Genomic DNA, 72,089 nt, shown 5'->3' on the forward strand with positions numbered 1-72,089 from the left:
AGCAACACATCAATGAAGTGTTGCTACAAGCTATTAAAGAGATATCCAAAAAAATAAGTGAAAGGGCTCAAATATGCTTATATTTAATAATAAACTCATTATAATAATACACAAATTATGGATCCCATGAGAACTTTTACCTCTTCTTTTGTTACTAAAATACAAATAGAAGATATAATTCAATGGAAGGCATCAGACTAGTCAATCATTGCATCCTGATAAAGCACAAAGAAAACTAAATGCCATTAATAGATGCTCAAAATCTTAACAAAAAATAATGAGGATTATAGTTTTATAAACAAAAGTCAGCAACATATCCATCACAACTTTTCCTGTGAAAGCTTTAACTTACATGGTTATAAATAGTAGAGTGCATAGAGATATCTTAGATGTTGTAGACATCTTTCAAGAAAATCCTATTGATATATTAGATCACAATGTTACAATTTCAAAGACTTGGAGAAAATGGTTGCATTGTAATTATTACTTGAGACATATGGCATATGTGAAGTTCCTAGGACTAGATGGGTTGCATTGGTTTGTAAGTTTGTTATCAATTCCAAGTATCAAAGAGATTTTCCACTCCCATTATAATGAAAATTTTATTTTTATTTTATTTCTATTCTCTAATCAAACATTTAAATAGCTAATAAGAAACCTTTCATCATGTACAGCTTTTGGTGATTCTCTAGTGTTAAATAAGAAAAAAATTTAACTGTTGAGATCTAACAAGGAGTCTCACAAATAACAATGTGCATAATAGTTAATAATGTTTCATCATAAGAATTTTTCCATCTCCTTAATCAAATGAATGAAACTACCTAAAATGTCAAAATGAGCATAGATTTAATTTTCTCCATTAAAAAACTATTTCTTGTAACTGTATGTATCACAACAAGCATGAATTGAACCTTATTTGTCTCAATAAATAATTTGCATTGACTCTCCCTAAGAGTTCCCTATGCTCCTCATTAAAAACTCTAAGTTCTTTCTCAACTCAGACATGAAACTCTCTTTTGCCTAAAATATATTATTTTTGATTTCATGTGTGTGTTGTTAGGCTACTATGATATGCATCAACAATTCAGAGTGAATGAGAAATGGGGATTATAGTCCCTCTAGATTTCAAGTGTAGGCAAACATAGTCAATCTCATTTGTGGGGCAAAAACCCAAGTTTGATTATCCCATCTACTCATTTTTTCAATCTATTATCTGGGCTCTATTAAAAGTTGATTTAGGAAAACAAAATTTTGATCCATCATGTGTTGGTTACTTTTTGTAGTCAAATCTTGAGAACACTATGGGTGTAATGACTTTAGTTGGGAAGAATTCATGTGTATTGGTCACACCCACAATTGATCTTGGAAACATTCTTGCCTATATGCACGGTGTGGGTTTTCTTCATTCTCTTTCTATGTTGTATTTAAAATATCTATTTTAGTTTCTTTTTAACGTTTCATTTGGTTTTCCATATTGAATAATAAATATGTCTCGAGATGGCACATATTTTTATGTACAGTAGGTTGTAAGATCAATACCATGATTGATTTCCAACTTATCAAAGACTAATTTTTGAACCTTATCTTAAGCTTACTAGGCAACCGTGCTCAAGCCTACATTGTGGAGAAATTTAATAGCAGGGAGCACAAAAACATAGTTTCCATAAAAATCACTCTATTTCTTCAAATAATAGAAGCAATGTCTTACTATTGCATACTTGCGTCTATATAGAGGCTTGTCATTAGGTCTCGGAAAGGTGGATTATTGTTATGGGAATTAGCTACTTATACATTCATCAAATAATAGGGATTTTGGTTGATTGGGGAATAGTTTAAATATTAATTGGGCTGCAAGTCTATATTAATGCTTATTGAAGAAGAAAAGAAAAAAATGTTTTTTGCATACTTTGCTATCAGTGTATAACAATGGAGTGTCAAAGGTGCCTTTGATGAGAGTGTTGCACTTTTTCAAACATATACAAGTTATAGTGTAGGGAATGTAAAGTAAATGGTGATTTTGCAAAGAGAGGGAAAAACTATTAAAGGATAAATATGTAGCTATTTGGAAACAATTTTTGTGAATAGTAAATGTTTACCCTACCATATGTTGTTCGCTTCTTTATGCTGAGTATCAGAGAAGTCTTTCAAAAGGTGCAAGTAAATGTTAGAGGTATTGTCTTTGAGAAAAACTCTATTCAAACAATTTGATGCCCTTGCAAAGAAATAGTTATTTAAAAATTTTGAGCTAGTGATACTATTGTAGGCTTAGAAAGTATATGTTGGTTTTCTTAGATCATATCTATATAGAATATTCCTTTGCTTCAACTATTTTTATTTGCAGAATGTAGCTAGGAGTAGAGCAAAATGACATCACTAACAAACAAAATAATCTCAATATATTTTTCTCTACATGGATGGTTCCTCAAATGTTATGATCTCTCTCTCTCTCTCTCTCTCTCTCTCTCACACACACACACACACACACACACACACACACACACACACACACACACACCAAATCATCCAAAAATTAAAGGGATACTTGCACATTATTTCTATTGAAACCCATTTCTTAAGAACTGGGTTAAAAGTCCCTCCTTCCATTCTATCTGCAATTGGAAATATTTTTTAGTTCCAAAATTGAGACTTGTTTGTTGTGTAAGCACTGGTTTTAGTTTTGCATGGTTGCAAGTATCCAAGTATTGAACAAAATATTATGACTTCCCTCATGGAAGTTTCTTTTAGACCGCCACCTGGAAAACAAGTTCAACATTTTGAATCCAAACACCTTCGGGATGGTTAGAAGCATGTTTGGATTTGAACGACTAGTAAATAGGAAATTCAAATTAACATGGTTATCTATTATAACAAATATTTAAGAGAATCCATGTTTGGTAGTAAGCAACCAGGAAGTTTTTCGAATGGGGTGTTGGAAAGACTTCTAGTGTCTTATTCAATATTTTCTTGGAAAAAAGTTGGGAATGAGAATTGAGAAGATGAAGGTGTTGTAGAGCTTGTATTGGAGGGTAATTTATAGAACCTGGAGGATGAAATTTTTAATCTTTGCTTAGGATTCAAATTATATATAAGTGAGAGGATGAGTTTGTTAGGGTGTCTTGTTGGCTATATTGCCTAGTTTTGGTTTGTGCAAGTGATATTGTAGTAAAAAATGTAACTAAAGTTATTATAATAGGTAGATAGCAGTTTTTAGATTTTGGGCTTTCAATTTTGTAATAAAGTTGTTCATTTTTTTATCTTATGATTGGGAGACCAATTTTTTGATTTTCTTTTCATGGATGAGGGACTCAGAAAACTTCATTTAAAGCATCATATAAAATGTATATGTACTTGAATTTTCAAAATACAAATATTTTTTAAGTACCTAACCATAGCTTGAAGACATCAAAAGAAGTTGAAGTGTTCAAGTGTAAGAAAATTAGTTGAACTTGGAATCCATTTGATAAACTAATAGTAATAATCATAGACATATGCAAGAAAAGAAATGTTGCATTATGTATGATACATAGCTAGCAGGAACATTGAGTCACTAGATTAGAAAGTACAGGCATCAACCAATGGATATGTTGGAAGCTACTCATTGCTAGAACTTTGGGATTCAAAGTTGCACACTTCCTAGACTAGGGGCCTGATTGGCTGCACATCTTGGTTCTTATCAAGTTGTATTGGATTCTTTGGCTCTATACTTCATTATGTTGGTAGGCTATACCCATACTAGGATGTCTTGTGAGGCATGATATTCAAGGCATTGTGTATGAACACATGCTTCTTTGCTTTTCAAGAGATAGGTTATGTTCCTCTTAGCAAAGTGGCTAAAGTTATATGTTAGTTTGGTCTTTTTCGCAAGAAAGGATCTAAATACTTGGTAGAGAAGGTGAATTCCATGTGGATGCAATAATCTTCAAGGTTTATATAGTCACCACCACATATTTGGCCTTTTGTGTGCCTTGCTGGTCCTCTCTGTATATGCTAATTTATTTGGAGGTCTTTACAAGGCTCTTCCTTGTTTCACTATTATCAATGGGAACATCTCTATTGGGCTTTTTTTGCATATCATTTTGGATATACTACATATGTTGTCATTGGTCAATATGTGTTCAAATTTTCTCACTTCTATTGAATATTGTTGTATTAGGCTTCTAAGGTGGGGTCACTCTCATGAATTGCAACTTTATTACAGGTAAACATGTTAACAAGGCACTTGTACATGTATCTTTAAGAATCCCCAAATCCGATGCCAATGGAAAGTTGCACACAAATCCTAGTTAACTCAAACTTGATCGAAACACATTGTTGACCAAAACCTCCTTATCTCATTTCCATCACTTGCCTTGAATTTTTCACTCTTAGTCTAGTCTTTTTTCTTGATTATAACTTTCTAGGACTTCTACAACTTAATCATTTTCTTCAAAAGATGAAATAGGAAACATACCAAATCTCAAGTAGATTGAGGAATTCTTTTATCGAAAAGGATTGAAGCAATGCCAAGGAGTTGTGATGGTTACACACAAGCATGCACACCTCCTTTGTCTCTACCACTACCTTCTTGAACCATTGAATTTCACCAATGTCCTTGATCTAATGACATACACTTGATAAAGGGTACAATAGATGTGCATGTAGTTGGACAAAACCATATTACTTGGTTTCTCAATGAATATATGTCACATTTGTAACTACTTGAACTTCATTAGAAGAACATTCTCCTCAATGCGCTCTCTGAAAATTTGTTATTGGAACCTTGCATCCTTACATTTTCTTAAGCTGATGATTGCCCTAAGTATATAAGATCCATTCTACATGAAATTATAATATTATTTTAATTGTCTTAATAGAAAATATTGCTTAGAAATAGATTACAAAGGAAGTGACCCAAAATTAAAAAACTTGAATGAGGGTGGAAGTGCGAAATGAGAAAACTAAACAAGGAGAGGAACAAAACATGACATGATCAACACAACTGAAAACAATGATTATTCCCACAAGAACTTAAAGTAAGAACAACATTCACTGCAGCTTCTAGAGATTGGGCAAGAGCAAAGAGAATTATAAGGCCTAGTTATTTTTAGAAGGAAGGATCATGCAAGTAAGATAAATAACTAAATCACTCCAAACAATACCAAATTAGAGCAGACAATAGTATAAATCATCCCAGGCATTCAACACATTCTCATAATACAAACACCTATCAAACCATAGTCTCATAAATTAGAGCAGGCAAGAGGATAAATCAGAGTGGAGATCACCATATTCTTGCGAAGAAGCACATAACATTTTGGAAATACAAACACCCACCCAATCATGACAACCAATTTTTTCACAAATTGTAATCATTACTGTAAATCTTTTTCCTTAGTTGCATTATGTGAGCTTGTAGGTTGAGCATGCTTCTTTTGAGTTTAGGGTAGTCTTGGAGAGAAGACTGCAAAAGAAATATATAGGAGCATAAGTTATCATAGAGGATTGCAATTTTAGATTGCAGGGCATAGTAAGCATGGGAGAAGACATCTAGACATTGAAATCCCCATACTATTTAAGGATACTATATCTATAGGTACATTTGCAAGATTTTGTGATGTGAGCATTAGCTGACAAAATAGTAGTTTTAGTGACTCAACAAGTGGAATTTCTTCTTGCTGTTGATACTATCCTGGTATTTATGCATAACTCGCCTCTATTTCATTAATCTTTTGTAGCCTATCAAAGAAAAGCCTTTATAAATTTATATTTCAATAGCTATTTGGATATCATAAATTGGAATAGTGTCATCTGTATAGGTGATGGAAGGTGGAGAAATAGAGTAGGCAGGGAGCTATCATCAAATACTAGTAGTAGGGGAAACATTCAAGCAACTTGTGAATGCCCATAAGGAAGCCATGGGTTCTACTAGTAATGATCCCATGAACAACCAAGCTTCTCCACTTGAAGCTGAGATTGGATCCTTGTAACTTGCAAGGATGTAGAATTCAACTAAACTCATTGTCCAAGAAATTGGAGGAGATATTATACCTAATATGACACAATTGATTGTGGAAGTAGAGAAGGAAATGCGGGATTCAGGATTGGAACCATATATTGACTATATTCACATTGCAAAAGGAGCTTTTGTTTTTTTAAGATCTCAACTTGTTGTAGTGTTGGGATTGTGATCTTCAAAGGCCATTTTCATTGGGATGTTTACTTCAATATTCAAGGAATCCATGGCCTTCTTTGATACCACACCTATGGGCTGAATTCTTATCACAATGTATTAATATCACTAGCTTTAATCTTTTCATATAACCAATAACCTTAAGTGTTTAATGGAAGAGATCTAAAGCAAGAGATGAATAGAGATATGTGCTTCATGTGTGGGTTGTTGCTACAAGAAATCCAATTTTACATCTAAAAAATTCTTCAAGCTCACAAGCTATTATTATACTCGATTAACATGGTTGATATCTATGACCTATAAATACCGACATAGAATCCTATCTAGATACTAAAATAATAACTCAACCTTTGGCCCATAGATAACACTTAATTGAATAATTTCAATTATCTTTTAACAATAAATGCCTGAGTTAGATCCTTGAGCATCTTTGTACGGGAGAATCCCTAATGATGTCATTCTACAAATGAAGCCCTTTTTCACCACATTACATGCCCCCATTTATAATCTTATAGATTTGATACCACACCTATGGGATGAATTCTTATTAGGGTAAACAGAGCACACAATGACTTATAACCAATAAAAATTAATATATTCAAACAAAATGATTACCAATTTGTTATCTCAACAGGAATCCTCAGACCTTAGTTTGATTGATTTGGATCTAGCTTGGGGACTCAACTATGTTTTTTTCTTTGGGATCAAAATGATTAGGAATGATAGCAAATGCCCTTCACAAACAAGGGAGCCAAGAAAGGAGATGGGGAGGTCATATTTACCTGAACCGAGCAAGTTCAACCCAGTACTAGAGTAAGCCAACCCATAGAGAAAGTCCAACCCAAGAACATAGATGGGGAGGTCAGATTCACTTGAGCTAAGCAAAGCCAACCCATTGAACAAGTCCAACCCAAGAATGGAGTAATCCAACACATAAGAATAATAATATATTGGGGTTGGGAAGGAGGGGAAGGCAACATGCAAGCCTATTACCCACCCTTTTCAACCAAGTCTTGTTACCCCCATGAGTTTCAACCAAGTCTTGTTACCCCTGTGATTTCCAGCCTACATGGGAATGAAGCTCAGCCTACACAAGGTTCCAATATATAATAATAATAATTTCATTTACCTTTTCTTTGTTATGATATTTTTGACCAACTTGTAATTTTCTTTGTTATGTGATTGAGTTGGTCAAAATTTTGACCAAATCTAGAAAACTTAGGATATTTTTGACCAACACAAGGATGGAAACTAAAAAAAAAAAGAGAAATAATAGCTTTGGTTGAAAATTTTGGTAGAAAAACAAGTTCAAATCTACTAGTGTACAATAAGTTTTACCATAAACTATGCTCTACCCTATGAAAGGTCTACCTTGTTAAAGGCTTACAAAGATTGTTAGGACTTACCCTATTAAAGGATTTAAACACCCTACTAGAAGTTTGCCTTGTTGGAAGACTTATACTTGCAATAAAACACACACTCGATTAAGAGATTTACACAAAAGTATATTAGGATTGGAAACCTGTCAAGGCTACTTTGTTAAGAGATTTTCACTGATTCACCTATTAGAATTTTTTAGCATTGATCCTTCAATACCCACCTCTCTACTAGATATCAAATCTTCTCTTTCCTAATGTGTACTTTATCCTACTGATTAGATGTATCTCTTCCATCCTTTAACTACAATGTTCTATTCTTTCTAACTAATTCTACAATTATAGCATGATCATAACCTCCATAACCACCATGAATGCTCTCTCTGCACTTAGCATTCACCCTTCTCTTCCCATCCACACACACAAACTCTTTAGGGTTTTCCCTCCTTAAGAAGACTTAGGTGGGCTAGCATTAGGTAGGAATCAACAATTATGATTCACCCATTTTTAACATAAAAGACCCCTCAATCTGATTGGTTGCATGCACTACATAGAGATTCTCAATATACCTTCATATATATCTTCTAGAATCATAAAAAAAACTTCAGCTGGCCAAAAATGGTTTACATAGGAGTTTGTGCCATTGGGTAAGTGCACCAAGTTGTGGTCCCAAAAGGGGGGTATAAGTGGACACCTTTTTCCTGAAATCAGCAAATTCTAGACTTCAACAAGAATTTGAAGATAGTTACGCTCAAAATTTTAAGATATGACAAAAAAAAAAGTCGTAGTCCTTTGAATCTAGTTTCTAAACTACTAATTTTTTTTCAAAATGGTTTAGTTTTAGGTCCTCAAAAAAGGGGGCCACAGAAAGTGGTACTGTTTATTCCAAAAAAAATAACATAGTACAAAGTGTGGCCCCCATACAATTTTAACTTTTTTTTTGAAATTCTTTAATTGCTCTGGTCAAAAGTTACCTAACACTATGTAGTTTATCCCAGATTTTTTGAGTAATTTTATAATGTGTATTTTTTTTAATGAATTTTTTAATTAGACCCATCTCAAAAATGTGAAATATCTGTGTGCTCCCCCTAGAAATGATTGAAAACTAATCTAAAATCAAAACTTCTTTTTTTCAAAGTGTGTAGAATGGAGTCTAGTTTCTAAAAAACTAAGTTGTTACAAAATTTGATGAATGAGCTAAAATCTACAGCCCAATTAGTACATGGTGGTTTTTGACAAAAAATGAACATACATTCAAAAAAAAATATAGATGAAAGACTTAAAATAGTTCAAATTAAAAATAAATTATATGGTTAGATAGCTAACATAGAGACCTATAATGTTATTAACCTGATCTTATCGATACCCAACCACGAGGAATCTTGAAGGGGAGCACACAATAAAAATAAGCATTTTTTGTATGTTTGCTGGAAAACACATCTCAGACCTATTTATAAACTCCAAACCTTTGGGTTGGATCTCCAAGGCAAAACCAAGACTTAAGCTTGGTTTTAATGCAAAGCTTTGAATAGCTTGTGTGCCCTATAGCGTGTGCACCCTATCGCGCGCACGCACTATTAAAACGCTATTGAATTTGAGGTAGTACGCACGTGCTATAGTGCATACGCGCTATTGATACCTAAATTGCAAACCAAAACCAAGAGAGAGCTAGGGGGGGGGGGGTGCGAGGGAATGGCTATTTGTGTGTGTGAGAGAGATAGAGAGAAAGTAGGGGATGGGAGAGGGGAGAGAGAAAGTGAGAAAGAGTAGGGGTGGTAGAGAGAGTATAGGATGGGAGATAGAGGAAATGTGAGAGAGTAGGGGTGGCAAAGAGAGTACAAGATGCAAGAGAGAGGAAGTGTGAGAGAGAGAGTAGAGGTGGAAAAGAGAGAGTACGGGATGGGGGAGAGAGATTGAAAGTAGGGGATGGGAGAGAGAGGAAGTGTGAGAGAGAGTACAAGTTGGGAGAGAGAGATTGAGAGTAGGGGATGGGGGAGAGAGAGAGTAGGTGGTGGGAGACGGAGTGGGAGAGGAAGAGCAAGAGAGAGGAGGATAGGAGTGCATGTGTGTGAAAGAGAGAGAGTAGGAAATGGGAGAGGGGGAAGATAGAGTAGCTTGAGAGAGAGTAGGGGATGGAAGAGAGAGTAGGGGATGGAAGAGAGAGTAGGTGATGGGAGAGGGAGCGGGAGAGGGAGAGAGAGAGGGGGGATGGAAATGTGTGTAAGAGAGAAAGAGAGAGAGTGTGAAAATGTGAGAGAGGGTAGGGGGTAGCAGAGAGAGAGTAGAGAGGGAGAGAGTGAGAGTGAGAGAGAGTGAGAGTAGGTAGTGGGAGAGGGAGAACGAGTGAGAGAAAAAGTAGAGGATGGGAGAAGAGAGAGGGGGGATGGGTGTGTGTGAAAGAGAGAGAGAGTAGGGAATGAGAGAGGGGAGAGAGAGATAGAGAGAGTAGGGGATGGGATAGAAAGAGAGTAGGCAATGGCAGAGGGAGTGGGAGAGGGAGAGAGAGGGTGGATGGAAGAGAAAGAGATTAGGCAATGGAAGAGGGAGTGGGAGAGGGAGAGAGAGGGGGGATGGAAGTGTGTGTAAGAGAGAAAGTAGGGGATGAGAGAGAGTGTGAGAGTGTGAGAGAGAGTAGGGGTGGCAAAGAGAGAGAGTGAGAGTAGGGGATGGGAGAGAGAGGGAGAGAGTGAGAGAGAGAGAGAGATAGTAGGCGATGGGAGAGGGAGTGGGAGGGAGAGAGAGAGGGGGAATGGAAGTGTGTAAGAGAGATAGAGTTGGGGATGGGAGAGAGTAGGCAATGGGAGAGGGAGTGTGAGAGAGAGAGGGGGGGGGGAATGGGAATGTGTATAAGAGAGATAGAGTAGGGGATGGGAGAGAGTGTGAGAGTTTGAGAGAGAGTAGGGGTTGGTAGAGAGAACTTGTATAGGATGGGGGAGAGAGAGAGAGAGAGAGAGAGAGAGAGAGAGAGTAGGGGATGGGAGAGAGTGTGAGAGAGAGTAGGGGATGGAAGAGAGTGAGAGTAGGGGATGGGAGAGAGAAAGTAAAGAGGGAAAGAGAGTACTTGAGAGAGAGATAGTAGGTGGTGCAAGAGGGAGTGGGAGAGGGAGAGAGAGTAGGGATGGGAGTGTGTGTGACAAATCTAGAGAGTAGGGGATGGGAGAGGAGAGAGAGAGGGGGGGATGGGAGTGTGTGTCTATGAAAGAGAGAGAGTAGGGGATGGGAGAGGGGAGAGAGAGAGTAGGGGATGGGGGAGAGAAAGTAGGCAGTGGGAGAGGGAGAGAGAGAGAGAGAGGGGGAATGGGAATGTGTGTAAGAGAGACAGAGTAGGGGATGGGAGAGAGTGTGAGAGTGTGAGAGAGAGTAGGTGGTGGCGGAGAGAGCTTGTACAGGATGGGAGAGAGAGAGTGAGATTAGGGGATGGGAGTGTGAGAGAGAGTAGGGGATGGGAGAGAGAGAGAGAGTGAGAGTAAGGGATGGGATGGGAGAGAGAGAGAGAGAGTAGAGAGGGAGAGAGAAAACTTGAGAGAGAGAGATCTAGTAGGCGGTAGGAGAGGGAGAGGGAGAGAGATAGGGGGGATGGGAGTGTGCGTGACAGATGTAGAGAGTAGGGGATGGGAGAGAAGAGAGTGGGGGGATAAGAGTGTGTGTGTCTATGAAAGAGAGAGAGTAGGGGATGGGAGAGAGTGTGAGAGTGTGAGAGAGAGTAGGGGCTGGAAGAGAGAGAGTACAGGATGGGAGAGATAGAGTGAAAGGATGGGAGAGAGTGTGAGAGAGAGTAGCAGATGGGAGAGAGTGTGAGAGAGAATTGGGAATGGGAGAGAGAGAGAGTAAGAGTAGGGGATGAGAGAGAGAGAGAGAGTAGAGAGGGAGAGAGAGAGATAGTAGGTGACCTGGGAGAGGGAGTGGGAGAGGAGGAGAGAGAGGGATGGGAGTGCGTGTGACAAATCTAGAGAGTAGGAGATGGGAGAGAAGAGAGAGGGGGGATGAGAGTGTGAGTGAGTGAGTGTGTGTGTGTGTGTGTGTGTGAAAGAGAGAGAGTAGGGGATAGGAGAGAGTGTGAGAGTGTGAGAGAGAGTAGGGGATGGAAAAGAGAGAGTACGAGATGGGAGAGATAGAGTGAAAGGATGGGAAAGAGTGTGAGAGAGAGTAGGAGGTGGCAGAGAGAGAGAGTACAAGATGAGAGAGACAGAGTGAAAGTATGAGAGAGAGTGTCAGAGAGAGTACGGGATGGGAGAGAGTGTGAGAGAGAGTTGGGGATTGGAGAGAGAGAGAGAGAGAGTAAGAGTAGGGGATGGGAGAGAGAGAGAGAGTAGAGAGGGAGAGAGAGAACTTGAGAGAGAGATAGTAGGTGGTGGGAGAGGGAGTGGGAGAGGAGGAGAGAGAGGGATGGGAGTGCGTGTGAGCGATCTAGAGAGTAAGGGATGGGAGAGGGGAGAGAGAGAGGGGGATGGGAGTGTGTATCTACAAAAGAGAGAGTTTAGGGGATGGGAGAGGGGAGAGAGAGAGTAGCCCAAGAGAGAGAGAGAGAGAGAGAGAGAGTAGCGAATGGGAGAGAGGGGCGGATGGGAGTGTGTGTAAGAGAGAGTAGGGGATGGGAGAGAGTGTGAGAGAGAGTAGGAGGTGGAAGAGAGAGAGAATGGGATGGGGGAGAGAGAGAGTGAGAGTAGAGGATGGGAGAGAGTGTGAGAGAGAGAGTAGGGGATGGGAGAGAGTGTGATAGATTAGGGAGAGGGGGATAGGAGTGCATGTGACAAATCTAGAAAGTAGGGGATGGGAGAGAAGAGAGAGGGGGGATGGGAGTGTTTGTGTGTGTGTGTGTGTGTGTGTGTCTATGAAAGAGAGAGAGTAGGGGATGGGAGAGAGTGTGAGAGTGTGAGAGAGAGTAGGGGGTCGCAAAGAGAGAGTACGAGATGGGAGAGACAGAGTGAAAGGATGGGAAAGAGTGTGAGAGAGAGTAGGAGGTGGCAGAGAGAGAGAGAGTATGAGATGAGAGAGACAAAGTGAAAGGATGAGAGAGAGTGAGAGAGAGAGTTGGGGATGGGAGAGAGTGTGAGAGAGAGTTGGGGATTGGAGAGAGAGAGAGTAAGAGTAGGGGATGGGAGAGAGAGAGTAGAGAGGGAGAGATAGATAGATAGTAGGTGGTGGGAGAGGGGGGGGAGAGAGAGAGAGCAGCCCAAGAGAGAGAGAGAGAGTAGCGGATGGGAGAGAGGGGCAGATGGGAATGTGTGTAAGAGAGAGTAGGGGATGGGAGAGAGTGTGAGAGAGAGTAGGAGGTGGCAGAGAGAGAATGGGATGGGAGAGAGAGAGAGAGTGAGAGTAGGGGATGGGAGAGAGTGTGTGAGAGAGAGTAGGGGATGGGAGAGAGAGAGTAGAGAGTAGGAGATGGGAGAGGAGAGAGAGAGGGGGATGGGAGTTTGTATCTATAAAAGAGAGAGTTTAGGGGATGGGAGAGAGAGAGTAGCAGATGTGAGAGTGTGAGAGAGAGTAGGGAGATGGGGGAGAGAGAGAGAGAGAGTAAGAAGTGGGAGAGGGAGGATGGGAGTGTGTGTGAGAGATCTAAAGAGTAGGGGATGGGAGAGGAGAGAGGGTGAGAGAGATAGAGAGAGTAGGCGGTGGGAGAGGGAGAGTGAGAGAGAGTAAAGGATGGGAGAGGGGAGATGTGAGGCTTCGCCCCGACCCTTCGTAGCCTTAGATGTTACTTTATCATTTTGAAACTCCCGACTCGACATGTCGAGACATTATCTGATGCTCAGAACATATTATATTATTTCATGTTGTGTGATGTCACTTTTAGATATTTGATGTTGTCATTTAATGTTTTATGTATGTCGATGAATTAAGTAAGAGGTAGGATTAACAGTTTGGTTTAAGATATTCTAAATGGTTAAAGAATTGAATAGGATGAGAGGAACCCTGATTGATGTATGGTTCAATTTATGTGAATTTCTGATATGTATATATGTACATGTGATTTTTGAGACTACTGATGTGTGCAATGAGTGTGCAGATATTTTAGTCGAGGACATCGACGGAGGAACAGAACTGATCTTTATGTGCTAATTTTGGAAACCTTGTTGTTCGTAATTCATGTATTGTACTGTGAGATGTATGTATGTATCTTTCTGTGTTCAGTAAATGTTAGTGTTTGTAACTATGTTCTTTTAGTGTCGCTTGACACTCGTAAATTGTTTATGTTCTTCAGTGTGCTGATTAGGGTTAGTTGTGTAACCTGTGGACCCAAGTTGGCTTAAGTTGGTGTCAGTTTGCCAATTGGGTTCTTAATCGAGTTTAGTCACCCTTAATCCAGATTAGTGCTTAATCTGCATTTTAGAGTTATTAGTTGGTCCTATTTTATTTTTAGATTTTGTTTGGCTCTAAACCTCTTTCCTAAGGCTTAAAACATGATATAATTATACCCGAAGGGTGTGGGTATGGGTTGGGGGTCTTTTCCAACCCCTAAGCCCCTTTTGTTGACTTTGGAGGCCACTCAAAAAGTGTCATTTTACCTTTGTGAGAAAATTGCAAGTGGTTATCTTGAGTTACCTCACCTCATCTCCACTTAGGGTTTAACCATAGTGTAGGTTGAGTTAGGAGTTTCTAGAATTGCTAGTGGGTGGAAGTAGTTATTGCTCCTTTTGGGTGGTTGAGTTGGAGGCTTATTTAGAGGCCTTCATTGGACTAGTTGGGGTTGTTACCCAATCTCTACATTTAGAGAGGAGTTCTTGAAGATTGAAGTAAGGAGAAGGGAACTCTACTCAAACTTGTTCATTGCCATTACCTCTTTGTGAAGGTTGGATTTCTCATCTCCCTTGTTCAGATTTTATTCTTGTTTCATGCTTATGCTACCTTGTTGTTTCAATGTTTGTATGTTTGTGGGTATGTTGGGAAGCTTTGAAAACCATGTTATTTTTGGTTGATTTCCTTTCATGTTTATGTTGCAATTTTGAGATTTTTCTTGCATGGGTGTTTTGGTATTACTCACACTTAGAGAGGGCAGAAGTGACCAATTTTGGGAAAGGTCTGTTTAGTCGGACTCCATCCAGTGTAGAGTCTCTTCTTAAGATGAGAAGAGGGAGAAAGGGTAGGGTGTTATGGGCCCCTACCTGTCAGCACAAACCTGGTATGATTCTGGTATGTTGAAATGGAAGAACGGAAGTTCTTGGTATATAGCCCCAATTGGGCATCTGTTTGTTGTTGTGCTTGACTTCTCCTGGTTGGAAGAATCCACCTTTCCCTAGTTTTGATTCATTGTTAATCTTATTGTGTAAACCATGTATGATTATTCTTGTTTGAATTGTTCTTGGTCATGCTTGTTGTCACCTGATCTGAATTCTGTTCCATCCATGGTTCAAATAGTGAGTTGCAGAAAACATTATAAATCCCTTGATGAGGGTCTTGAAGAAAATCCAATTTAATTGTTGAAATTTGGGATTGATATCCTATTGTAAATTGTATTTTAAGCTTGTTTTAATGGCAACGAAGCTGAGTTTTCTTCCTGGTTCTTTCCCGGCTGAGCCTTTGAATCGGGTTTCCCAATAAAATTGGTGTGTGGGAATAATTGCTTGTCATGTGATTTATTTGCAAATTTTAAATTTGGATACATGCACATCAAAATAGGATGAATATGATGACATTCAATTATGAAATTTTGAGTTTAAGTACGTTAAAAAAAGAAGATGGATATGATTAATATTTCAATACAATTTCGTACCTATTAGAAGATCAAATAAATATTGTATTGTTGTGAGTTATTGGACCTATGTTTTAAAGCCATTAAGAAAATAAAATAATAACACCCCTTCTTGAAAGATCATTTACATTGCTTAAAAATTCATATTTAGAAAAATAAAGCTTCAAAATTTTTTTCCCTAAGAGCAAAATGCTCTCTGGATTTTGCATGGAAAAAAAAAAATTAAATGGTTTTGTGGAACAGAGAATATTCCCTTTCAATTCTTTGTTTCAAATTTAATTTCAAAATTAATAATCAATAAAATGAATATCAATAACTAAAGTAGTATTATGCTAATTCCTAATATCCTAAATATCTACTTGCTACCTAATAAACTTTATGTCTTTATGTCTTAACTATCTCTTCCATCTTGGACGTTAGTTTGGAATGATTACTTAACAAGGTTTTATTTAAAAAGTGTTTTTTTTAGCTTGTTAACAAATCAACATGGGGGGGGGGGGGGGGGTGACGTCACCCTGCCCCCATGTCCCATCCACCTTTTCTCTTTCCTTTGTTGGAGCGCTCATTGTTTTTTTTGTTTTTACTCATGGTTATGCTAGCTAGTGGGCAAGTTTATTTTCTTACCTTCTTAATTTATTGGGGCTTGCGTACTGTTGGGCGGCCTTGGTCCTCACCCATGTCAAGTTGGGGTGGAGGAGGGGACAGGACTGATGCAGGGTCAGTCCTTGGGCAGCGCGCGAGGTTGGGAAGCGCAGAGGTGAGCTAGGATGTGGGGTGGGGAGAGTAGAGTGTAGGGGTAGCTTAGGTGTTAAGGGTTAGTTAGTTGTTAGGTTAGTTTAGTTGTAATTTATTGTTTTATTAATGTTTTTTTTATTAAGTTAGAATGTTAAGGGGTTATTATGGGATTAGTTAGATTAGTTTTGTTAAGTTAAGTTAGTATTTTAGTTAGCCATTGCTTGATAGGTAGTTATTTTTTTTAAAGTATTGTAAATATTTATATTTATATTTTAGTAGCTTTAATTTAGTATAGTTTTATTATTTATTTGTCAATAAAATTTGGTTAGTTTAATATTAATGGTCATTTTTTTTGATGTTCATTTGTTTCTTTTTAAAATTATATACATACATATATATATATATATATATATATATATATATATATATATATATATATATATATATATATATATATATATATATAGTTGAGTTAAAGCATTAAATTCAATTAAATCTTAAAGTTTTGTTTTGATAATTATTAAATAAATTTAGCTATATTTTTGATTAATTCTTTTTTGAATAGTATTTAATTAATTTAAAGATTAGATTACGTTAGATGTAGTTAGTTTAGTTGTAAATCAACTTAGAAAGTCATAACGTAATGATTAGTTAAAAGATTTGTTGATTTTAAGATTCCTATTAAATTTGTCTTCAAATATATATATTTTGAATATAGTTTAGTGGCTATTATAGTTTTAATTTTATGACAATTGAATTTGGTATTTGATTTGCAATTGTATTAAGATTAGAATGATAAGTGTAGTTGGTTATGAATTAAGTATCATGTTAAATTAATATTAATCTATAGGATCTATCCTCATTTAAATTGGTGTAACGTTAGTGCTATACTGACATGTTTTTAACTAGTTTAAATGTATTTTTGATTTATATTTAGTTAGTTTTTATTTTATTAAATTTAAACTTAGTAAGATTTTGATGGTTCATTAATAGGTTAAAAATAGTTGAAATGTTTTAAGTTAATAATTTGATAGACATATATTCAGTTTTAATTCTAGATAAATTGTTTTCTTTAAAGTGACTTTTTTTTAAAATATCGATTAATTTGTAAATTGATAATTGTCTAAGAGTTTTATAGTTGATTTGATTATATACTTTCAATGAATCTAAACTCGAATACATTTACATTGCCTTTTAAATAATTGTTTCTTATTGTTGTAAGTTAACGTAAGAACATAAGTTTATTGATATCAATCTTATAACAAGAGTTTCAAATCTCAATAATGTAATCGTCCTCATGCTTATAATCTTAAGACATAATGTAGAGAACCTGTACTAAAACTATTATCAATCTTTTCAACTTAGAGCACTTTATTAATAATTATAATTAAAAGAAAAAATTTGTGTATTTTTGCCTCGTAGTTTGGGCATGACAGGAGAGAGAGAGAGTGTAGGGGATGGGAGAGGGGAGAGAGAGTAGGAAGAGAGAGAGAGTAGGGAGAGAGAGAGAGAGTAGGGAGGGTGGAGAGTGATGTGTTCTCACATAGTGCGTACACGCTATAGCACGTATGCACTATGTGAAATCACCTAAAAACGGTCAAAAAGAAACTTTGGGGCCCGTTTCATTCATTCTCTACTTTTGTTCTATTCTGCACTCTGTTATCTTGACAGAAATCACGAGTTTCAACACAGAAAACACTCTTTCAAGGTGGCAAACACTATTTCAAGCTAACAAACACTATTTCAAGGTGGCAAACACTTTTGGAAGCTAGCAAACACCAAATTCAATCATTGGATACACGATTTGAAGACTTTTTGAATATTCCTTGTATAGAAAAGGTTAGTGCAATCTATTTTAAATATTGTTTGTTGATATATAGATACAAATTTGATTATAATTTGACATGTTATTTAATATATAGTGAATTCATTGAAATTTGTATGTTTCAATGAAATGTTATTTCGAAATGGTTAGAAATTTGACAAGTTGTTTTATATATATATTGTGTATTCATTCAAATAATTATAATTTTTATATGTATTTGAATAATTTGTAATTTACACATTTTAAGTAATTCAAATGTTTGAATAATTTGACATGTAGAAATCATCATCATGCTAAGGAAGAAACCAAAAAATCAAACAAATGAAGATAGGGAGAGAGATTTGTCAATTAAAAGAGATAAAATGAAATTACTACGTGAGAAAAAAAAATTGTAAAGCAATAATGAAGAATTGAATTTCGAAGAGGATCAAGAACCACCGGTACCAAGAAACAAAGAGGAAGAATTGGAAAGACAAAAAGAATGAATGAGACTGTTATGCTCAAGAAGACAATTGAATTGTGAAGCTACACAATCTTCTAATGTTGGAGTCATATCGTCCGCTACACCATCTTCCAATGTTGAAGTCATATTGTCCTCTCATGTTGAAGATACACCGATTTGTAGATCCGATGATATACACACTCTATCATGTCATGTTGAAGGCACAACATCAACACATCAAGTAGGTGATATTTCATCTTTTGCATCTTATTGCCAAGGCACATCATCTTCGATTGAAGGTACACAATACACTTAACCTTATGTTGATGTTCAAAATGTTGAGAGAATTGAAAATATTATAACACCTTCTAGAATTCATTTTAGAAGACCAAAATATTTGATTGATATTGATAGTAACATTTTGAAATCAATGCCTGACAAGATTAGCAAGCGTACTTGTCAAAGAAAAGTTAATCGTACGTGGAGATTATTTTTTGATGAATTAAATATTATAGGTCAATGCCAATTATTTGTTGAAATGATGAGAAATTTAAAATTTAGGCCTATCATGAAGATTCTTGGGCTAAGAACGATGGATGATTCAAATGAAAAAAATATTGTAAAGAATCTAATGAATGCTTATGACAAAGTGGGTTCTAAATCACGCACCAAAGATAGTAATATCACAAGACGAGTACTTACATCGACAATAGTAAGTAGCCAAATGAAGAAAGCTCGACTCATTAGAAAGACAAGAAAAACATTAAAAATTGGTAGAGGTACTCTAAGGAGAGCCATGCTAAGGCGTGAGAGATTGGAAGATCCAACAAAAAATGAGTTATGGACATTTAGCGGTAGACTACCATAAAAGGATAAAGAAATTAGTGAAGCCTTGAAATCATTGATCGAAGATTTTTGGAAAAATAACACACGTGTTTCCCCTAATCAAAGAGATGTTGTAAGAAGGAGGATTGGTAGCCAAAATCGTGAGCCACATGCGAAACATTTTTTGGACACAACTCAAACACAATTTTTTGCAAAATTTATTGGTATGTATCCTCAAATTTGAATAAGTCAAAGATTTTTTGAGATGGGTAAACCTTTTTATGTGACGATAAATCACACACGCACAACTTGTTGTTGTAGGATACATATTGAATTTTTTAACCATTTTGATGTTTTAGGGCATATATGCGTAATTTTGCATTCTCAGTTTGTTTTACAGGATTGTGACATAAATGAGCCACCAAGATCTTCAAGGGAATTCATATCCAACATTTTATGTGAAATAAGGGATGGCCAAAAATTTTACAAGACATCATGCTTGGATGGTACGTGCTTATTTTGTGGTTCTTTGCAACTTTTATCAACTTGTCAAAATATGGATAGTACACATGCAATTGGAAATGAAATAGTAGATTATGAAAAATTTAAGACAGTGACATATGCTCTAAAAGATGGGAAACATAGTAAAAGATGTGATTTAGTCATTGAAAAGATTCCAGTGTATGAGTTCATGAAGATTTTTCGTGAAAATATTATTTACGAGTATGCAAGGCGTACCCATAGAGCTCGATGGTTGGATTTTCAATTCAAGTTGTGCAAGGATACGTTTCCACTAGATACCATTGTTTTGGTTGTAGATTTCGTAGAGAACTACACACTACAACCACAAAATGAGGTGCAAGAAAAGTACTATACTTCTCAATAGGTTTCCATATTTGTTCACATAACATTCATGCATTCACCTACAAGTAAAGAGGATGAGAGGAAGATTTTGAGGGAGTACCATTTTTACATCACCGATGATCGATCACATTCTACGAAGTTTGTACATGGTTATTTTTAACTATTTTATGGAGATTTGGCTAACAGGGGCATCACATATCGTCAGCACATTATTTGGTCAGAAAATTGTGCATCTCAATTCAAGAATGCATGGATGTTCTATTGGTTGAGCAGGATGCACAAGTTGTGTAGAATTCAATACATGTGAAATTTCACAGAGGCTGGTCATGGAAAGGGAGAGCACGATGGTGCAGGCACATGCATCAAAAGAGCCTTAGCTCGTGAAGAACTAAAGTACAAAGATAGAGCAATATTGACAGATGCAAAATCCATCGTCCAGTGGTGTAACGCTACAATGGGTCTAGGTAAGAATGGTGAGTCTACGGTTCATAGATTTTTTTGGTTGATAGATAATACTAACATTGCACCATATCAGGATTGTTGCACACTAACAGGATCCAGTGAGTTGCACTCTTTTAGAAGCTCTAATGCAGGTTCATGGAGTATCCACACATGAAAAATGGCATGCTATTGTCCATCATGTGCAGAGGAAAATTGGGATGACTGTGAGTCGACTGAATGGGTGGACAAATGGGATATACAAGTTTTGGACCCAACTGACACCTATCATCCCCCACAAGCATTGGAAATGGTACAGATGGAATCATCTATTGACTTTGACCGCTTGTCTGATCTAGTGCAACCTAGTAATATATATATATATATATATATATATATATATATTTATATATCTTTGTAATTTCAATATGTAACTTTATAACTTTTACGCAAGTATTTTCTGAATTAATGACCGCATTTTGTACATTTGTCACTGCAGGCCATGTTTTTGCTATTATTGCACCTGAAGACAATGAAGAAGGGACAAATTATTATTTGTGTCATTGTGTTCAAGCCAAACAAAAATTGGATCACTCGGTTATAGATGGTGAAGGTTTAGAGTACCATGTCGGTGCGGTGGTTGTAACCGACACATGGCTTAGACGATATTCTATGAAGAACCCTAACTTGTGGTTATTCGAGGATTGGCAAACAGAGAGGAAGATTCTTCATTATTCAAATCTTGTTGTCGCATCAAATGTCCACTTGATAAAATATGGTGGAAAACCACATAATAAGAATCTTTGGAAAGTTCGCAAGTCAGACCACAAGGCAATACTTGAGACATTAAAATGTCGAGCAGATCTAGTTGGCTCATTAGATTGAATACAGAGAGAGGGAGAGAGAGAAAGAGTGATCAACTGGATCCAAATACATTGTTGCAACCTTTTCCCCAAGACTGTCCACATGACTAAGGTGGACCGTATTGTTATGATGCGTAAGTGATGAGATTTAGTTTAAATCATAGATTTTATGTTTTGATTTGTTTAGAATCTAGATTTTATGTTTTGATGTCTCCAATTTTTTTAAAGCTAGAACAATATTTTTCATATTTTCTTATTGTGATGATATTTTTCTTTCATTGCATGTTCTCTTGGATGACAGGAGGGAGAGAAGAAAAATAAGTAGATTTCCAAACAACCAGCCACCCTTCTTCATGTAATTTATTCATTTAAGGTAAAAGTCCCATTTCCTTTGTTTGGCTTTGGTATTTGGTTATTTAAAGTCATTATTCTAGTTGGACCTTCGTATGTTTGAATTTGGGATTGTTTAGTGTCTATTTGTTATGATTATACTGAATTATTAATTCTATGATGTTTCTATTATTTAATTATTTAAAATAAATTAAAGCTTTTTGTATAAAATTATTATTTTTTATTTTGTTTGTCCTTCTATGAATGTAGGCCCTTTATTCTTCAACCTTTGATTTTATTTGTCCTTCTATGAATGTAGGCCCTTTATATTGAACTTAGTCCTTGACATTAAAGATAAGGTAAATTTCCAAGTTTGGTGGGAGTTCTATTTTGTCGGCATTAGAACCATAATTTGCAAGTACCTTACAAGGTCCTATCCTATGCATTTGTAGCTTGGTTGGAACACCCTATGCAAGTACCAAAACTCATCCTTGGCATCATATCATGGCCTCAACACCTTGGATCATCTCAAAACATCTCATCTAACATGTTCCAACTCCTTGCACACTCTCAGCAACTCATCTCTTACACTTTCTCAATTTTGCCTCTTCTAGGCTTGTTCCAACTAGCCCTTGCCAATCACTAATTTGTTGTTTTCTCCAAAATTTTCCATAGAACTTCCTAAAATATTGGGTGATTAAAATACCATTTTCATCACTCTAAAATATAATCCAAAACCAACTACACTTTTTTTGTAAAATATCACTCAAAACTGGCTATTTTAGTCTGCCAACTAGGCCTGGTTTGAGGCCATTTACAAAGCAACTCACAATCCCTTGACTTTTGGAACTCCCATGACCCAAAAAAGTCTTAAGACACGACTCAAATACAAGGATTCTTCTATTTTTTTGGTCTCATGATCAACTTTACAATGGTTTTTACAAAACCCTCCTTTCTAGCCCCTTTACCCTAGGGCTTTCTAGAACTCTTACTTTGCAACGTCTCTAGAACCCAAAAATGGTTTCAAACACCTTCACTTTGGTTATATTAGATGACTTCAAACATAAAATGCAACTCTTGTTTGGAGAAAACACTAAATCCACCTTGGGAGCAATCACATACCCCTTTTTATGCACTCAAATTTTAGGGAAAACTATGAAAATACTTCTTAAATGGTTTCAACACTCAAATTTTTAGATGGAAATGGTTATTATAGACTCAAACCAACAATAAAAATCCCAAACTTGAGGTTTCTCAACACTCAACAATCAAATTTCAAAACTATTACTAGTACTTACTACTAGGACAGTTTCTAGTTTTAACGGTCAAACTCCCAAACCATACAAAGGACCCCCTGCTGTTTTTACATTTTTAAACACTCTTTTTGGAGACCTACAATAACCTCTCTCACTTTTTGGAGATCACACTCCGTTTTCATTTTACGACACCATCTCGGGTGATGCTAAAACTTGCAATGTCAGCTAGTACAAAGTTGCCAATTGCCAAATCTCTCTCACCTTTCGTCGTGGGATCGAACTGTCTAGTCTGTTAGCTCCGCATGGCCAAGTAAACACTATCCCCAACCTCGTCCTATCCCCTTCAGTGCTTGAACGTTCTCAAGCATGCCAATCTAGAATGTCCCCAAGGGTCACTAAATGCCATAGGGCTGCGATCTTTGACGAGGCATATCTCGGAGCTCGTGCGAGGTATGGATGCGATTCTAGTTCCTACAGGACCATGTTGCGGAGACCTAAAATAACCTCTCTCACTTTTTGGAGATCACACTCCATTTTTTTTTACAACGCCATCTCAGGTGATGCTGAAACTTGCAGTGTGGGCCAGTACAAAGTTTCCAACTGCCAAATCTCTCTCACCTTTCGTTGTGGGATCGAACTGTCTACTCTATTAGCTATGGGTGGCTAGGTAAACCCTATCCCCAACCTTGTCCTATCCCCTTCAGTTCTCAAACATTCTCAGGCATGCTAATCCGAAATGTCCCCAAGGGTCACTAAATGCCATATCTCGGAGCTCGTGCGAGGTATGGATGCGATTCTAGTTCCTACAGGACCGTGTTGTGGATACCTACAATAACCTCTCTCACTTTTTGGAGATCAAATTCTTTTTTCATTTTACAACGCCATCTCGGGTGATGCTGAAACTTGTAGTGTTGGCCAGTACAAAGTTGCCAACTGCCAAATCTCTCTCATCTTTCGTCGTGGGATCAAACTGTCTGCTCCATTAGCTCTGGGTGGCCGGGTAAACCCTATCCCCAACCTTGTCTTTTCCCCTTCAATGCTTGAACATTCTCAGGCACGCCGAACCCGAATGTCCCTAAGGGTCACTAAATGCCACAGGGCTGAGATCTTTGACGGGGCATATCTTGGAGCTCGTGCAAGATATGGATGAGATTCTAATTCCTACAGGACCGTGTTGCAGAGACCTACAATAAGCTCTCTCGCTTTTTGGAGATCACATTTCATTTTCATTCTACAATGCCATCTCGGGTGATGCTGAAACTTGTAGTGTTGGCCAATACAAAGTTGCCAACTGCCAAATCTCTCTCATCTTTCGTCGTGGGATCAAACTGTCTACTCCATTAGCTCTGGGTGGCCAGGTAAACCCTATCCCCAACCTCTTCCTATCCCCTTTAGTGCTCGAACATTCTCAGGCACGCTGAACCAGAATGTCCCTAAGGGTCACTAAATGCCACATGGCTGCGATCTTTGACGGGGCATATCTATGGGCTGTCAATACTTCGACTATACTTTAAGTCAACAATTATCAATATGTAGAAAAATGGAACTCGTTGTATTTTGAAGTACTGAGAAGATGGCCTTGCCCTTCCCCAAGAGTTTCAGAAATGGGAGACATTAGGTAAGAGAGTGAAAATGTTACTATCACTTCAATGCACATGACACAATTGGAAATCAAAATTTTGATGGTAATCATTTTGTGATAAGGGAGAGACTAGGGATGATCATTGTTACTATCTCTTTAGTAGTGGAATTTTGTTTTCTCTTGAATTTGGTGGTGGGGGATCAGTGGTAAGTCTCCTTGGATATTCCTTCTTATGATGTTAGTGACAAGTGTTGCTCTTTGAAAACACTTGTACAATCTTTTTTAAATTATTAGATAAAAATAGAGAATTGTAAGTATTAAACATAATTAGCCTTTAGTTCCTAGAAGATCTTTATTTCCCCATCAATGCATTTAGAAAGTTAAGTTTTAAGAAGATCATAAATAGAAAAAATTAGAGAAGTGATTTAAACATTTATATTGATTGGAAACACGCGAGTCTTGAGTTTCCTCTACCTTTTAAAGAATGTTCTATGGCTAGTAGACCTAATTCCACATTCCATAAGACTATCATTGCGCTAAAGATTTAGGAAACCAACTGCTCTAAGATAAAGCTTCCCGATCAATAATAACTATTGAGGTACATAATAATTCTCAATTAAACTTGTGTTAATTCAGTATTAATTTTGTAATTAACTACAATTTTAGTATCTGTGTACAGGGGGTGACTGAGAAAACTATTTGAGGTCCAATTTGAAAATATATTTGTAAGGATCTCGACCAAGGTTCACAACTTTGATGATTAATACATTCATTCAGGCCAGAACCTCACTACAAAAAAAGATATATAAAAAAGGTAGTGAATAACATCATGTCTAGACCCAAATCAACCAATGAAAGTCAAATTAGCATAATGTGGAACAACAATATATGCATTGAGTGGGTTGTCATAAAAAAGCTTCATAATAAAATTCATGTCTAGAATTAGAAGACCTTAAAGAACATTTATGCTTGTAACACAAATGGCCATTCAAAACTGAATATGATTACAATATGTGAAATAGCATTGCAAGAACTTGTAATGCTCTTGTGAACATCATGTTAATTCTTGTAAGAATCCCTAAGATGCTTGTTATACTCAAAATTTTGTTGAAATTGAATTAATTTTTATCCTATCAGTTAATTGGCTTAGGGTGATATATGCTTCTTGGATGGAATAATGAGTTTGTGATTAACTCTGTATTAAGATTCATAGCATGTTCTAGTTATTTGCAAAGGAAATTTATAAATTACTTGCTAATGTCATATGGCTTGCTTGAGAAAGATGTCCATGTTCTTATTGATGGGTACTAATGACTATCCACATTTAGTTCTTCAATATCCTATTTGACATATGAATCACTCAACATATATGTCTTGCTTGGCATGTGAGTGACTCAATACAAACCATCTTTTCAACACATACTGGTGCTCGACACTAACTGCATATATTGGTCAACATATACTACTTAATTGGTACATAAAAATTTACGTAAAGTAATGACTTAATTATTTTGTCACCGCCTTGTCAAAACCAAAATGAGATCAATACATCAATGCAGGTGCCACCTTTCAAAGGGTAATAAATTCATCTTTTGGACACCTATTGAAAAAAACAATGACATGACAATTTTCTCAAGAAGAAGGAAGAAATAACTGTACAATCTAAAGTTAATTCTTTAAAGGTACAGAGAACATGGTATCTCCCTGAACCCCAAGAAGTCTATTTTTTGTGTTATTGAGGGAAAGCTCTTGGGCCATCTAGTATCAAGAGACATGATCAAGATAGACCTAGAGCAGGTTCAAGCTATTCAATAGTTATGTCTCTCATCTAATCATAATGGTATTCTTTCTTTCTTTGGACAAATTATTTTCTTGAGGAAGTTTGTACATGATTCTCTTGAAACAACTAGGCCCATCACAAATTTTCTTATTGAGAAGCTTGTTTTCAAGTGGAGCAATGAGGCCATAAAAGCATTTGAGGAGGTAAAAATCACCATAGCTAAAGCACCAGTTCTCGCCCACCCAGATTATAAAATGGATTTTGTTATCCACTGTTATGCAAGTGAACACACAATGTCTGCAATCCTATTATAGGAAGACACAACAGACTCCGAAGTCCCCATATCCTCTATGAGTGCGCAATTGAAGAATTATGAGTTGGGATATTTGCTGACAAAAAAGGCCTTCTTAGTTGTGAAAGCAGTGAAACACTCTAGGTATTATATTTTGCATTCACACTCAACAATTTTTGTTCCAAGTTCAACTATAGAAAGTATCCTCACACAACAGGAATTGTCTATCAATAATAGAGCTACTTGGCTGTTGAAAGTTCAAGAATTTGATCTCGAAATAAAACCTACCAAGCTGGTAAGAGGCAAGTGTTTTTGTAAGCTAATGGTTGATGGTAAGGAGGCTATTACTAAGGATAACTCATGTGCATTACTGGTGGGCCTTAAAGATAATTAGTTTTATAACATTGCTTATTTTCCTACCTATGGTGAATGCCCTAAACACATCACCGATAAGGCAAGAAAGAACCTAAAATTGAAAGCTGCCAAATACATCATTGCTGATGACGTGCTTTATACGAAAGGTCTTAATAGTGCATTCCTTAGATGTGTAGACAAAGATCAAAAAGATAAATTATTTCTTTCTCTTCATAATGAATCTTGTGGCATGCATTTCTTATCTACGATGACAACTTTCAAGATACTAAGGAATGGATTGTATTGGCCTAAAATGTTTGTGGATGCATATAAATGGGTTAGAAAATACAAGAAGTGTAAGTTTTTTGTTGGAAAAACTAAACAAGTTGCACTCCCTTTAAAACTAGTAGTTATGATAAGCCTTATAAACAATGGGGCTTAGATTTTATAGGGCCTTTCAATCCACCCTCAAGTGTAGATCACACCCATATTATGACAACTACTGACTACTTTACCAAGTGGGTTGAAGCAATACCTATTAAAATGACTAACTTTGAAGTGATGAGTAAATTCTTAATGGAGAACATTCTAGTCAAGTTTGGAGTACCTAAGAAACTAGTGATTGATAATGCCTAGAACTTCTCCTTGAAAGAACATTAGCTATTCTACTAGATGATAATGGAATTCTCCTTTCTCATTCTTTTGATTACTTTTTGCAAGGAAATGGTCAAGTAGAGTCTTCCAACAAGAACCTGATTTCAATTATGAGAAAATTGGTGAGTGATAATGTTAGAGATTGGTATAAAAGGTTATTTGAAGTGCTATGGGTTGATCAAACTACCCCAAGAGAGCAATCGAGATAAAAAATTTTGAACTGGCATATGATATTGAAGCACAACTATCTCTACCACTAGAACTAGCTATGATCAAATTGTAAAAGGTGATTGTCATGTCCCCTTTTCAAATAATTAAAACTAATAATCTTTGCTAAGGCAAGCAAGCCCAAAAAGGTGAAGTTTCGAAAAAAGGGGATAATCTTTGGAAGCTAATGGACTAATAAATGAAAATTATTATTAAAATATGTTTTATTAACCCCTCTTGGACATGAGTTAGGGTTATGCCCTCTTTTAAGGGGTTTGGAGGCATTTTGGGCTCATTCCAGAACTTGATTTTGCTCATTTCTTTGTTATTCTTCAGAGGCTGCCAAAGCTGTGGAGAAGGAGACCCAAGAACGGGAGTTTGCAGGTTTCCAGGGAGACCCAAGAACGGGAGTTTGTAGGTTTCTAGGAAGACTAAGGATGAGAGTTTGAAGCCATTCCATGTGCATGCTCATGCAGAGTTTGCCTTTGTGCTGAACAGTGCAGATTTGTGAATTTTCGGGTGTGTTTTTTGTAAGAGTTTGGTGTTTCCAGTTGAGTATTTCATATCAGTTTGGGTTGCTGCTATATATCAAACTTTTAAATGTTAAAATAGATCTGAGTATATGTATTTGGATGTGATTATACTTCTGTGATATATTATTAAGTTTTTGTGGTGATTCCGGGCTATTTTGTGCTATTTATGGGAGCCCGATGAGCATTGTTTTTGTCCTTCATTTGGGAGCTATTGTGTGCATGTTATACAGATCTGGAAATATCATTTTATAGGCTGTTATGCTACTTAAATTTTTGTAAAAATGTCCACTTTCAGATTTATTAATAATATGTGAAGCTGTGAAGTTTTTGGCACTATTTTCGGCATACCCGATTTGGGGTTATTGAGAAATTGGTGGATCTTTGAAAGATTGGTTGTTTGATCTTAAAGATCTGATTATAGGTTGGAAATATCATACAAAACCAGTAAAGGGACATTTCAGTGATTGAAGATCAAGTGTTTCAAAATTCACTAGAGAATTTTATTTTTTAAAATCTCAGAAAGATTGAAGAAGAAAGAGAAAGAGTGGTGGATCACATAACTATTCATCAAGCATGGGTTAAGAAGATCTTTAATAGGAATTCCAAGCCTAGGAGTTTCATGGAGAATGATAAGGTATTGCTATGAGATAAAAGAAGAGAACTGAGAGATGCACATGGAAAATTCGAATCACTTTGGAAAGGGTCCTTCAAAATTAGTAAGGTTCTTGAAGCAAACTATTTTAGGCTCAGGTACTTAGATGGCACTGGTACTTAGATGGCACTGATTTACCCCTAACTTATAATGGATAGGATTTGAAGCTTTTCCAACTTTAGTGTCTTTTGTCCTTCTTTGCATTTTGGTTATGTCTTAGGTTAGGTTCCTTTCTATTTTGTTATGTCTTAGGTTAGGTTCCTTTCTGTTTTGTTGTGTATTAGGTTAGGTTCTTTTCTATTTTGCTAGTCTTAGTGTGAAACCAAAGATGTCTAAACTTTTTAGTCCCTTACAATTTGAATCCCCAGTCAGAGCTAGTTGTTAACCATGAATGGTCCACATTTATTTCTTTTACATGGTCATGGTATTTTAAAGCCACTATTAAAAGAAGATCTCCTTTTGAAGCCCCTGCTATGAATATTAACTATTTCGTTGTTCTTTGTTTTCAAGTCTTTTGGTTGAACAAATCTCTAAACTTGAACATTGAATGCTTTGTTCAAGGTTCAAGGTTTATTAGTTCATCAGTTTTCTTTGGTCAAGTTAGGAAAGTCATTCATCCCAAAGGATACTTTTTCTCATCATTGAATTTGAACATGAACATGAACATTAAACACATTGCTCAAGGTTCAAAGTTCACAAGTTCACCTTCATGTGCAATCTTTGTTGTCAGAGAGCATAGTTTCCAATATATCTTGAATTTTGAACTTGAACATTGAACTATTTTGTAGTCGAATTGTTCATGTTTATTTGGTTAGAAAGACTGATGCCTTTGGTTCCATGTATCCATGATGACAGCTCAACAAAAATGTAACTTTTTGCCAAGATCTACAAAAAGATATGTATTAATTGGGAGTTAAAGGCAATGATGGAAAGGCATGTCATGGCACATACAGAACTTGGGTGATTGTATAGCCTCTATGACACATCTTTCTATCTATATAACCTCTACATTCCATTAGAATACAAATTCTTATTAATAAACTAAATTACACTTACCTTCCACAACTAAATTAGATTTTAATTGATGAAACGTCACAATGCCATTTATACTTTGAACTCACTAGAAGAGTGAAACCAATTGAAATTCTATTAGTAACAAGATTTTGGTCTAATACTTCTGACTATACATACTCTTTTGTTGAATTTTTAAGCTTTTGTCTATTACTCTTCCCTTGACATATTGTTTGGAAGAATTGTTTATAATAAGATGCACCTTCAAAACTTAATTATATATGAACAAATATCCATTTCACATTTTCCTATTCAAGAGAGTTCTTAGATACTCATGAAACCAAGTTTAACCCTAAATGGAACATATGTGCTATTTAGAACATCTAAGCTGAATCTATGGATAGAAGTGGTGGGGAAGGCGAGGGGTTGCCATTACATGGAGAGGAGTGGCCATGAACAAATCATTGGAACCTTCTTGAAGTTGAACGGGTGCCATGGAAGAAGTGGACCAGTGGAAGCAATGAAGGAGGCGGGCCAAGAGCATGATTGTCATTGAAGTGCCCAGTTTGACTCCCATGCATCCCCGCCTTCCAGTGCTGAATGAGAGCATGCGTAGTTGAGGGTCGCTCAGCTCAACACCCACGTCGTCATTGCCATCTTTGATGAAACGATCAGGGTAGAAGTGTAGAGGATCTTCCCATACGCTTGGGCTTCTCCAAAATCCCACGCAACTCAGCATTAAGTGACTTCCCTTGGGAATGTGATACCCACAAACTGTGGTGTCCTCCATCACCATGTGAGGAACGTTGAAGGGTGCCACCAGATGCAACTTCATCGCCTCCTTCACACACGCCCTCACCTACACCAGCTTCCTTAGGTCTTCTTCTTCCACTAACCGATCTCTTCCGACCACTCCATCGATCTCCTCTACGGCTTTCTGCATTATCTCTGGCTGCAATAACAGCTCTGCTAATGCCCATTCTACTGCATTCGATGGATTATCAATTAACGCCGCTTCTAATTCCTGCACAATTTCATGAGTAGTTGTTTAAGAGAACTTATTTTTATAAGTGTGAAAAGAACACCTTACAATTATTGCATCTAGATAATGTTCACCCAGGTTACCAAAAATCAGAAAGGAAACAAGATATCTAAATGTTCCTTATAAGAAATATGTGTGTATATATAATAAAAGCTCCTCATATAAATATTCTTATATATATATATATATATATATATATATATATATATAAATATATATATATATATATATATGTATATGTATATATATATAAATATATATATATATATATGTATATGTATATATATATAAATATATATATATATATATATGTATATGTATATATATATAAATATATATATATATATATGTATATGTATATATAAATAAAACTGAAGGCAAAAATTTATATCACAGTGGTAAATTGTGAAATTCTATTCTGAGAGATCTTAGACCCTACTTTACTCAAGCTTAACACATAATAATAATAATTTATATTAATAAATAATAATAAATACTGTAGAATTTAAACAAGAGCTACAAGAGAACCTAAATTGTGACCTCTTACTTGAGAGGTCTCTAGAATCTGAGCAATCCCAAATATCACTCTAATCCAAACACTTAACTACAAAACTTTTTTATAAGATTAAGCTCACTTTCTTCGGCGTCTCATTTCCAAAACCTTCAACAAAGTCTCATTTCCAAAACTTTCAACAAAAAATTCTGACAGGTCATAGTGCTAGCATGGGTAATCTTGTGGAAAATCCCAATGATTCCTAGTGTTCCATTCACTCTCATAATAAAATATTGTTATAAACTATATTGATTAATGAACAAACATACAGATTTCATGATAGCAATAATAATTAGAATTAAAAATTACCGTCACTTGAGCATTGATCTCTTCCAAGCTGCGCAACGGAGTCCTACTAGAGGGATCTTTCATAGAAATCAGGATGTCTAACCAATCTTGCGGTTCCTCCGAAGACATACACCCACGCTTCAAACGAAACCTCTCTTCTACCAGTGGACTGTGATGCTTCTTTATAATATATATGGCTTTTCTCAACTCCCTCTCACTCCCTCCGATGTCAAGCCACCTCAAGCAAGGCATGTAATCAGAGACGCACATGTTAAACAGAAGACACAACGCCTTGAACAGAGCTTCTACGTGCTCTTCCTCCTCTTCGCCGGGGCCTCCATCCCCATTACAACCTCCACTCCCAAAGTAGCGCCTGTTGAAGATGAGCTTTCTTATCACATTTCCACTGTACTGCCTCGCAGCACTTCTCACATTGACTAAAGCCTTTGTTTTTTCTTGAGACGTACAACATTGTTTCCATATCCAGTGAACCAGATTGTCTGCCTCCTCCATTCTCTTCCCTTCCGACCACTTAAAGCGTGAGGTTGACAACACATCAGAAGTAAGCACACGCCGCATTTTCTTCCACTGATCACCCCATAGAATAAGTGCAGTGGATAGAAATCCTCTGCTGCAGTATTCAGTAGCCATTGTGATGGGGCGAGATGCAAATACAGCATCATGTTTTTTGAGGAACTCTCTTGCAATGTCCGGCCTATTAACAACAATGACATGGACTCTTCCCAAACGAACGCAGAGAATGGGGATATCATAGGTGTGGAGGAGAGAGTGAAGCCATTTGTAACCAGGTGAGTTGTACAACAACTCCGGAACATTGCCAACCAGAGGCCATGGTTAGGGCCCTGGAGGCAAATTAGACACCAAGCTTGTTTGCTTCCAACACTTCACTGAACGGAATATGATTGCAGATATAGTGAGGAGGATAGCAAGGGTGGGAAATATGGCTTTGGTGGGATTCAGCAGTAGTTTTGCAAAATCTGCAGTGTGGGTTTGATCGTTTCCTATATTCCTGATAATTGAAATGAAAGACAACGATGTAGGACTAGAGGCATTGAAGGTAGAAGTTTTGCCATCCATGGAAGGAGAAGGAAAACTATGCTTTGCTCTAATACCAACAATCAAAGTCGATCTTTTTATCAAAGATGCGATTTGGTTTGGTGATGAAGTGTTTGTCATTCATCTAGTATTTATAGGCCCAAAATTTCACGTTGTCAACCTTTTTTTATTGAATGTTTGTAAATTACTTGTACTGACTCTTCACATGGTGCAGTGAAACTTAAAGTCTATCATCTATAGATGTGTGAAAAATCAAACTATTGCAGTCACTGATTATTAATTTCCTATCATAAATGATTATTAAACTGCTGAAAACAAATTCCCAGCTAATATCGAAAAATAACACAACTACAACTTCACTTATAAAATACGGAAAGAAATGTGCAACACAATGAACACAATATTTTTGGACAAATTGTCTCTGGAAAAACCCCTAAGGGAAAACCCGTTCTACAGATGAGGAATTATATTAAACTTCAGCAAATCAAGAGATACAAAATTCCTTGACTCTCACTGGCAGAACTCCGACAACCTCCTAATTTCTCCCGCTGATATTCCCCACTGCTATCCCCACGCTAACACTGTGCCCTTGCTAACACTACAAGACTGTTTGCTAACACTGCAAACTGCTTCACAAAAGCTTCATCTCCAAATGACCCAATGACCCCTTTTTATTCTACTCCTGTAGGTAAACCAACGGCCGAGATTAAATCAAACCAACGGCTGAGATTAAGACAACTCGACAGCTAATAATAGCATTGGTTGTAAGGTGTCCAAAAGGGAATCTCTAAAATTAGTAAATAATAACCATTTACTAATTCTTGGCAAGTGGACAAACAGCTGTCCAAACCACCCATAAATACTAGTGCGATTCATAGATAAAGACAAATAGCTGTCCAAGCTACCCATAAATGCTACTGCTATTTCCAGGTCAGAAATAACAGCTGTCCAACTAACAATAATTAACACTCCCTCTTAGCGAGGAAGTTGTTCTGCATGACACCCATCTTATCTCTGAAGAAGATAAATTTGGCCTTTCCCAAATCCTTCGTCAGAATGTCTGCTACCTGCTCATCTGTAGGTATGTATTGTAGTCGAACAACTCCCCTTTGTACACAATCTCTGATGAAGTGATATCTGATATCTATATGTTTAGACCTATCATGAAACACTGGATTCTCAGACAACTTGATGCAACTCTGATTGTCACAATGTATCATAGTAGTCTCAACCTCCTAACCAAACAAGGCTACTAACAACTTTCGAAGCCATATAGCCTCACATGTCGCCATGCTAGCTACTATGTATTCTGCTTCTGCTAAACTTAGAGCCACAGACTTCTACTTTCTGCTGAACCAAGATACAACTCCTGATCCCAAGCTGAAACAACATCCTGAAGTGCTCTTTTTGTCCGTTGTACTTCCTTCCCAATCTGCATCAGTATAGCCTATCAACCTAATACCTTCACCTTGAACATATCTGATCCCATACTCGACTATACCATGCAAGTAACGTAGCACATGCTTAGCCGCTATCCAATGCATTCTCTTTGGTTCAACCATGAATTGACTTACTGCAAATGCTATATCTGGCCTAGTATTGACCAAATACATAAGCGAACCAATCAACTGTCTATATAAAGTGGGATCTACATCTTTCTCCTTAGATGTATCTACCTTCAATTCGTGATCATGGGTGTAGACATGGCTTTGCAATCCTCCATCCCAAATTTCTTCAAGATTTCAATGCAATATTTCCCTTGACCAAAGAAAATCTCCCCATCTGCCTGCCACACTTCCATGCCTAAAAAGTAGTGCATAAGTCCTAAATCCTTCATCTCGAACTCCTCTGTAAGGTTCCTCTTGCAATCCACTATGAGCCCTAGTGAACCTGTAAAAAATAGATCATCCACATAAAGAACAAGAAAGAGAATCTCACCCCCAACCATCACGTAGCAGAGGTTAGCATTTGCTTCACTCTTCACAATGCCCATTTTCTGCAAGTATGTATCAATGCGCTCATACCACGCTCTAGGAGCCTGCTTGAGTCTGTACAATGCTTTCTTTAATCTGCACATGTGGGTCTTTTTGTTGTGTTCTACAAAGCCTTCAAGTTGTTCTATGTATACCTCCTCCTTCAACTCACCATTGAGGAATGCTGTCTTGACATCCATTTGATGGATTTTCCATCCCATTTGTGCTGCAAGTGAGATTACAACTCATATAGAAGTATACCTGGCAACTGGAGCAAATGTCTCCTCATAGTCTATTCCCTCCTTCTGAGAGAACCCCTTTGCCACGAACCTAGCCTTGTATTTCTCGATGCTACCATCTGCACTGTGCTTTATCTTATAGATCCAGCGTGATCAAACTACAACCCTATCTGTTGGTCTAGGTAATACCTCCCACACATCATTCTGCATTATTGAAGAATATTCCTCAACCATAGCATCTCGCCATACCTGATGTTCTGCAGCTTCTTGATAGCTAGAAGGCTCACTATCTACCAACTGACTAACTAATGCCACATAGTCATTGAACATCGCTGGTTGTGTTCGCTGTCTAGTACTCTTCCTAGGAGCTCCCACAAACTCCCGAGCATCCCTTTGTGTATCTAGAACCACATGGTTCCTGCTGCCAACTGTAGAGGATGAAATGTCAACCTCTAAGTCTTCTAGATGCATTTCCTGTTGCACCCGTTGCTCCATACTCTGTGAATCTTCACTAACTGAGTCTACACTCGTATTGGTAACTGTACTTAAGCTTTGCTGCCCTTGACTTGGTCTTGGAGCTTCTGTTGGCTGCTCACTCTGATCATCTACTGGCAAATCTCTAGATCTCTTGAATGCCTTGTCCTCCATGAACTTGACATCCCACCTGACAATAATTCTTTTAGTCCCTGGAATTAAAATCTTGTATGCCTTTGAGGTCTCACTATACCCAACAAAGTACCCCCTCTCTGCAGTCTGATCTAACTTTGTACATGTATCTCCAGGAATATGACAATATGCCAAACTCCCGAACATCCTGAAGTGACTAACATCTGGCTTCTTCCCTGTGAAAGCCTCCTCTAGTGTCATCTTCCCTAGCACCTTGTGTGGAACTCTATTATGAATTTAGACTGTTGTATTACACGCCTTTGCCCATAAGTAATGGGGCATGTCCTGGTCATGTAGCATAGCTCTTGCTGCCTCTGATATAGAACGGTTCTTCCTCTCAGCAACTCCATTCTACTGTGGATTGTAAGGAACAGTCCATTCTCTCTTGATTCCTTCTCTGGTGCAAAACTCCTGGAAGACATTTCCTTTGTACTCGCCTCCATTGTCTGATCGAAGAACCTTTATCTTCTTTCCTGTCGAGTTCTCCACAAGAGCCTTGACCTCTTGGAATCGGCTAAAAACCTCATCTTTAGTCTTCAAGAAGTATATCCAAGTCTTTCTAGAGAAATCATCAATAAAAGTAACATAGTATTCATATCCTCTGAGAGATTTCGTCAACTTTGGTCCACAGACATCTGAATGTACTAGATCAAGAACACCCTTAGATCTGGTGTCACTCCTTGGAAAAGATGCTTTCGCAAACTTCCCCAACACACATCCCTTACATACATCATCATGCTCTGTGCTCACCTCTGGAACACCTGTCACAGTCTCACGAAGCAATTTAAGTGCTCCATGATGAATATGGCCCATCCTCCTATGCCATAGCTCTCCAAGATCTCTAGGATTATTGTTGCTCATAAGTGCCTTAGGAGTATCAAACTGCAATCTATAAAGGCGACCACTCCTAACTCCAATAGTTATGGGTGATTTCCAATCCTTGTGCTTAATCAACACATGTGTCCCTCTAAAGAGTACATTATACCCCCTATCCTGAAGAACAGATACAGAAATCAAATTCATACCTAAGCCTGGCACATATAACACATCATGAAGTGGAATTATCTTTCCATTCTCCCTCTGAAATTGAATAGTCCCTTTCCCAACAGGGTTGAGTTTGGACAAGTTTCCCATATAAATTTGGATGTTGGTGTCCTCCTCCTTGTAACTAGAGAAGTACTCTTTAACTCCTGTCATGTGAAATGATGCCCCACTATCTATATACCAAACACATTGTGAGGTTGAGCTAACTATACAAGCTATGAGTGCAAACTCATCTTCCATTCTACTGGAGAGTTCTTCTGCACTTGCTAAAGCTGCCACCTGCTTCTTACCCTTCTTCCTCTCTAGGCAATCACTGACATAGTGGCCAAACTCATGACATCCAAAGCACTTGACCTTAGAAAGGTCCTTCTTCTTCTTTTCACTTTGTGTATTTGATCCTTTGCTAGATCCTTTCTTTTCTTTCCCTTTACCCGCTAGGGCAACATTCTCTTGTTCCACCTCATTTTTCTGACTCTTGTTGGCCCCATTGACAAGACTTAGTCTAAACTCCTCCTGAGTGAAATCAGTCCATAGTCGATGCCAACTCGGTAAAGTATCTTGTCCATTAACAACTTGAATAAAGACACTCCATTTTTTAGTAAACCCATTAAGGGCTATTCTCACTAGCTCATCATCACTAGGGCTATCTCCAACAGTTGCTAACTCATCCTTGACAAGTCTGAGCCTGGTGAGGTAACTTGTGACGTCTTCTCCCTGATTCATCTGGGTATTCTTTAGCTTCTCTCTCAGAATCAACTTCCTGTTGGTGGTAGCATTCTGATACAGATTTAGAATGGCGTCCCACATCTTCTTCGCTATATCTAGCTCTGAGATATGTGGAACAATATGATCCTTGACACCATCAAGGATAATCCTCCTCGCTTTGGCATCGTCCTTCCTATATGCTGCAAGCTGTGTTGCATCCGTTGGTAGAGGTACACCATTGGTAGCATAGTCCTTGATACCATTCTCTTCCAACAATAAAGAAATTCTGGCCTTTCAGACACCAAAATTTGAGGCACCATCCAATCTATCCTGATCTCTCAAACCAGCCAAAGCCATCTCAAGGGTTTAAAGCAATAATAAATCTAAAGAGATCAAAATTTCTTTCCTGGGGCAAAACTCTTCTACCCTTAACAATGATCTGATACCATGTGAAAAATCAAACTATTGCAGTCACTGATTATTAATCTCGTATCATAAATGATTATTAAACTGCTAAAAACAAATTCCCAGCTAATATCGAAAAATAACACAACTGTAACTTCACTTATAAAATATGAAAAGAAATGCACAACACAATGAACACAATATTTTTGGACAAATTGTCCCTGGAAAAACCCCTAAGGGAAAATCAGTTCTTCAAATAAGGAATTATATTAAACTTCAGCAAATCAAGAGATACAAAATTCCTTGCCTCTCACTGGCAGAACTCAGACAACCTCCTAATTTCTCCCACTGATATTCCCCACTGCTATCCCCACGCTAACATTGCGCCCTTGCTAAAACTACAAGACTGTTTGCTAACACTACAAACTACTTCACAAAAGCTTCATCTCCAAATGACCCAATGACCCCTTTTTATTCTACTCCTGTAGGTAAACCAATGACCGAGATTAAATCAAACCAATGGCTGAGATTAAGACAACTCGACAGCCAATAATAGCATTGGTTGCAAGGTGTCCAAAAGGGAATCTCTAAAATTAGTAAATAATAACCATTTACTAATTCTTGGCAAGTGGACAAACAGCTGTCCAAACCTCCCATAAATACTAGTGCTATTCATAGATAAGGACGAACAGCTGTCCAAGCTACCCATAAATGCTACTACTATTTTTGGGTCAGAAATAACAGCTGTCCAACTAACAATAATTAACAAGATGTGGATCAATATGAATTGAGTGGACATCCCGGATGCTGACTACATCGAGATATTTGAAAGGTGAGAACTGTCGCCGCGCTTGCTATCTACCTCAGTACCTGAGAGATGGAAATTGTCTGCCATGAATTTGTCCGAATGAAAGTGATGGGTATTGGCTAAAGCGGAAACTAAAACCTAAATCTTATCAAGGGGACACTTGGAAGTTTGGAAGTATCCTTTGTGGTAAAATTTAGTTTTAAAAGTTGGTGATTCCACCATTAATTTGTCAGAATGAGATGATGAAAATTGTGTCTTATGAATTTGTCCGAGTGAGAGAGTGATGGTTATTGATTGAAATCCAATTTGGAGAAAGAGAAGGTTGTCCATATTAAATATCTAGTTTCACTATTTGTCTGAGTGAAATATCTAGCTTCACTATTTGTTCTAGTGAGAGAGTGATGGTTATTGATTTAAATCTGATTTGGAGAAAGAGAAGGTTGTCCATATTAAATATCTAGTTTCACTATTTGTTTGGAGGGAAGAAAATGAAAAATGAAAAATATACAAAAATCATTGTCAAATTAGGATAAAAATAGAAAGTATACTTTAATCTAGTCTTCTAAATAATTTGTCCAAATAAGAGTGATGGTTATTGATTGAAATCTAATTTAGAGAGAAAGAAGGTTGTTCATATTAAATATCTAGTTTCAGTATTTGTTTGGAGGGAAGACAATAAAAAATATAAAAAGCTTACTATCAAACTAGAAGTAAAAAATAAATGATTTTAGTTTAGTCTTCTAAATATTAATGTTTTCAGGATCGCTTAAAAATCAAACATGCAAATTTTATTAAAAATGTAACTACTTGATAGATGGGATTTGGTCTGGTGACGAAGTGTTTGTCATTCATCTGGTATTTATAGGCCCAAAATTTCACGTTCTTAGCCTTTTTTATTGAATGTTTGTAAATTACTTGTATTGAAACTTCACGTGGTGCAGTGAAACTTAAAGTCAATCATCTACAATGTGGATCAATATGAATTGAGTGGGCATCCTAGATGCCAACTACATCGAGATATTTGAAAGGTGAGAACTATCGCCATGTTGGCTATCTACCTCAGTACCTAAGAGATGGAAATTGTCTGCCATGAATTTGTCCAAATGAGAGTGATGGGTATTGGCTAAAGTGGAAACTAAAATGTAAATCTTATCAAGGGGACACTTGGAAGTTTGGAAGTATCTTTCTTGGAAAAATTTATGATTTAAATGTTGGTGATTCCACCTTTAATTTTTTAGAATGAGAGATGAAAATTGTTTCTCATGAATTTGTCTAAGTGAGAGAGTGATGGTTATTGATTGAAATCTAATTTGGAGAAATAGAAGGTTGTCCATATTAAATATCTAGTTTCACTATTTGTTTAGAGGGAAGAAAATAAAAAATATAAAAAAGTCATTGTCAAACTAGGAGCAAAAATAGAAAGTCCATTTTATTAGAGTTCTAAATAATTTGTCCAAATAAGAGTGATGGTTATTGATTAAAATCCAATTTGGAGAGAAAGAAGGTTTTTCATATTAAATATCTAGTTTTAGTATTTGTTTGGAGGGAAGAAAATAAAAAATATTAAAAGCTTATTATCAAACTACAAGTAAAAGCAAAACGATTTTAGTTTAGTCTTCTAAATATTAATGTTTTAAGGATCACTTAAAAATTAAATGTGCAAATTTCATTAAAATTGTAACTACTTGATATTATGTTTTCTATTATGTGAAGAACTGATCATCAAAATTTGCACTTGATATTATGTTGCTTTGAATTTGCACTTGATATTTGATATTATGTTGCTTTCAATGACATGGGAAAAAATTACAAATGATTTAATAGGATTGAATTGACCATGTGGGAAAAGATTTATGTAAAAAAGAGAAAGGTATCATAAGAACATCTTATATGTATACATGTTCACAAACTAAGAAGAATTGATCTGCAACTCATGCCCATGGTGTGTGCTTCCAGAGAGGCCCCCCCTCCTCCATACTATGCACATGCATGTCTAGACCTGTGCCTTGTCCTTTCTACTCACTCTATTACTTTTGACACCCCCTCCCCCCAGCTCTGGGTTGTAGGTGTCCTTGATTGGGCCCCCCTATTTGCTAGATGATTTGTCTTTCCTTGGTGTTCTTTCTCCCAAGGAAACTCAAAAGAATGTTGACATGGGGAAGGTGGAGATCCCTAAGCCACGATGGACAAATAATCTGCTTGACCACAATGCTATCATTTCTTCAATAGAGGTGCCTAAGATCTCTGATGGTAAAGATGGGACTGAAATCTATTGACTTGGTGGTCACGAATATCTCACTCAGGTTTGCTTAGGATTTGGTGAGATTCTTTTCTACTTTTTGACAATCCATTAAGATGGTTAGGAAATGGGTTTCAATGAAATTGAAATGTAAGTTCTCGGTTAGCATCTCCATGATGCTAGGTGGTCTTATTCTATTTAGCTTTGTGCCTAAAGAAGACATATATGCTATATTGATAGGATCTTGGGAACTATGAAGACATGCGTTGACTTTGGTCAAATTGAGGCTTGGGTTCAACTCGACAATGAAATTGCTTTGTATGGCACCAATTTGGATAAGACCTCATGGTCTTTTGCTAGATTTATGGTATGACAAGATTTTATATGGATTGGAGACTCTTTTGGACATTTCATCATGTTTGATAGTGTCAAGTTAAGAAAATCTAGGTTGGTGTTTATGTGGCCATCAACAAAACCCTAGGGTGAGTGCACAAAAAATTGCATTGAAAATCCTCTTGATCTTGCACACAAATTAGGTCTAAAAAATTTCCTTATATAGCTATTTAGAGAATCTTCTAGATCATGATCAACATTTTGGATTCATCCCTTTTGCTGGTTGAACCCTCTATTTTTTTGATTGGCTAAACACATTATAGAAGGATCAATGATTTGTAATTACATGCATGATTACCTCCTTATTAAACTCATCTACCATGTAATCATCATTACAACTTAGTAAAAATGATTTACCTTAAAGTTTGTGCAATCCCAAACAATTACATGCAAAACTATGTAACTAGGCTTCAATAGCTTCCTGATGCTTGGCCTTAACTATTCTTCTTTTCTGATCCTTACCTCATACTAAGCTCAACATGAACATAATTTATTGACTTATACTTTGTTCTCTTCTATCTGGCTTGGCTTTTATTTCACTTGAAATTTACTATTTATTTTAGTGGCGGTTGTGTGAACTCAACACTAACTAGTTCCTGATAGAAATTGAATAAGTAAACAACTCCATATATTTTCCTGGCTCATCATGATGGCTCGGTCATAGTGATGACTAACCAACTTTGTCTAGAAAATGACTAAGTGTTTAATACTAATAGAAAACTTTTCCTTAGGGATCAACAAATTATTCTTATAATTACATGATGATTCTTGGGCTTCATTTAAATATGAAGAACTATACAACATTCATTCTTTTATTTACTTGATGCAATATAATTGTTATGTTAATTCCTACATCCCAAAGATAAGAATACTAATCAAATTTTGAATTCTAAAATTATTCACATGAGTGTGTCATCCAAAAAGGTAAGCACCATTTGTTAGATTCTCATTTTAGCATCATTTAAACTTATATATAGTCTCCAACATTAATTTCATGTGTCCTAATAATATTTGGACCTATATTAATTTAAATTTATATTTAAGTTAATATTAGGAGTCCTCTCTTCATTAATTTTCACCAAATTATTACATCTCCTCACTCTAAAATTATTCTTACCTCATTTTAAAGTTTCACGTGTGATTTTACATCTATTGATGTCATTTCTTCACACACTTCATCTTTTGAGACCTAAAAACTATCAAATTTATCCGTTTAAAATTTCATTGAATTATGCCAATTACGGGGGATGATTTCTAGGCGTAGTATAATTTTGAGGTATAAGGAAATTATTTGGGTACAATTTCCTACAAATCAAATTATTTCTTGAAATTTTAAGAACATGATTCTATGAGCTCACATTCTCTAAAGGTATTCCCCATAACTGATAATCATTTTTATAAGTCATCCTAATTTTATTTTGAGATCTCTATATAAAAACCACCCTTTCCATTCTTTCACAACAAAAGGGAAAAAAGGGACACAATCAATCCATAAAAAATTAAGCAATAAGATCTCAAGAGAATGCTTAAGAACTTCAAGAAATTCTTCTCCTTCTTCAATAGTTTTGGTAAAAAAAATCCATCTTCAAAGATTCGTATTTCATGATTTAATTTTGGGGTTTTTGTTGGAAATATAGATGAAGTAACTGAGAGGGGAGGGGTGAATCAGTTATGACAAAACAAATCCAAAAAAATCCCTTAGATGTCTCAAATGCTTATTTACTGCTAATACTCGGTAAATAGTGCAAAAATACTTTTACTTGGTAAGTTAACTGTTTACTGTTCATCTAGCATTCAAAGTTATTAATATGCATGCAAAGATTAACTAAATGAACACAAGAGACACCAGATTTAACGTGAAAATCCAATATGAGAAAAAACACCAAGTAACTAGTCACCAATTTTCACTCTTCTGAAGTGAGCCCTGTTAGGAGCCAACCCTATTAAAGGTTACAATACACACTGTTAGGTGTGACCTTGTTAGAGGATTTAATCACCCTGTTCGGAGTGGCCTGGTTAGAGGTCTTTAGAACAATTCAACTAAACTATCACCTTGTTAGAGGATGTACAAAATGGCTGTTAAACCAACTCTGTAAAAAGATTCGGAATTCACTGTTACAATGATAAGAAAGCAACAATGAAATGACCTGAATGATATGCAACTTATCTCTTGCTGATTACAGATCTATGTTCTGCTCTTCTGAATCCTTACTGATCGAATACGACTTTGCAGCACCTCCAGGATATCTAATCCTTCATCAGAATTCGCTCTTCCATTCACTTTTTCACACACACACTATTCTACAACTTGAATATCTATATATATACCTTTCAGATTTATCAAGTCGGCTCAAATATAAGTTACAATAACAAAAAAAAAAAAAAAAAATCTATTGGCTACATTAATTCCATGAAACAATCAAAATAATAAAATCTTTCGCTGGCCGACTCGGCTCGGTAATCTAGTGTTAACCTAGTGAAGCTCGGTAAAAACTGTTTTAGAATGTTTTCTAGTGTTAACCAAGTGAAGCTCGGTAAACACTGCAAAATCTTGCAAAAGTCCTTTGGAGACTGAGTGAACTCGGTGAGCACTGACTTTCCTTTGCTGTCCTAGTGAACTCGGTGGAAGTTAACTTCTTGCCATATTTTCTTCGATGATCGAGTGAGCTCGGTAGACACTAGCTTTCCTTTGCTGACCGAGGGAACTCGGTAGAAATTAACTTTCCTTTGCTGACTGAGTGATCTCGGTAGAAGCTAACTTTCCTTTGCTGACCGAGTGATCTCAGTAGAAGCTAACTTTCTTTTGCTAGCCTTGTGAGCTCGGTAAAAGCTAACTGATGATTGATATGACATTTGTGTAACATCAAAGACAACATTCAATTAATAATTGTATCCGACAATCTCCCTCTTTGGCATTGATGGAAACACAACATGTCATAGCAGAATAAAATTTGAAAACAAGTCTAGCAAGTCTTTTCTTTAGCAAACTCCCTCTTTCAGTAATCTCCCTCTGTGAAGGAATTACTTAGCAAACCTTTCTTTCAAACAAATTTTAGAAAGATATGATAGTAAAACTCACCCTCTTTGACAACACATGCCAAAGAAAACATAACTCAAATGAATTCTAATGTACCTTTAGTACTGATTCATATGTAATGTTTTCTGTCAATGCTGCATCAACTGATAGATCTTCAACTTGGTATGCATTGATGCATCACTAAAACTTGAACTTCGGTTAGGGGAGTGACCCCTTAGATACAAGAATGCATCCTTAGGTAATGGCTTTATGAATATGTCAGCAATTTTGTCCTTTGTATGGACATATTCCAATCTAATCTCCTTATCTTGCACCAATTCTCTAACAAAATGATATTTTATTACAATGTGCTTAGTTTTGGAATGCATTACTAGATTCTTAGATATGTTGATTGCACTTGTGTTATCATAGAACATAACAATTGGTTCTTTGATTTCCACCTTCATGCCTTCCAACAACTATTTAAACCAAATAATATTAGAACAGTTTACTGCTACAGCAACATACTCTGCCTCTGCTATAGATTGGGATGTACAATTCTGCTTTTTTCTTGTCCACGAAACCAACCTCTTTCCTAGAAAGAATGCTCCTCCACTTGTACTTTTTTTGTCATCAAGGTTTCCTGCCGAATTAGCATCAGTAAACACTTTTAAATCTAGATTACCTCCAAATTTGTACCATAAACAATAATCTTCAGCTCCTTTCAAATATCTCATTATTCTTTTGATTGCCATCATGTGATTTTCTCTTGGTTTCGCTGAAAATCTCGCTACAATCCCAACTGCAAGGGCAATATCTGGCCTAGTATGAACTACATACTGCAAATTTCCAATCATAGATCTATACAAGGTTTAATCAACTTCTTTTGATTCATCTTCCTTGGTAAGTTTTAATCCAGTACACATAGGAGTTCCAACTGGTTTACAATCTTCCATACCAAACTTTTTCACTATCTCCTAGATGTATTTTGATTGAGTGATGTAGATACCATTTTTATTCTGTTGAATTTGAAGACCAACAAAGAATTTTATCTCACCAAACATAGAAATTTCAAATTCCTTGTTCATTTGCTCTGAAAATTCTTTGCAAAGATCATCATTTCTTGTGAAAATAGTATCATCTACAAATATTTCTGCCAAGACAATTTTATCATCTGGTCCATCCTTTATATACAAGCTACTGTTATCATTAGTTCTTTGAAAACCAATTTGAATAAGATAGTTATGTAATCTTTCATACCATGCTCTAGGGGCTTTTTTCAGACCATATAGTGCCTTGTGTAATTTGCAGACCATGTTTCTTTTATCTGGATCAACAAAACCTTCAAGTTGTTCAATGTAAACCTCTTCATCTAGTATACCATTGAGGAATGCTGACTTGAAATCCATCTGATAAACTTTGAATCCTTTGTGAGCAGTATATGCAAGTAAGGTTCTGACTCCTTCCAGTCTTACAATAGGAGCAAAAGTTTCTCCATAGTCTATTCCTTCTTCTTGAGAATATCCTTTGCATACTAATCTAGCTTTGTTTCTTTATACCTTACCATCTTCAGTTAACTTGTTTCTGAATACCCATTTAGTTCCAATCACATTTTTATCTTTAGGCCTAAGTACAAGAGTCCATGTCTTGTTTTTCTCTATTTTCTCTATTTCTTCATTCATAGCCTCAATCCAACTATCATTTTCTAAAGCATCTTTGATATTTCTAGGTTCAAAATCAGCAAGTAAACAAGTACCTTTCAACTTATTTCTTGTCATGGTTCCTTCAGATTTGTCTCCAATAATCTGATCTACTGAATGATGTCTCCTGACATATTTTGCTAAAACATGTTCTTTACCTTTTGAATGAATTTCATTGTTATCCTTTTGCATTTCAACTTCAGGTTCTAGCTCAGTAGATATTGGCTCAAGTCCTTCAGACTCGGTAGACACTTGCTTGGTAGCATCTGAGTGTAACTCGTGTTGTTGTAGCTTAGTTTGAACTTCCTATAACTCAATTACTGGTGACTCGGGAGTAGAAGATTCTTGATTGATTGGTACTGTACAAGGTTCAATGAAAACAAACCTTCTATAATCTTTTGGTTCCCTTTTGCTTTCTTCTTCAATCCTTTTTGCAAACTCATCAACTTTCACATGTGCACTTTCTATGACTTTATTAGTAGACAAATTCAAACATCTGTATGCTTTACTTTTGCAAGAATATCCCAAAAATATTCCTTCATCACTTTTCACATCAAATTTTCCTTTTCTAGATTCTTTCAAAACATAGCATTTACTTCCAAACACTTTTAGATAACTTACATTAGGTTTATAGCCATACCATAGCTCATAGGGAGTTTTGAATGAGTCCCTTCTTAGCTGTACTCGGTTTAAGGTATGAACTGTAGTGCTGATAGCTTCTTTCCAGTATTTGATAGCAATGCCTTTTTCAATCATTAAGGTTCTTGCACAATCCATGATAGATCTATTCCTTCTTTCAGCTATTCCATTTTGCTCAGGAGTTCCAGGAGCTGACACCTATCTTTTGATTCCTCTTTCAATACAAAAGTTATTGAACTCATGTGAAATGAATTCTCCACCTCTTTCTGACCTCAAGCATTTCAATCTTTTCCCTATTTCCTTTTCTACTCTAGCCAAATAACATTTGAATTTCTCAAATGCTTCTAATTTGTTCCTTAGATACATGATAGTCATCATTCTTGAGTAGTCATCAACAAAAATAATGAAGAACTTTTCTCCAGTATGGCTTTCAATTCCAATGGGTCCACATAAATTAGTATGCACAATTTCTAATATATCTTCATACTGATAGTTTTTACTTTTAAAGCTAGTCTTTCCCATTTTACCAATCTAACAATTCTTGCATAGACTGACCTCAGGTTTCTTTATGTGAGGAATGCCTCTTACTTTCTTGAATTTGCTTATCTTTACTAAATTATCAAAATTGACATGACACAACCTTTTATGCCATAACCAACTTTCTTCAACTTGAGAAATAAAACATGAACCTTCACCAAGTTCAAGATAAAATAAGTTACCTTTTGTTTGAGTGCCTGATCCAATCAGTTTTCCTTTGTCACCCAGTAGTCTTGCTTTTCCATGCATGAATTCCACTTTGAGTCCATTATTGAATAGCTGTGCCACACTCAAAAAAATTATACTTTAGTCCTTTTACCCAATAGGCATTATCACATATAAGTTCTTTGGTTAGAGAGATTCCTCCTCTTCCTTTTATACAACAAGGTTCATTGTTACCAAATCTTACATTGCCACCATCATATTCTTCAAAATATTCAAACTTAATTTTATCACCAGTCATGTAATGAGAACAACCACTATCTATGATCCATGTATCATTTTTGCTCATATGAGAAATGAGTGCCATTTCCTCATCATTATCAGACTCATCTTTCACAACAATGTAGACAATTTCATCTTCTTCTTTATCATTAGAATCATTAAAATCTTTAGCCATAAAACATGTTTTCTTACCTTTGTCTCTGAAGGATTTGAAGTCTTTCTTGCCATTGTACTTGTAATTTTTCTTCTCATCTTTTTTCTGTTTGTTTGGGCACCTGCCAGCAATATGACCAATTTCTTCACATGAAAAACAAATTAGAAGAACTTTACCTTTATATTTTCCTCTACCTCTAGAATATTTCCTTGCTAGTAGAGCTTCAATTACTTCAAGATCATTGTCTGAACTTTGGTCTGATTCATCTTCACTTTTTGATTGGGATTCCTTTTTCTTTTTTCTTTTCTCCTTGAGTGAAAGCTTGGCTTCAAATGCAGATTCAATGTTTTTGGAAGCTAGAACATAGTTGTCAAAGTTGTCTAGTTCAAATGCAGTTAATCTTCCAACTATGGCCTCTAGATTTATCTTATGATTTGCTTCACATCTTCTTTCTTGAATTGTAGAGACTCTAATTGCATAGATTGGTAGTAATGTTCTGAGAACTTTACTTATAATTGTCTCTTCACTGATATCTCCTCTAGAAGCTTTGATTGCACTAACACATGCTTTAACTCTTTCAACATATTTGGCAATTTTTTCATCCTCTCTCATTTTCATTTGGTCAAATTGTCCTCTCAGACTTTCTACTTTGGCTCTTCTCACATTATCATCTCCTCCATAGATTTCTTTCAGCTTGTCCCACATTTCAAAGTCAGTTTTGCAATCCTTGATGTCATCAAATTCTTCATAACTCAGAGCAGATGCTATAGATCTATCATCATAATGTTGTGAGTCTTCTTTTCAGCAATATCATTGATAGATAGTGTACCAGCAAGTTCTTCATATTTTTCATCAAGGTACTTCAGTCATGTATCACCAATGGATGTTAGGTGAAGTCTTATCAGTCCTTGCCATGCAGAGAAGTTGTTCCTATTGAGTCTAGGAATTTCCCTTTTGTAAGATATCCTGATCTTTAGCTTAGATCCTTGAAATCTTTTTCTAAAAGCACCAAAAGCTCTGATACCAATTGTTGGAAATATAGATGAAGTAACTGAGAGGGGAGGGGTGAATCAGTTACCACAAAATAAGTCCAAAAAAATCCCTTAGATGTCTCAAATGCTTATTTACTGCTGATACTCGGTAAATAGTGTAGAAATAATTTTACTTGGTAAGTTAACTAGTTACTGTTCATCTAGCATTCAAAGTTATTAATATGCATGCAAAGATTAACTAAATGAACACAAGAGACACTAGATTTAACGTGGAAACCCAATATGGGAAAAACCACCAAGTAACTAGTCACCAATTTTCACTCTTCTCAAGTGAGCCCTGTTAGGAGCCAACCCTGTTAAAGGTTACAATACACACTGTTAGGTGTGACCTTGTTAGAGGATTTAATCACCCTATTAGGAGTGGCATGGTTAGAGGTCTTTAGAACAATTCAACTGAACTGTCACCTTGTTAGAGGATTTACAAAATGGCTGTTAAACCAACTCTGTAAAAAGATTCTGAATTCATTGTTGCAATGATAAGAAAGAAACAATGAAATGACCTGAATGATATGCAACTTATCTCTTGCTGATTACAGATCTATGTTATGCTCTTCTGAATCTTTACTGATCGAATACGACTTTGCAGCACCTCCAGGATATCTAATCCTTCATCAGAATTCGCTCTTCCATTCACTTTTTCACACACACACTATTCCACAACTTGAATATCTATATATATACCTTTCAGATTTATCAAGTCAGCTCAAATATAAGTTACAATAACAAAAAAAAAAAAAACCATCAATCGGCTACATTAATTCCATGAAACAATCAAAATAATAAAATCTTTCGCTGGCTGACTTAGCTCAGTAATCTAGTGTTAACCCAGTGAAGCTCGGTAAACACTGCTTCAGAATGTTTTCTAGTGTTAACCAAGTGAAGCTTGGTAAACACTGCAAAATCTTGCAAAAGTCCTTTGGAGACCGAGTGAACTCGGTGAGCATTGACTTTCCTTTGCTGTCTTAGTGAACTCGGTGGAAGTTAACTTCCCACCATATTTCCTTCGATGATCAAGTGAGCTTGGTAGACACTAGCTTTCCTTTGTTGACCGAGTGAACTCGGTAGAAGCTAACTTTCCTTTGCTGATCGAGTGATCTCGGTAGAAGCTAACTTTCCTTTGCTCACCGAGTGATCTTGGTAGAAGCTAACTTTCCTTTGCTAGCCTTGTGAGCTCGGTAGAAGCTAACTGAACAATTGTATCCAACAGTTTTGTGGAGTTGAAATAAATTGTATTAACAATTGTAATGAAATCCAAAGGAGAATTGTACCATTAAGGCATTGGGTGATTAAAATTGAAATCTAGCTTCTATTTCATCTCTCCTTAAGAATTTTCATTTCATTTAATGTTGATTCTTAAATACAAGTTGACTAGGGTAAGCCCCTTTAGAGAACCTTGTTCCCCATTTGGCTATGTAAGAACACATTGTATAGATATCAGAAGAAATCCATGAAGATTAGGGCTAGATGAAGCACCTCTACAAACTTCAAATAAAAATCTAAGATAGAAAAAAGCATTGGCACCAAGGCAAGAGCCTACAACACAATGGCAAAGTGTGAGCTTGTTATCTAGGAGGTCTGGGGTTGGGTAGAAGTTCACTCAATATTAACACATAATAATAATTAATATTAACAAATAACAATAAATAATCAAGAATTCAACCCATTACCTATTAAAAAAGCATTGGCCCCCTATAATTACAAATCTATGTAGACATAATTTTCTAAATATTAATTTGATTTTGCATTGTTGGATCATATAATTATTTAGATTTAAAATAAATCAAAGAGGAGGAAATTTTATGTTAACTGCAGTGCCTGCCCCTATTTTACATTTTGTTATCATTGTCGAACTCTTCTAGGCTAGTTTATGCTTGATGGTTAGTAGCACTATCAAGTTCATATTATCAGATATTGTTTCATATTTAGTTGATTTTATGATGAGACTACTTGGTACTATTTACTTCATGTATGCATGATTATGATTATTACAGTGATTTTAGTGAATTGATGATGATTAGTTAGATGGATTATTATACATGTTTCCCTTTGGATACTTACCCCATACTACATGTGTATGGTGTGCGTGTATATTTTCTTTATGTATGACATTTCTGATGTGGTTAAGGAAGGGAGTTGTAGTCACTTGCTAGTCAGGATCTACATGATGCACCACTTCCTGCCATTGCTTGTTTAGTTTGGTATATATGTGTTTGTACATGCATGGATTTTATGCAAATTGCAGGTACTAGGTATCAACTTTTGTAAATTGTCAGGATGAGTGTACCCTATCACATTATCTCAATGGTAAGAAAGGGGAGATAAATTCTTGAGTCCAAATCCTAAACTTTTAAGCCAATTGTCCTAGAAAATTAGGACAAGTATCTAAGATGATTACTTTTTGAATGTGTCGTATGACTTAAATTTGTAATTATAACCCTTTAGTTTGATCTTGTATGTGGTATTTTATGATGGGTATTCATATTTTGTCTGATAGGTCTTTAGTGATTTTTCTATTAATTAAGTCAAATTAAATGATGAAATTAATGATTTAATTTAATGGAATATTGTTATGATAATTTTAATAATTTTAATTATATTTAATTAATTAAATATAAAGAATTAAATTTAAGGAGAAATTTATAGTTTAATTTTAGAGTGTAATAATATTTATTTAATTTAGTAATAATATATTTAGAAGGTCATTTTTAAATAAATGCTAAATATTATTATTACTTGAGTTGATAAACATTTTATCAATTAGACACTTTGAAAATAAATTAAAGAGTGAAAAAGATATTAATTTATTAAAGTTATTTAAAATTGCATCAAGTATGCATATAGTATGCATGAGATTAAAATATAATAAATTAATTAAAAGAGAAGGCAAGTTAATTTAAATAAAGATATTTTATATTGCAATAAGCATGCATGAAAACATAAAGGAAAAGTTAATAAAGAGTTAAAGTGTTGTGAGCAGGGAGTCCTCTCCGGTGATTGCACAATTAGTTCCCCGAATTTAGGAAATAACTCCTTATCAACAATTGAGGGTTCATTTTTGGGGGACCAGAAATTTTTGAGAGGAAATTTTTTAGAGAGAAGGTTTTGAGAGAAGAAGTTTCTCTCACAATCTTTTGGGTGTTTGTGAGTTGTAGCATCAGAACTTGGTAGATTCTTGTGTTTTGTTCACCCAATTAATTACATTATTTAAATATTTTTGTATTCTTCCTTACTGTGAATTTTTGATCTAAATTTCTTTGTGATGAATCTTTCAATATTTCAATTTGAAATTATTGGTATGCTTGTGGGATTCTTCTATATACGTGAAGATTAAAGTATCATAGAACCCTCGTTCAGTAATTTAAAAAAATAAAATTGGAATTTAAACTGACAAGGGTTTTGAATTGAAAAGGAAATTGAAAATTGAAAATTTGACTAGTTGGCCATATTTGCCTTGTTAGGGAATTGTTAGAACTTATATATATATATATATATATATATATATATATATATATATATATATATATATATATATATATAAAAGAGGGTTTTTGTTTATAGAAAATTTTATTATAAAACAAAATTAACAAAATTATTATTGGAAGGGGGCGGGAAAATCCCCACATGCCCCGCCCCCCCAACCACCTAGCATATAAAGTCACTGCAATAGGCCGGATTGCCGATTGCAACAGTAGTAAATACTGCTAACTTCAACATAAGCCAGACCTACCACAACAGATCAAAGGCTGATGAGCCTTTTAAATATAAACACATTATGTATTATGTGACTTTTATTAAATTAATTTTTTAAAAGTTGTTTAATTAATAATTAATAATATTAAATTATTAATTATTATTAATTTTATTAATATTTATAAATTTAATAAATAATTAATAAATGATTAATACAGTTAATTTATATAATTATTAATTAATTTAATTAAATGTATTTGATTAAGTTTAAACAATAGTAGAAATTATTTAATGAAATTTTTGATTTATTTTATTATTAATTAATGATATTGTTTTTTAATAAAATTGTAATTATTTTATTTAAAAATCAATAATTATTATTTTAATAATTTAAATAAATAATTACCCTTAAATTATTATGGAATAATTGACTTAAAAAAAATTGAATAAGGGTAATTGTGCATTTTATTCGAATATAAGAAGTGGGCTATATTGTAAGGGAAAATTGTGAATCTCTTCTACTTGAAACATACATTAAAATAGAAACTGAAAACCTTACTATTAACTTAACTATGCATCTTCAAAATCAAACCAAGCTATGAAACCTACACTGTTATATGTATGTTGTCTATGCTTTGGGTTTGGGTTGACTAGAGTGTTGACTAGTTTAGGACATCTACCAGAGGCTTGGGAGTTTTGTGTTTGTGTTGTTATGATGATTTGATCTCGATATTTTAAACTCAACCATGGTAATGTGTTTGTGTTTGATATGCTCTATGATGAGTTTGACTATATTGTTTGTTATTGCTATCGTGTTCTTATTGGATAATGAGATGAATGTTATGAAATATTTGACTTCACCTTTTTTATTCTTCAATCAAATTTTTTGGGATACTTTCCAGTTGCTTGTAAAGAACTAATGAGTTATTGTGATTTATCTTTTGATGCTTTCCAGTCACTTGTATAGGACTGAGGGAAATACAATGATTCTTTGATTTTTGATTTTATGAGCTTAGGGTAGGTTATCTATATGTAATTTTGGGAAGTGACTTGCAATGGAGGTCGGGAACCAAAGTGGCTACCAGGGTAACCCATTGTAAGTTGTTTAATAAGTTAAAAAATTACACTAAATATGAGTAAAATGAACCTAATAAGAGTCTTTATATGTTCTCACCCATGCCTCAAGTGCTAGTATAGACTAGGATGGGAGTAGAAAGAAAACTTGGTTGTGACCATGCATCGTTAGTATGCCTTGTTAGTACGAAAGGATACTAGTGCTAGATAGAGTCACTAGGGGGTTGGGGTCAAGTTAGACTGCCAGGGTAACTCTAGTGTTGATTCGTGTGATGACACTTGCTCGCTTACATAGTAGATTCCCTGCGTGTCTAGATGTTGATTTATCTTGGAAGCTTTGAGTTAGATTACTATTAGGGTTTCCTTGACTTAGATATTAATTTTGATTTTGGGATTGATATCTTGTTTGGGACTTGAGATTATCTCCTTAGTGTGGTGAGAGTGGGCCTTTTTGGGTTACTACACAGTTGGGTGGTACTACCTTTGAGGTCCATTCGTTGATTTTGTGGCTAGAGTTTCTCGTTTGCATTTCTTTTGATTCTATCTTTATGTATTATGATGGATGGTTATACTTTTATGATGGATGATTTGATTTATTGTATTCTACTTTGTTTCATGGACCCGCAAGGGATGATGTAATCTATTTTTATAAATGTAAATTCTTTTAACCTTTCATACCATGTGACATGTACAATGGATGATTGAGGATTTTGAATTTTATTGCCAAGTGGCATTTGGAACAAATGTATATTATTTAAGTAGAATGGACTTGTAGTTGTACTTTCATATGGATGTGTTATTTATTAGACTTAGTATTATTTAATTTTAAATGTGACTCAACATCATGGGATCCTTATGGAATGCAATCTATTATGTTTTCTTATGTATGATTGTATGTTATTGCTTCTACTATGTTATGGTTGATGTGTATGTTATTCTTTCTTTAATTTTTTTTTTTTGGAAAACTTAATAAAACTTTAGGTTAATTCTTTTGGGTCCCTTGGTGGAGTGTTACACTAACAAGGAAAGAATCAATTCCCTAAATAATTCAACATCATAATAACAATATGAATCTTGTAGTATAAACATGATTTATGCTACAAAGTACAAAGATCATTGAAAAACTTTATCTAAAAATGTAGTAATTAAACAAACAACCTAGACTAAATGGTTTCACAAAGTACTACTTACACAAATTCAAACCCATTTCCTTCTAAAAAGATGGGAAAAAATGATAACAAACATACTCCTACTAAGTACCAATAAGTTTCTCTTAGAAGTAAATTTCCCATACCCTTTCAATATTTTCTGGCTCTATAAGCAAAAAGATTTGAGTTACATTGGGAATGTGGGTTGTCCTCCATTTAACATGAAGATATGTGAAAGATTCTTAGGAATATTTGGTGTGAAGTACATTGCTTTATTGCCCATTATGGATTATATTATCCAAGCAAAGGAACATAGTTGAAATGTGAAAGCTTTAGGAAAAAATTCTTCATCAAATTATTCATACATGTTTAAGCTTGAATATTACTATAAATTATTTCTTAATTTGTCATTTTAAATGATGGTTAGAAATAAAATATCTATGATTTTTTAAACATTTACCTCAGTTGCTTCACCTTATTAAGTTATTTTGTTAATATAACTTTATGTGTTTGTAAGAAGAAATAGGAGGTACCTAATCATAAAGAAGTTAAAAACTTAAGATTTTATATTCTTAGAAAGTATTCGATATGAATTACAGATCATCAAAAGTTATAATTAGCAGGTTTATCATTCAATTACATGATTAGTTTATTAATTCAATAATGTTAATATTTAATTATTAATGCTTTAGAATGTTTTTATAACGTAATGTGATATAATATCATGTAAGGATCATATATAATCTTGGCATGCTATCTTAGAAATTTCTTTTCACCTCTCTTAATGTATTTTTCACCTTGACCAATGCATCTTTTCTATATTGGGTGGTTTATCTTTTATCTTTTTGTATTTTCCTATTCATGTTATCACATGATATCCTTTCAAACAAGTTTGCAATTTATTATCCATTTCATTATTCATTCATATGTTTTACTTTGGACTTGATGAATTCAATAGTTTACATATACTTGCATTTACAAAGGTCTTGCATATACTTTGGAGTTTGATATTTTAATCAATTTCTTTTTCTTGATCCTTGTATGTTTGTTCCTTGATTTATCTTTTTATCTTCTTTTTTTTAATCTTTTCAAATTACAATGAAGTTCATGGAATCCTTGATCTTGACCTCATGATGAAAGTGACGAAAATGACATCTTGATCTCAATAAACTAAATCACAATATTTTTCCACAACTAAGTTTTTAATTCACGAAACATTGCAATATCACTTTTATACTTTAGACTAGTAATTAGAATATTGTATGAAAAATGAAATTCTATTAAGAACAAATAATATTCTTGCACCCATTCTTCTTGATGATCAGAAATGTTGATACTAAGAGCATAGACAATCAAATCTAGAAATAATTTGATATTTACTAATAGATTATGGACATCCGATAATGTTATACCAATAATATTTTTATTTAACTATTAGAAATTTGAAGATAAATTTTCGATCTAATAATAGTTAATTATATATGAATAAATGTCCATTTCACATTTTCCTATTCAAGAGAGTTCTTTATGCCGAGAGGCGTTCTATACAATGGCAGCACAAATGCCCAGCACGGGAATATGCCAAGATTCCAGTCAATAAAAAAGAATTGGGAGCAGTTACAAACTTCCAAATTAAATATTAAAAAAGAATTTCTGAAATAATAGCTGGCCGAAATAATAGGAAGCCAAATGGAGGCCGAAATAATAGGCTCGAAAAAGTAGGGCCCGAAAAAGTAGGACCCGAAAAAAAGGGCCCGAAAAAATAGGGGTGAAATAATTTCAATATGATTTTTTTTTTTGTTAAATATAATTTTGCATGCACATTCATGCTTTTTTTTTTCGGGGAGTGGGGGAATTTGAAACAAATTCATGGAATGTGAAGAGACGTCTGTTGGGGGATATGAGGAGCCTCTCAGAAGTTATAAAACCAAGGCTCCTCATTTCATTTTCATTTTATGTTTTTGCAGGAAGGAAGAGGTGGAGGTTATTGGAGGATTAGATTGGAGTTTTTGAATAGGAGTAAATTGAAGTTTTGGAGTAACATTTTTGCAGGTGAGATTTCTATTTTTTATTTACATTTTCATTTAGATTTAGATGTAGAAGTAAATTGAAATTCAAAATTAGTTATAATATTCTACTTTGATTTATATTTCAATTTTAATTAATTTCATTTAGATTTAGAATTCTATTCATATGACCGAAATTGAGGCCACTGGAGGACCTGTGCAGAGTTTTTTGTGGAGATAAGCATGTGGGTATTGAATCGAGGCACATTAGGCCTCTTGGAGATGTAATTGTGGTGACTTCCATGGCTTTTTGAATCGAATAGGGCAATCTAAACAATCTCAGATCTGAAATTCTTTTTTTCCTTTTCAGCCGAAGACAGAACAAAGATTGCTTGCAAGAAATTTTGCAAAGTTTAAGATTTGATTGCTTATGGCCGACTATTCTTGGTAACTGATATTTCTATTGTATATTCCCGTGCCCAGCATGGGAAGTTTTAATCTATACAATTTATTTTGTACATTTAGTGCACAAACTAAAGAATGCATATGCAATCAATTTTTTTTATCAATCTTTATGATAGCTTTTTTTAAAAAATAGAAAATAGAAATTATTCTTTTATGTATGTAGAAAAAAATTAGAAAGATTTTATGTATGTAAAAAATTAAAAGAATTCTATATACATCTAGATTTATTGAAAAGAATTCTATTTACATCTAGATATTTTGATTGAAATAACCATAATGTAAAAACAAAATATAAAATAGAAATGTTAATATATGTATGTAGAAAAAATTAGAAAGATTGCATGCATCTAAAAAAATTCTATTTACATCTAGATTTTTTTAGAATGGAAAAAAATGGATAATAGAAATATCAGTTGCATGTTTGTAGAAAGAAATTAGAAAAACATGTATCTAGAAATTAAAAAGATTCTATATGTGTCTAATTTTTAGATTTTACTTTATTCTAAACTAATTATTGATGGATATATATTTTAAAAATATTTATGTAGTTTAAAGTTTAGATTTTAATTAATTTGTATGCAAATAGGAAAAAGAATAAATATTTTATATATATGTAGATTAATTTCTATTTTTAAAATTTACAAGTAAATGAGTACTTTATTCATTTAAAGTAAACAAGTTTTTAAGTAATATATTTTTATTTTAGAAATATATTAATCATAATGTTCATTTATTATTACTTATTTAATATACTTACTCTCAAATCTAAGACAATAGAAATGATATTTTATTAACTTTGAAATAGGGAAGTGTTAAGCAAGTTCGTTTACAAAAATACCAAAAATATATTTTGTCTTTGGTCAAATTGGAGTTAATATTAGAAATATAAATATGATCATTAACAATTAAGCTAAATTCAGTTCAAAACAATAATGTTAGTTAAATTTAAATAAATTTTTTTGAAAAGAATTCTATTTACATCTACATATTTTGATTGAAATAACCATAATGTAAAAACAAAATATAAAATAGAAATGTTAATATATGTATGTAGAAAAAATTAGAAAGATTGCATGCATCTAAAAAAATTCTATTTACATCTAGATTTTTTTAGAATGGAAAAAAATGGATAATAGAAATATCAGTTGCATGTTTGTAGAAATAAATTAGAAAAACATGTATATAGAAATTAAAAAGATTCTATATGTGTCTAATTTTTAGATTTTACTTTATTCTAAACTATTTATTGATGGATATATATTTTAAAAATATTTATGTAGTTTAAAGTTTAGATTTTAATTAATTTGTATGCAAATAGGAAAAAGAATAAATATTTTATATATATGTAGATTAATTTCTATTTTTAAAATTTACAAGTAAATGAGTACTTTATTCATTTAAAGTAAACAAGTTTTTAAGTAATATATTTTTATTTTAGAAATATATTAATCATAATGTTCATTTATTATTACTTATTTAATATACTTACTCTCAAATCTAAGACAATAGAAATGATATTTTATTAACTTTGAAATAGGGAAGTGTTAAGCAAGTTTGTTTAAAAAAATACCAAAAATATATTTGGTCTTTGATCAAATTGGAGTTAATATTAGAAATATAAATATGATCATTAACAATTAAGCTAAATTCAATTCAAAACACTAATATTATTTAAATTTAAATAAAATAAGCCATGTTTACTTTGAAACATCAAACAACTAATTAAATAATACAATAATTAAAATAAATTAATCTATTATGACAGAAAAATATTTTCAAAGTATAATTTCTTTGTTTTTGAATCAATATGAGTTTTTTTTTCTGCTTGAAAAGATAAACCATCCTAATTGTCATCCTTAGTTAACCCTAACAACAACCCCTACCTTAGCCCTAGCCCCAACAATGATGTACAATATAACTATAATCCAACATTAAACTATAATTATAGCACTAAAACATATCCCTATTGATATAACAAAAATCTCAGTCCAAACCATAATCTAAACCAAAAACCTACACACTAATATTGGTTATAGTCCTAACCCTAAAATCTAACCCTTAACCATAATGTAAAAAAAACTCCAAAATATTGATCAAAATCCTAAACCTACCTATATGGATAACCATGATATTAAACTCTAAATCCGGTCCCAAGGTCCTAACCATGGTGTAAACCTATAACCGAACTCTTAAAAAATTTACTAATCCCTGATCCTAATCACATTCCCAACTTTAAACTTGAACCACAAACCATAGTTGTAACCATAATCATAAACTTAAACAAAACCCTAACCCTAAAGGTACAATCATAAAATTAATCATAGCTTAGACCCTAATCCTAGCACAAACCACAATCATGACCAAATATAAATCTTCACCTTACCCCTAATCATAATTTCAATGTTAACCCTAGCATTAGTTTCAATCCTACCATGATATGAACCCTAATATAGACTTCACCTTGATCCTCACCCTAATCTTAAGTTTAATTAAACCCTGACTAAAACCTAATCTAAATGATATATCTAACTATAATCCTAACTGTAATTATCATACAACCCAATGCTAACCCTCATGTATATTTAATCCCTAATCTTAACTCTAAATATTCTACAAACTCTAGAATTGACCTTGATTCTAACCATAACCCTAAAATCTAAATTGTAACCATAGCACGAAAGGTGGGGACCCCCGCTACATGGCACAATTCTGGATCTTGGAGCCTTGCGAAAGCACTACAGAGTGAGGAAATGTCATAAAGGTGACATGTAGTAGCATGATGCAATTTTGGGCTTTAGAGCATTGCAGAAACAATGCAGCTTAAGGAGGCGCTAGAATGGAGACTCATGGAAAGAAGAGGAAAGACATTCATGTCACTGGCAAAAAACTATGAAAAGAGATAACATGATGTCTTAACCTCCCACAAAAAATGCAAGGTTGATCCCAAGGGGGAATTTTGTTTCCCCAAAAATGAATGATGGTCATCGATGAAGGTCTTCCTCTCGAAATAGATGGCATAGATGCATTGTGAATCCTCACTAATGAAGGATTAAGTCGCAACCGTCGATGTAGATTCTCCCCTCAAAAAGGATGACTGAGATGCAACGAGGAAACTCCTCCCAATGAAGGATTAAGTCACATTTGTCGATCAAGATTGGCTTTATTTCCAATGGATGACTAAGATATAGTGAAGAGATTCCTCCCAACAAATGAAGCAGATAGCACAAAAGGTGTGAACCCCCTCCATGTGGCACAATTTTGGGTCTTAAAGACTCATGAAAGCATTGTGGAGTGAGGAAATGTTGGAAAGGCAATGCGTGGTAGCATGATGCAATTTTGGGCTTTAGAGAATTGAAGAAACAATGTAGCATGACGATGCATCAGAATGGAGATGCATGGCAACATCTTGTGCAATTCTAGGCTTTAGAGTGTTTCGAAGACACTAGCATATAAAGAAATGTTAGAATGGGAATGCATGGCAACATCTTGCACTTTTGGGAAGATGGGAAGATAGCTCACGAAGAAATAAGAGTTATCGAATCTCGCAGCATGAATCAACCCGACCAAGAAAAAATGATCCAGCATGGTCAATGAAGAAACCGAGCCAACACAAAATGTTAGCCACCAACTTTAGTGATGTTAACCCTCGGCAAAGAACCTATCCCATTTAAGGTCTCTCAGATCAGACATCAGTGATGGGTTGAATAGGGGGAAAAAATAGCACACAATGCCCTCCTAAATGAAATTCTAAATGTAACACTAATAACCACAGTCCTACTTCTTTCCCTAACCTTATCTATGAGCGTGGGAATATACATATTATTATATAGGGCACCTTATATAATAATAAATATAATCTAAAATCCCAACCCTTATTCCCCTCCTAACTATAACTGTGACCATAAGAAAACTTCTAAATATAACCCTTCCTCTAACTCTAACCCTAACCCTAACCCTAACTATAATTGTAACCCTATCCCTACCACTAACTGTAACCCTGAATCTAACTCTACCATAATTGGACTTTAACCCTAACTATAACTATAACCCTAAACCTAACTCTAACCTTAACCGTAACCATAACCGTAACCCAAAACCTAACCCTAATCGTAGCTAGGATTCTAATACTCTGTCTACCCCTAACTCAAACTATAGCCCTAACTATACCTCAAACTCTAACCGTAACTCATATTCTAACCCTAAACCTAACCCTAACCTTGATCCTAACCCTAACCCTAAGCCTAAGCCTAACCCTTTGTCTACCCCTATCTCTAACCCTAACCCTAACCCTAACCCTACCCCTAACTCTAACCCTAAATCTAACTCTTTCTATAAATCTAACTCTACCATAATTAGACTCTAACCCTAACCCTAACTTTAATCCTGACTGAAACCCTAACCCTAACCCTAACTCTTACCTTAACCCTGACTCAATCCCCTTACCCTAACCTTAACATTGATATAACTCTCTCTATATATAACCCTAACTCTAAATATAAACCTAACCCTAACCCTAACCCTAACCCTAAATCTAACTCTAACCCTAACTGTAAGCGTAACCCTACCCCTACCCATAACTCTAACTGTAAATCTAACTCTACCATAATTGGATTTTAATTTTAACCCTAACCCTAACTCTAACCCTAACCTTGACTCAAAACTCTAACCCTAACCCTAACTCTAACATTAACCCAACTGTAAAATTAACTCTATTGGTAACTCAAACCCTAAAACTAACCCTAATTCTAACCCTAACTCTAACTCTAGCTCTAGCTCTAACCCTAACTCTAACCATAACTCAAACTCAAACCCTAAACCTAACCCTAATCCTAACCCAAATTATAATGCTCTGTTTACCCCTAACTCAAACTATAACCCTAACCCTAACTCAAACTCTAACCCTAACTCATACTCTAACCCTAAACCTGACCCTAGCCCTAACCCTAACCTAGAACCTTACCTTAACCCTAACCCTAACCCTATCTATAACCCTACTCCTAACCCTAACTCTAATCCTAATCTTAACCCTAATTCTAATCCTAACACTAACCTTAACCCTACCCCTAACTCTAACCATAAATCTAACTCTACCATAATTAGAATCTAACCCTAACCCTAACCTTAACCCTAGCTCAAACCCTTACCCTAACTTTGTCCCTAACCATATATCTACGTATGACTATAACATTTTACATTACAATATCCCAAAAATAAAATATATATTTTTATCTAAATTAAACTCCTTATATTAAATTTAAAATAACATTTGACTCAAACCTTAACCGTAACCCTAACCTTAACCATGAGCATTACTGTAACCCTAACCTTAACCATAAACATAACTCTACACCTAACTCTAACCCTAATTCTAACTCTACCATAATTGGACTCTAATCCTATCCATAACCCTAACTATAAGCATAACTCTAACCCTAGCCTTAACCATGAGCATAACTCTAACGTTAGCCTTACTATAACCCTAACACTAACCCTAATCATAACCATAACCATAACTCTAACCCTAACCTTAACCATGACCATAACATTAACCCTAACCTTAACCATAAACATAACTCTAATCTAAACCATAACCATAACTCTAACAATAACCATAACCATAACTCTATCCCTAACCTTAACCATAGCTCAAACCCTAACCCTAACTCCAACCCTAACTCTAATGCTAACCTTAACCCTAATTCTATCTCTAAGGTTAACATTAACTATAATGATAACTTTGTCCCTAACCATATATCTATGTATGACTATAACATTTTACATTACAATATCCCAAAAATTAAAAATATATTTTTAATCTATATTAAACTCCTTATATTAAATTTTTAAAAATATTTTGAAGCATAATTTTATACTAACTTCATACAACTCTAATTAAAAATTAATTAACAATTTTATAGTAACCTTATCAAAATAAAAAATAAAAAGTAAATGTTTTTCCTATTGCGCCGCGACTGCCACTAGCTATATATACCTCTATATATATTACGCCGAGAGTAATCGTTCTCGAGGCGCCTATTTTTATTTTCATTAATCCCAACTTCGATTAAAATAACTTTGGGATTAAATAAAAATAGGCGCCTCGAGAACGATTACTCTCGGCGTAATATATATAGAGGTATATATAGCTAGTAGATATTCCATTAAACGAAGTTAACCCATAAATGGAACATTTGTGTTATTCAAAACATATATTTAAATTAGACCTAAATTTGTGGACAGATGTGGTGGGGAAGGCGTTGGCTATTTGTGTGAGTACGTGAGAGATGAAAAATGTTTACATTTTAAACGTTGCCGATTCCATCATTATTTTGTCACAATGAGAGAGTTGATTAAAATTGTCTGCCATGAATCTATCCTAATGAAAGTGATGGGTATTGACTGAGAAAGAGCAGTAACTAAACGAATTTACGTTTTAAACATTGTCGATTCCATCATTAATTTGTCAGAATGAGAGTGATGAAAATTGTCTTCAATGAATTTTTTCTAATGAGAATTTGGTAAGAGGAGGTTGTTGGCTACGTTTAAACACTAAAAAATCATGAAACTAAATGCATTTCTTACCAAGCGGGACACAGTTTTTTTTTTTCAAATTTATCACTTATGTGTTACATTTTTAGTCAATTTTAGTGGTTGTTCATATTAAATATCTGATTTGACTATTTGTTTGGAGGGAGGAAAATTAAAAACCTAAAAAGTTCATTATCTTATTTGACTATTTGTTTGGAGGGAGGAAAATTAAAAATCTAAAAGTTCATTGTCAAATTATAAATAAAATGAAAAATGTAAAAAGCTTATTGTCAAACTACAAGAAAAATGAAAAATATAAAAAGCTCATTGTCAAACTACGAATAAAAATGGCAAAATCATTTTAGTTTACTCTTCTACACTTAAAAATCACCCATGCAAATTTCATTAAAATTGAAAGTACTTGATAATAGGTTTTTATGTTTTATACTATTTGAATAGGATTGAATTGACCCCATGGGAGAATATTTATGTAAAAAAGGAAAAAATGTATTAGAAGAACATGATTATATGTATTTTTATCAAGTCATTTATTTTAAATTTGTTTAATATTAAATAGAATTATATATGATTAAGATAATTTTTTTGATGAATAGTCCTTTTCAATTAATAAAATTTACTAAGATTACAATTCACAAAAAAGGGTCGAGGGATACAGGATCACTCCGCGAATGAGTTCAATCGGCCGAAGCCGGAATAAACAACATGGCCGCAGCCAGAAACTATAAACTATTCATAAAAAAAAAAAAGTTTATCTTTTTAAATTTCATAAGAAATACATACATATACATGATATTTGAAATATGTATAAATGGTAAATTAGATATGAAAAAGAATTAAATTAAATTAAAAATAAGTGCTAATATGGGATGTTGTGATTTGTTTGATTTAGTACAAATAGGAGAGAGATAGGATTCAACCACAAATATCAAGTCATTTTAAGATAGTTCAAAAGGAGTTCATAAGAAATAGAAATATTATAATTTGTTATTGTGTTCATTTTTAATTAAAATTGATAAATTTTTATTTGTGTAAGATATTAAGCCTCTAAAGAAAAAATGTTCTGCTCTGTGAAAATGAAAAATTCGAACGTTAAATTTGCGAGAAATCCAGGCCAAAAGTGGAGGCATCAAAACATAAAGAAACATCCCAGAGACCCCTATAGGAGAGACATCTCCATAGCTAACTACAGCAAAATTCATAACAAGCTTGGGAAAGCATATGCTAGATTTGAGGTTTCAATGGCCAATAGGTTTTCGGTCTTGGAAGAACATATAGGAGGAAATCAATGCCAATGCTAGGAAGGAGGGCTTCAAGTAAACATTGCAGAAGTCTCTTCTGACTCCTCAAACAGATATGAATCCCATGCACATTTCCTAGTTTTCACCGTCGAACAGTTAGATGATCAAATTTGAGTTTTCAATCTAGCTAGATATGCATAGCCCAAGCTTATAAATCCTCTATCTCATCCAAGGAGTAAATCACAGGTGGCCACGATCCTAGCCGCTAAGATTCCCTTCAAGCCTTTTTTCCCTTCTTCCTACATTCCCCCTCATCACAGACAAATCAATATCAACCAGTCATCTAACTCTAAAACAACTTCAGGATTTCCCCCTGAGAAACCCCAAGATAATCCTATTAAGATTTCCATTGAAGCAATAGACGAATCTTGGTATGATTGTCTTAAGAAGGGGGTTTTTTCTATACGAAATGGCCCGCTAGAATAAATCCCGCTTTTAATAGAGTGGCTAAAAGACAACTGTCAGGAACAGGTAAGTATTTTTCACCATTCAAACAATACATTGTTCTTAAAATGTGAGGAAGATTTTTTTAAGAAAGAACTCATTTCTATTTTTGAATGTTTTTTTAGATGTTACTGTGTCAAAATTTTAGAATGGTTCCATAATTTTCACTTAGAAATGGTCGATTGCATGATCCCCACATGGTTTTCCCTGATTGCTCTCCCTTTGGAGTTGTGCGATATAGACATTATTTATTCTTTAGGTTCTACAATTGGTGAAATCATAGCTATTGATGCATCCTTTTTCTATTGTAATAATGTTAAAATCCTCATTAATGTTAACATTAAACATCCTTCAAAAATCCAAAAGAGAGTTGAAACAAGTAAAGCTTCTTATGACATTAAATTTCAATTGTATAAAGGGAAAATCATTGACATCCTAAGATCTGATGAGTTACACAAAATCAGACCCAAGATCCTTCTCCTTACCTCAAATTTCAGAAGTAAATTCCCCAAGGTGAGCTCTGTAATAAACAGTAAGAACCAAGAACAAGGTAAGGAGATCTCCTATTCAGAGAATCAGAATGATCAGAATGCTCAAAATAGGTCGAGTACCTCTTTAAAAAGCATCATAACAGGCAAAGTAATAGATTCCTCACTAGCCCCAAGATCAGATTTCACGGCAAAAACTAAAGAGGGGAAGGTTGGGAGATCCCCAAAGAGATAAAAAAAACATAAGAAAAAAGAGACAAATGTAATAAGAAATGATACTATAAAAAGTGGATATGAATCTACCAAACCTCAACAACAAAACAACAAGGAGAATACTGTTGAAACTGGAGAAGAACTTGCTTTTGTACATATCAAAGATACTATCAATGATAAAGAGCAAGGAAAGTGCCTAGTTTCAGCTCTAACATATTTGGAAAATCAAAATGTCAGTACTAGTAAGGAAGATTGGGGTGGCCTAGATCATCTTAATATAGAACTAGATAAAATTGTAAGACATTTTGAGAAGGAAGTACAGAAAGATATAGATAAGAATGATAAGGAAGGCCTAGTACTAACTACACCTACAACAAGAAACAACAAAGAAGAAGAAGGTCTCTCTAAAATGCTTTTTTGTAGAACAGGAGAGTTATTCAGAAGCAAAGAGGTATTTGGAATTGATTCGGATAGAGATAGAAATAAGAATTTAAATCTAAACATATCAGAAAAAGAAAACACTCTTCTATTCTCTACAGCGGAGATGGGAAGGAACAACACCTCCATTATAGTAGAGAATCAGGACTAGGAGTGGTTGCATTCACAAAGAGAGGTTGAACCAAAGATAGTGAAACCCAACAGTAAGAGAATCAAAGGAGTATCCAAATTTTGGCAGACCCCGAATGAGTACGGTCCATCTCCTCCCTTCACTTTAGAGGAGGATCAACCAAATACATGGAACAAAGAGAGGGAAAAAATAGAATCAAATAGTTTAGAGAATTATGATCCTCATAAGGAAGAAGTTTCTACTCTGTATCAAACAGGCGACCCTGAGGATAATGAAGCAAGTCTTTTAGAGGAAAGAGAAAATCTATTGATGGTTAACTCAGGTAGAACAACCAACAATAAAAAGCCACGAAAGGACACAAACACCTCTCTATCAACTCGGCCCCTGGCTTCAGTCAACATGGTGAATCCACTTGGAACATTTAGTAAATTCTGGTAGACTCCCCTCGTTAGCATCAGCTCACCATTTACTCCTAATAGCTCGGATCAGCAGGCACACAAGGGAGAGATCCAAGCAGAAGATCTACCAATATTGGAGTTTAAAGAATTTTTGAATGAGGAATGTATCTTAGATTCTTTATATAAAGAAGATATGGAAAAGGAGGACATTGTAATGATCAATCAGCTTACTGAGGAGTTGGTCCAAGTTTTCAGTCCAAAAAATCTTGATAAGTCTTTAGTAACATAGAAGGAGGAACTCATTCGGAGGGTCCTCGAGTTGGGAGGTGAAAACTATTTAGGTGAAAATCTCAGAAGAGATATATTGAACATTCAAAGGAAAGAATTGGCCTCAGTATTTTCCAAACAATCTAAAATAGATAACCAGATTGCTGAAGATAATAACTCAGAGCAACAGGAACAATTGCTAGCAAGAAAGATTGACACAGTACAGTCAACAAAGATGAACATTGGACATCTTGGGATTCATATGACACAAATTGGGCCTAAGTCTCCTTGTTGTGGTAAAAAAAAAGGCAAAAGAGGGAGAAAGTCACTAAAGGAACTCAGAGAAACAGAGAGTCTCAACAAGGATCAGTAGAAGATAGATCAACTATTTCACAATGGGAAGGGGAAGTGCCTTCCCGCTCAGGTATGAAAGTCACCACATGTAATGCTAGAGGCCTCAATGCCCCTAGAAAAAAGAGGTTACTTAAGCATAACCTCAAATCCTTTAATTCTGATATTATTCTCATTCAAGAATCTAAATTAAATTCAATAGAATTAGATAAATTTAGCAAAATGCTTGGAGTATGGTGTTCTGTGTTTGAAGTATCAGTAGGGGCCTCAGGAGGTTTGGGAATCCTCTGGGATCCTAGCAAGGTCAATATTAATATTCATAACAGTAATAGAAACTGGATTAGTGGCAAAGTACAAAATTTAAAATCTAATTTAAACTTTACAATTATTATTGTGTATGGTCCCATTAACAATACAAATAAACTACTAGTTTGGAATGAGATTGGTTAACTCTTGGATAGTCTAGATAATGAACTCTATATATTAGGGGGTGATTTTAATACAATACTAGATTTTAAGGAAAAGATAGGAGGTCCACAAGTGCTTTCACAAGCATCTAGAGACTTTAAAGAATGGTGCACTCTGCACAATTTAATTGACATTCCTACCAATAATGGGACCTATACATGGAACAACATGAGAAAGGACTTTGGCTATATTGTAGAGAAGCTTGATAGATTTCTAATCAAAGGTGAATTAGACATTAACAACTTAAATTTTCAGTCTTCAATTCTTCCCATTGCTGGATCAGACCACTTCTCGGTCAGATTTGAATTTACTGAGCTTCTCAAGCCTTCTAGAAACCCCTTCAAATGTGAAAAGATGTGGTTTCTAGACCCAAACTTCCTCCATAATGTCAAATTATGGTGGGACCAAGAGCGCTGCATAGGATAAAAAATGTTTATCTTTATCCAGAAATTAAAGATGCTAAAAGAGCGCATCCTTAAATGGAATAGAGAACAATTTATTAACATATTTAAAGAAAAGCTAGATATAGAAAATCAACTTAAAAATTTAAATTCAAAGGTCATCAGAAAGGGCATGGATAATAGTAGCTGTCTCCTCGAAAAGGAATTGCTAGCAAAGCAAGAGTCAATCTTATCCAAAGAAGAAACCTTTTGGAGACAGAAATCAAGAGAAAAATGGTTGGTTGAGGGTGATCGCAATACAATTTTTTTTCACAATTCTACCTTCTATAACAGAGCCAAGAGCATAATCACACGCATTAAAGACCGGTTAGGAAACTATTCTAAAAATCCTGTAGAAATTACAGACACCTTTGTTGATTTCTTTCAGGATGTACTGAATAACCAGCATTGCTCAAATTCAACTGCGTAATCTAGTCTTTTAAAAGTTATTCCTAAAATTGTTACCCAAGATGACAATAAAAACCTTATAAACCCATTACTTTAGAAGAATTTAAGAGAGTGGTTTTTGACATGAACTCGGATAAATTGACAGGCTCAGACGGATTCCAAGCCTTCTTCTTCCAAAAGTGTTGGGATATTATAGGTTAGGATTTCTGGAAAGCTATTGAAGCTTCTAAAAATGGTGGCTCCATCCTTGCTAAAATCAATCATTCCTTCATTACTCTGATTCCAAATAAATGTGACCCTGAATCTCCAAGAAATTTCAGACCAATAGCCTTGTGCAATACTATCTATAAAATCTTCTCAAAAATTCTAGCGAACAGGATTAAAGAGATTCTCCCCAAGATTATCTTTGAGGAACAAACTAGTTTCATGCCAGGCAAATCCATCCTTGATGGCATCATCACCATTCAAGAGATGATTCACTCTGTAGGCCTCAATAAGGAAGCATGTATGCTCATGAAATTGGATGTCCAAAAAGCCTATGATATGGTGGATTGGAGATTCCTATGCAAGATGTTAGAAGCATTTGGATTCTCTCATCAATGGGTTAACTTAATCTTCAAATTCATATTGACACTTAAGATCTCGATCCTTGTCAATGGTACACCTGAAGGCTATTTTGATATTTCGAGAGGCATCCAACAAGGGGATCCTCTTTCTCCCTCTCTTTTCATCATAATGGCAGAAGCATTTGGGAGAGCGATGACAGATGCTTATAATAAGCAGAGAATATCAAGTATCACTGTCATGAAAAACATGCCTAATATTATACATCAACAATTCACTGATGACACCATTCTCGTAGGAAAGAGTAAGATCTCTGAAGCTTGCTCCCTTAAAGGTATCTTGGATTTATATATGGAAGCCTCAAGACAAAAGGTCAATGCCCTAAAATCAAAAAATTTCTTTTTAAATACCTCTCCAGATATGGAATCTCATATTTGAAGGATTATGGGTTTCAAGAAAGGAACCTTCCCATGTAAATATTTGGGTATAACTCTAGAAAAAGGTTCGAAATCAAGAAAGGTTTGGTATAACACTCTCGTAAAACTAGATTCAAAGTTATGCTCCTGGAAAGATAGATGGCTCACCAAGGCTGGAAAATGCACTAAAATTTGTGTAGTGCTTTCAACCATCCTGACTTACCCTCTGTCTTGCCTCCCTATATCGAATCAAAATCTTAAAAAACTTAATTCCAAGATGAGGAACTTTCTTTGGAATGATCAGGACAATGATGATAAATTAGCTCTTATCAAGTGGGAAAATATTTGCAAACCTAAGACCCTTAGGGGTTTAGGGATCAAAAACCTACAATGACAACACGAAGCCTTAGGGGCAAAACTCATTTGGAGGCTATATCACAAATACAACCGTAAATGGGCTAAGATCCTTTATAATAAATATCTTATCGCTAAGGACCCACTCTCAATTTTTAGAATTAGCTCCCCTCCTAAAGGGTCTGAATGTTGGAACTTTATGCTAAAGTGTCGCCATTTGATCAATAAATGCCTAACTTGGGATGTTGGATATGGGGAAGAAGCATTATTCTAGGAAGATTCTTGGGAAGGTAAACCTCCACTCTCCTCCTACAAAGTACCCCTGACTCTTAAGAATAGGCTAACTAAGCTTTGGGGCAACAAAGTGAGAAACTATTGTTGTCTGGTGGACTCTAAAGGCTCTCCATTGTGGAATTGAAAATCTCTTAGAGGTCTAGATTTTGATGAAGAATCAATCTACCAATTTGAGAAGCTTGTGGAAAGTAGGAAACCTATACAACCTAATAAAAGAGACTCCCTTATATGGGCAGCATCTAATAATGGAAAATAAAATGTCAAAGATGGATACAAGGCCATTCTAGAAGCTTATAAACCAGTATTCGTGGACATCCCACTTAAGCTTTGTTGGGACCACTCCTGCCTTCTGAAAGCCAGATTCTTTCTTTGGCTTGCAATTCAAAATAGGATCCTCACTATGGATAGATTAAATGTTGTAGGTATTTAAGGCCCTTCAAGATGTGCTCTCTGCCACCAAAGTTTAGAGAACATGGATCATCTTCTTTATCTTTGCCCCTATTCCCAAAAATGTTGGGAATGGCTTAGACAGATGCTGGGGTGGTCAGCCCCCTTCCTATATCATTTATTGATTTGATTCGGGGATGGCCATCTTTTAGTGGCATAGTTGTCTATAGTAAAATTTGTAACATTTCGCCTTCCATCATGATTTGGGAAATCTAGAAGGAAAGGAATCGCCGCATCTTTTGCAATCTGGATCTCAAACTTGAGATTATTATATGCAAAATAGAAGCTTACATAGTAGAAACTATTAACACATACTTAAGAAAAGTGAACCTAGAAGAAGGATCATTCTCCAACTAGGATGGCCTCATGAAGAAAACCTGGGCTAATCTGATTAATCCCCCTCTATATTACTCTAAGGCTAATAAAGCGGCTAGGAAGAATTGTAAATGGGAGCCACCTCCCCCTGGATGGGTTAAACTAAATTTTGATGGGGCATCTCAAGGAAGTCCGAGCATAGCCGGGATTGGATGTATCATTCATAATGAGGATGGGCTATGGATAGCCAAAAAAGCTCAGTCGATTCTGCAACATCCAATAATATAGCTGATCTTGAGGCCCTCCTCCAAGGAATCCAGTTATGTCTTCAGCTTAATTTACCTAAAGTTTTTATCAAAGGCGATTCTCAGATTATTGTGAATGCTTTAAGGAAATGGTCTACTCCCAATTGGGCACTCAATTCTCAACTAGAAGTGGCTCTGTCCCTTATAGACAAGCTTGTTGACTTTAGGATCGGTCATATCTATAGGGAAGGTAATCAACTTGTAGATCATCTTGCTAACTTAGGAGCAGATGGAATTAACTCCTTACTTATAAACGATGGTTACTCT

At 35.0% G+C, this 72,089-nt stretch overlaps 1 pseudogene; it reads right to left on the reverse strand.

Annotated features, from left to right (window-relative positions):
- Positions 1 to 30,272: 30,272 nt before the first annotated feature.
- Positions 30,273 to 32,859, reverse strand: LOC149576800 (tryptophan N-monooxygenase CYP79A68 pseudogene; annotated as a pseudogene).
- Between the last annotated feature and the right edge of the window lie 39,230 nt (positions 32,860 to 72,089).

This window comes from Cupressus sempervirens, chromosome 1 (genome assembly GCF_028749045.1).
Source record: "Cupressus sempervirens isolate cs-2001-9-10 chromosome 1, ASM2874904v1, whole genome shotgun sequence".
NCBI classification, from domain to species: Eukaryota; Viridiplantae; Streptophyta; class Pinopsida; order Cupressales; family Cupressaceae; genus Cupressus; species Cupressus sempervirens.